At 43.8% G+C, this 66,132-nt stretch overlaps 1 long non-coding RNA gene across 1 annotated transcript; it reads right to left on the reverse strand.

Moving 5' to 3' along the window:
- Positions 1-36,781: 36,781 nt before the first annotated feature.
- On the reverse strand, positions 36,782-43,420 carry LOC109262529 (uncharacterized). The gene is made up of 3 exons (XR_002077811.2): positions 42,912-43,420; positions 41,392-41,530; positions 36,782-37,040 (listed from the first exon to the last, which is right to left on the reverse strand). It is a non-coding gene; the product is annotated as an uncharacterized LOC109262529 (long non-coding RNA).
- Between the last annotated feature and the right edge of the window lie 22,712 nt (positions 43,421-66,132).

The raw sequence follows: 66,132 nt of genomic DNA on the forward strand, positions 1-66,132 counted from the left end.
CTTGATTTCAGCTCAAGTTATGATCTCAAAGTTCGTGGGATTGAGCCCCAAGTCGGGCTCTGCACTGACAGAACAGAGCCTGCTTGAGATTCTCTCTCTCTGTCTCTCTCTGCCCCTCCCCGTCTCGGTTTCTCCGAGAGGAGAAAAAAGAAAAGAAAAGAAAACAGAGACCCATGATGAAAAGTGACCAGAACGTAGGCCAATAGCAGTGTATACAATTCAGATGAAGTGAGTACAAAAGGCTTCTGGAAGGAGATAACATTTGAGCTAAGACTTAAATAATGAGAAGCAGGCAGACCTGGGGAGATTTGCCTTTAGAGCTTTCTAGACAGTAGAAACAACCAGGCGCAAATTCCTCTGGGCAAGAACATGCTTGTTACATTCCAGGAGCATAAAGAAGAAATGTCCTGGTACAGCCAAGTGAACAAGGGGCAGAGTGACAGGAGGGGTAGAGAGGTGCCGGATTGCCTCTGGCCATGGTAAAAGATTTGGATTTCATTCAAGTACAGGCAGCAATTACAGGTACAGAAGAGACTACTGGTGGGGCGCCTGCGTGGCTCAGTTGGTTAAGTGTCTGCCTTTTGATTTTGGCTCAGGTCATGATCTCCTGGTTTGTGAAATCAGCCCTGTATCAAGCTCTATGCTCATAGTACAGAGCCTGCCTAGGATTCTCTCTCTCCCTCTCTCTGGCCCTCCCGCCCCCCCGTCAAAATAAATAAATAAGTAAACACTTAAAGTTATTTTTAAAAAGAAGAGACTACTGGTTGTCCTTCATATCCATTCACCCCTTCCTTTTAGTCCTAAAAACCTTGAGTTTTTATCAGCAAATGCCCACCCAGTTGGAAGGACATCTTCCAGCTGTCTTTGCATAAATAAGTCACCGTGTAATTAAGTTCTTGTCAATGAGATGTGAGCAAAAGTGGTATGTGCAACTTTCTGGCCTTGCTCTTAAAAGGATTGGGCATGTATTCTCCCCTTTCCCCCCAACTCAGTGACTAGAACACAGATGTGGCTGGTCAGCCGGCTTTGACTTTGGAGCATGAGAGTAACACCCAACACTATGGCGAACAACAAGAGAGAAGGACTCTGGGTCCCTACGAGACTATATGCAGCCAGGCCACTCACCTGCCGTGAACCAGCTTCTTTCCTTTGTTTGAGCTATTGTATTTTGAGTTTCTATTACATCAGCTTAGCTTGCATCCTAATACAGAATGTTTTAGAGAGAAAGAACATGATCTGATTTATATTTCAAAGAGATCAATCTAACTGCTATGTGGACAAAGAATTGGAAGGGGGGAAGAAGGGTGGATTCAGTGAGACTAAAGGCCAGCCAAGAGGCCATCACAGCAATCCAAACAAAAGATACAGAAAGTACAGATTATGGTAGCCACTCCACACACTGACAGAAGTGAATACATTTGGGATCAATTTTCAAAGTGGAACCAAAAAGATTTGGGATGGATTGGATGGTTGGGAGAAAGGTTAAGAAAAGAACGATCAAGGTAACTCCTGGTTTAGAGTCCTTTAGCCACTTTCCCATCTAGATGAGATAGACATACACAATAGAAGGTGGAAGGACTTGGAGCATCTCTGCCATAGGAGCTACCCCTGAGATCGCCAACTTAGAAATGATCCATACTACAATTGTCAGCCTAATAAACTTCTGTGTAGACACGGGCATCATGCCCCACATGTCAGTTAAAAATACTTAAGATTGGGGCAGCTGGCTGGCTCAGGCAGTAAAGCATGTGACCCTTGATCTCAGGTCACATTTTGGTATAGGAATTACTTAAAAATAAAATCTCTAAAACGAAATTTTTTTAAATTCTTAAGATTAGGGCGACTGGGTGGCTCAGTCAGTTGAGCATCTGACTTCTGATTTCAGCTCAGGTCATGATCTCACAGTTTGTAGGACTGAGCCTCCCATCAGGCTCTGAGCTGGGCATAGAACCCTGCTTGAGATTCTCTCTCTTGCTCTGCCCCTCTCCCCCACTCATGTGCTATAAGCAAACAAACAAACAAACAAAATAGTTAAGATTATTTTGATTGCCTGCAACAGAAGCCAACTCTGACTAGTTTAAGACATCAAAATAACTTTTGGAAAGATTATGATGTGGCTCACAGACACCAAGTGTAGTCCTTTTAAACAAACTAGAGCTACACTTGTGAGCATAGACAGCATAATGTTTAATCTTGGTGGATCACTATGTCGTACACCTGAAACTAATATAACATTGTGTGTCAACTACACTCAAAAACAAAACAAAACAAATGAACGAACAAACAAACAAACACCCCTGAGGACCCAACAGGAGCCAGAAAATGCTCTTAGCTCTATCCCCAAATAGACCACTTTTTCTGATTCCCTATATATGTGATGGAGGATGGTGTCTCCATGGCTTCTGAGTTTATGTTACTTCTAGCAAATAGACTAAACCAATCTAGACACTCTAAGTCTCAATTCTAACCCCCTGGGAGTGAGAATTTAACTATTGCTGCTTGGGTCTAGGAGTCTGTCCAATCAACTCCAGTCAGGAGGACAGAACCAAATCATTTAAATATTGCTGCCTCCCCTCTTCCCTGGGGAAAGGGCAGGTGACAGAGAAAGGGGTCTACGAGAGCTGGGCAGACAGCCCCCCAAAGTGCCTTTCTAACACGGTCTGTATTGAACACAAATTATCAATTTCCTGAAGACACAGCACTGTAGGGCCCAAAAGCTCCTTCAGAAGTATCTACCTGTAATATAGAACCAAATTGAAGTCATCCTGAGCTTGGAAATATTTTTCTTATTATTAAAGACATTTTGTACAGAACACTCCATGGTTTTCCTTGAGGACCATTGGTGGGGCTCACGATCCTCACGACACTTCTTATTACTTATTACTTATTACTTATTACTTATTATTCCTCACCTTTGTGCTGACCATAGCGTATGTAAAACTTTTCTTGGTTTCTTCCTTGAGAAGGGGGTGGGCAGTTAGTTATGGATTCCACCTCTCAGAATAAGCCTCCGGGATGGCACAGCTTGTGTCCAGCTAGACTGGCGTGGATGTTTAATGCTGCAGATGACCGGCCTGAGTGTGACCTACAACCCTAATCCAGCCCTGGGCAAATCAGAGGGCTGTGGATCTTAACATTTCTTTTCCTGGAAGCATCTGCCCTTCATGCCATTGACCCCATCTTCCTCTTCCCCCTGACAGTCTGAAACACTCATTCTTTATTCCTGTCCAGGGATCCCTCTCCCCACTTCTCTGAATAAAGTTGAAAATTGAGCTATAAGAGCGGCTCTTTATCTGTCAGAGAAAGATTAGCTAAGGATAGTTATGGGCCCCAGGCAAAGATAGGGATGCAATCTGCCTCTTAAAGGCTTGATTGGGAGGATTTGATTGTTATTATAAAGATGCACTTTCTTTTAAAAGTTTAGACCTAAACTTCTTTTAGTCACAAGAGGTGATGTGCTTTTTTTTTTTTTTTTCTTTTGTAACTTGAGAGGTTTTTTAGTTTTAAGGCTGAAGCTTAACAGTGCAATAAGGGCTATGGGATGCGAGTGGGACCCTGGAGGAGAGCTTTATCTCTGTCCATACAGGACACTCAAAGCTGGGAGCTTTGTGCCGCTTGATCATACACACAGTTCACAACCCTTCTACCACAGACAAGCCCACGGCAGGGGTCCAGGCATACTTTTTCCAAAGGGCATGACAATGAAAAAATGACCTTTAGATATTCTTGCTCTCTTGGATTCCTTTGACGTGTTTATTATGCAACTAATGAGTATGATCAAATAGACATTATGTATAAAAAGTGCTCGAAAAGTGTAATCTCATTATTTTTATGGGTTTTACATTTTCATACCAGAGTTTCTGCTTATGATGGTCATAACCAGTTATCATCATCCCTCTGTCTTTTAACAACCATCACAGGCTTCTTTTTTTTCCCCCTCCACATTTTTTAATTGTGGTAAAATACACATAACATAAAATTTACCAGTCTAGCCATTTTAAAGTGCACAATTCAGTGGCATTAAAGACATTCACAGTGTTCCATAAACATCACCCACCATTTCCAGAACTTTTCATCATCTCAAACAGAAACTCTGTACCTATTAAACAATGACTCCCTATTTCCGCCTCCCTGCTCCTAATAACCTCTGTTGGTTTTCTGTCTGTATGAATTTGCCTGGGCTAAGTACCTCATATGCATAGAGCCACTATTTTTTTTTTAATGTTTATGTATTTATTTTGAGAGAGATAGAGAGAGAGGGAGGGCATGCACACAAGCAGTGGAGGGACAGGAGAAAGAGAGAGAAAGAGAGAGAGAGAATCCTAAGCAGGCTCTGCGATGTCAGCATAGAGCTCTATGAGGGGCTCAATCTCAGGAACTGTGAGATCAGGACCTGAGCTGAAACCAAGAGTCAGACACTTAACCAACTGAGCCACCCAGGTGCCCTGAACCACTATTTTCAGTCTACTCTCCAGGCACCATGCCTCCCATTAGATCACAAAGCCAGTAAACTGCAAAGCCAGGATTCAACTCAGGTTATCTGAATACCAGTTCCTGCTCTTAACCATTATGTTGTCCTCCCTGGACCACCAACTATCAAAGTCATATATCTGCCCACCACCTAGCAACACAGAATAGCTGTCTTCCAGATACTTGCCAAGGATTAATATCAATGCCTCTGTGTTGTCCAGTCTTTACACAACCCCCAAGTTGGGAGAAATGTTTATGTCGGAGGTCCATGCACTTTACTGGGACGCAGTATAGTACAGCGAGTATGCGTCCAGGCCCTGGAACCAGGCTGCTTGAGTTCAGCGGCTGAGTGACCTTAGCCGAGTTACTTAGCTCTCATGACTAAGTTTCTATTTCTGTAAAATGGGCATGATGATAGCGATGATGCCAATCTCCCTAAGTAAAGACAAAATAAACGAAAGCATGCAGAATGCTAAGAAGAATACTTAGTGCCTAGAAAATGTTGTATATGTGATAGCTCTTAGGATTATCACTCACTTCAATAGCTCAATGATTTTTACACCTTTTTGGTAATAGATTCCTTGATGACAGAGAGGTATCTCTGTATCAGTTAGGATGCTTGTCAAGCTGCCTTAAACTAGAAGAAAACATCTAACAAAATAGCTGAAATCTAGAGGTGAGCAGATTCCCGGCGTGATGTGATCATCAATGAATGGTGTCATCAACAATCCACTTCTCTCTGTTGTCCTTCTGTCATCTTAGCATTGGGCTCATCCTGTGGCTGGCTCCGGGGGGTGGTTAGCTTCCGGTGATAACCAGAGCTTTGTGCTTCCTGTCCAAATGTAGAAAGAGAGCAATAAATAAACTCATCCTTGTTATATTTAGGCCACTCGGCTCACACCCCCACACGTGGGTCACTTGCAGTTGCCAGAGGAGTGCCATGAAGAGCCCCTCTTGGGGCTGGCTGCCCATACAAAACCAATGTTCTCCAAAAGACAAAACTAATGGCAACAGCTTCAAATCTCCTTTTGCCAAAATCCAACACATAAACCTGGCAGACAAGGTCAGAAGTTTCATAGTCCCCAGATTTGGTTTGCGATGGAAGATATTCTGAACGTTATCCATGGATGAAGCCAGACTTCCAAGAAGTTGTATAAACGAAACACATTGTTTTGACCCCTCTTAGAAACACTATTACCAAATTGCGCAGCAACATTATGCTATGGATCTCCTCATTGTTCATAATAATGTTAGGGGAATATGTGCTTCTCTGGAGCATCTCATTTGATTTTGGCTTATAGACAATGTGAAACACATATTTAACCATTTTTCCCTCTCCTCTTAGGCCGCCAGTCATCTTAGGTTTGTGGTTTAATTAAAGGAAAAGATAATATTAGTTTTTCCTATACCTTGTTTTATTGCTTTTCCATCAATAGTTTTCCTTCCTCCTAACTCAATTTTTTGTATTATATCTAAATTTTTATCCACCTAATTTCTTCATAAAAGAAACAGGGCAATAAATAAATACATTAAAATAGCCCAAAATATGGAAAAAAATTTATACTTCATGTCAACCCCAACATTATTAATAGTTCATTTCAAAATGTGAGAAATACAGCTGTTAAGGGAATAATTTAATAAGTTATGGTATATTCATAAAATTAGATATACTGCAATTACAATTATGTTTATAAATAGTTTGTGAGGGGCACCTGGGTGGCTCAGTTGATTGAGCGTCTGACTCTTTGTTCCTGCTCAGGTCATGATCCCAGGGTTGTGGGATCAAGCCCCGCATTGGGCTCCATGCTGAGCATGGAGAACTGCTTAAGATTGTCTCTCTCTTTCTCTCTCCTGCTCCCCAACATTCATGCACTCTCTCTCTCTCAATAAATCAATAAATCAATAAATAATAGTTTGTGATAAAATTATACAGTTATTTGCTTTTAATATTAGCTTTAAAAAACAGCAAGCAAAATTGAGTATGGGTATTCAGTTTCTGACGAAACAGTAAACTAGACGAATATAGCCTCTTTCTACCACAAAAAATAGAAATGTAAGATTAAGTTTTTTAATTACTTTAAATATATAACTGAGATATTAAAATGAAAGGAAGAGAGGAAAGGAGGAAAGGACAAAGGGAAATCACAGGTGACATAAATAAAACAGGGATTGAAAGCCAGAGGTATGAGTTCTTGAAATAGTACCATGGAAGTTCAGGAGAACATCAGATCCAGATACTTCCTCCAACAGCTAAGAGCTGGGGCTTCTACATCCATGTTGGGACAGAAGATAGAGCTCTGAGATTAGACAAGGTGGGAGTAGAACTGAAATCTCTGCATAAAACCAGAATTCGTCTTCCATTAATGGTAAGAATAGAATCCATTGGCCCAGGAAAACAGTAAATGAAACTTGTCTCTTCCCAATCATGGGAAGCGAGGAGTCTCCAAAAGCTTCTCAAGCCTCTTACACACAGAGAAGCAATGTCGAAATGTATATTATGTATATGGTGGTAATCCTGGGCTGAAAAATTAATGAAAAATTAGTCTTAGAAAAACCACATGTAAAATCCAGCCTGTAAAGACAGTATCACAGATTGCCACACAAAACAAAAACCAGTGAAGGTGTGTATACAGTCTAAGCAATCAAAACATATTCAAGAAGTAGAAGAATTTACATCCCAACCAGAAAAAAATTAGCACAGTCGTGGAGAAATTATAAGATCGATATGTTTTAAATTATCAGATAAAGAATACAGACTAAAAGAATTAAATACTCTAATATTAAAAATCTGGCCAGTAAAAGTGAGAACCCAATAAAACTTGAGATTAGAATCAGCTAAGAAGAGAATTAGTAAGCTGAAAAACAAATATAAGGAAGTTATTTTGAATGCAGCATGAAAAAATATATGAAAACTAATACAGAAATTTTAAGAATTTAAAAAATAGAAAAGACATATTTAAAAGGAACAACAAATAGACTGATGTCTCATTAGCAAAAATAGATACCAAATGACATCCTCAAAGTATTCAGGAAATATACTTGTCAACAAAGAATTACATACCTAGAGAAACTATTGCTTAGAAGGAGGACAAAACAAAGCAAACAGAGACAAAGAGAGTTTATCACTCACATGCTCTTGTTGAAAGAACTACTGAAGAAAGTTATTTAGTTAGAAATAAAGTGAACTTAGAAAATAGAAGCAGAGGGGCACCTAGATGGTTCAGTCAGTTAAGCATCTGACTTTGGCTCAGGTCATGATCTCAGAGTTCGTGGGTTTGAGCCCCTTGTCAGGCTCTGTGCTGACAGCTCAGAGCCTGGAGCCTGCTTCGGATTCCCTGTCTCCTTCTCTTTCTGTCTCTCTCTGTCTCTCTCTGTCTTTGTCTCTGTCTCTCTCTCTCTCTCTCTTTCTCAGAAATAAACATTAAAAAATTTAAAAAAAAAGAAAATGGGAGAACACATAAAACATTGTTGAGCTAATGATAATCTAAAGATAAATCTAAATAAGTATCATCTGTAGAAACTATAGAAAACAAAACAAAAAAATTATGCATAATGAAAATGACTAATTTTAAGGAGCTTAAAAACAAAACAAACCAAATGTTAGGTAATGACATGGATGATAGGTGATAGTCACCAGAATTAAAGCCCTCTAAATCCTTGTATTGTCCCAAGGAGAGTAGACATGTTGATTTAATGTTTCCTCTCTTAAATCAAGCACACAATCTACAAGTTCAAGTGTGACAACTAAAAGAATAGAAATAGACAATGTACTTCCAAATACATAAATATTCAAAACAAACATGAACGTTAAATTCACTCATTAAAACACAGAGATGATCAGATTGTTTTTAAATATGCTTTATCTTCCTAGTGACTTTTTTTCCCCGTAATTATATAACCTTTATCTTTTCTTCAACAAAATGTTTTGCCTTTGTTCAGTACCTTAAGTCAACCATTCTTGATATTTTACAATGTTCCTTAACAGCCGTTAGAAATTTTATAAATATATGTTAGTTTCTTCCAGAAAGGCCTTGATTTAGAAAAAAATGCCCATTTTAATATCTGAATAATATTAATATGCATTACCCTTTGATTTCTAGGCCTCTTCCAACAACATGACAGGCATTAATCCTCATGGACATGGGCACTATGTTTCAAAAGGAGGATATCTTTAATAGGTTTTTGGTAGATGCTCTTCATCAACTTAAGGAAACATAACTTGTACATTTGTAGTTGGTGAACAGTTTTTATTATAAATGATAGTAATTTTATACCTTGGAAACTTTAGAAGGTTTATAAGACACTTTGTCCTTCATCCCAAGGTGTCTTCAGCATTGTTCTACAAGAAGTCTTATCTAAGAGTGAGATTTTTAAAAAAAGGAAATCAGAGATAAATGGATTAAAAAGGAGAAAATATTGTCATTATTCACAAACAATACGGTCTTTCTGAAAAAAATAAAAAATAAAACATGTGTTATGGTTTCTAAAAGCCATTAGGGAACATTCTAAAAAGTCAGGATTGGCTTACTCCAGGGAGTAAAGTTTTTTTGGATGGCTTTAATTTTCATCTCTTTATCTGTTTTACAAATTTCCTACAATAAGCAGTAGTATTTTATAATCTGGGAGAAACATACTTTTTTTTTTTTGTAATAAAAGAAAGGCATTGGATCCACGCCCAAATAGCAACTACATGTTACCCCACCACATCCTTAAGGAGGAATTCTAACTAGCCAGGGAGTTCTTGCCAGTCCAAACTGCTTTCTGCCTCATTCATTCCATCTTACTTTAATCTTCATCTGAAAATGATTTTTTTCCCCATTCCTTAGTGGTATGTGCTTTAATCTTTCCTACTGTGCTTCCTATAAACTACATCCCTAAATTATGTGACGTACTTTGGTCCAAAAGAGCCAATAGTATAGTAATACCTCTCCCTAAAAATGCAGTACCTCACACTTGCACAGCCCTTGATAGATGGTGTGGCAGAGAAATAGTGAGTAGAGCCTGCTTTGAATACACAGTGCAGGCAATTGCTGGCATAGGAAGAGATCCCCATATCTGAAATTCCACCATTAAAATCTTTAAGTTATGCATTTCCCTCCTTTGTTTGCTTTTAAAGATTTAATTCTGCTGGAGGGGACTAAGACATTAAGTGGTTCTCCTGTTTAGAATCTCCCTCGTAAATGAAAGGGACTAGAGGAGGTAGACAAAAGGAAAAATACAATTTCTCAAAATCTGGACTAGGGCCACCTGATACTGAGTTCCCATCTCTTGTTGTGGCAAGGACGGCTCTCAGGAAGATCCAAGAGAAGATTGGCTCCCCAAAGCTGACTTGTCGCATGATAAGCTGATGTTACTTTCTCCTAAGAAAGGCTTTCTCAGATTATTCTGCCAGAGTCTATTCTGTAGAAGCTATTATGTTCCAATTTTTCAGAATTTGGACAAATCCTCCCAGTCTTACATTTATGTGCTTGGCTCATAAACGTGAGTGGGAAAACTCATCAGGAAGCCTCTTTTGCTGGATAGAAATTGCTAGGGTAGGGAAGTTTTCCTCATACCCTTCACCCTAGAGCAAGGGGACCACACAAAGTGCCGCCACAGGACCAGCCCAGTATTCTCTGCTCAACGGACACTGCTGAAAGAGTCTGGGCTGTGCACAACATGGCCCATTGATATGTTTCCAGCTCCAGCCTCTCCCTCAACCCCCTGCTGCTTGGTCCAACATGGTTACCTCCTGGACCTATTCCGGTTGTTAATTAGATTAATTAGATGAGGGAGTCACATCGATAGTCATAGAGAAGACTAGGAAACCCAGAAACTGAATAAAACCCGGGCACCTTAAGTGATCTAAATTTTGTTCAGGGTCCACTAGAAATTTAAAATAACTGGGGATGTCACACAGCCATTTGATCAACAATCAAGCATCTCTCCATGTGTAAGGCCCCTCCTGGGCCTTGGGAATTGAGAGTGGATACAGCGTAACTTCTGCTCCAAGACCTTAGGTGTCTAGAAGGTAGAGATACGACAAATAAGGCAAATAAGCATGAAACAAAGGAGCAAATGAAAAGTATCATAGGACAGTTCCAAACCAACTTTGTGGCTGAGCTCCAGGGATAGGTAGATGGGTTGGAATCCTGGATCCAATACCTCTAAGCTGTGTGACTGGGCAATAATGTAACAGCCACATGCTATTGAGCATGTTCTATATGCCAGGCATTGTACAAAGCACTCAAATACAAAACATATATTATCTTATGGAATCTTTATAATAACCATAATAACCAATAAAAGGTGCTGTTGCCCAATTTTTAGAATAGGAAGCTGAAGTTTAGGAGCAAGGCTGAGGTAGAATTTGGGGTACAAGGTGTTAATGAAGAATCAGCACCTAAGAAGGGAAAGGGAAGGAAGCAGAATTGGCAGAGGGAAAAGTTAAACTTTGATGAAGGCTGAACAAATCCTCAACCAGGAGATCTGGAGCCTGACTACTGTCTGACAGAATGCCCCACATTGGGCTGAAATGGCCGGGTATTATACACGCATCTCAGTCACTAGATGCAGACTGCCCCAGGAAAGACATAACCTCCAGTAAGGCAGCTCTCTACAGCTGAGGGAGATTCTGAGGGAACCAACAGGTAGAAGCTATTTCTTGACTGCACTCCCACAGCTGTGCAATGAGACCTGAGTGGCATCTCGCTCTGTCTGCCCCAAGTTCCTACCCCACCAAGCTGTTATAAGGATTAGAAATAACATATGTAAAGTGCTTGACAGAGAGAAGTTGCTCAATACATCTTGGCTTTTGTTATTCAACACAGAACCTGGGCAGGAGAAATGTTGTGGTAACTCCTAGAGGATATGATGAAAGGAAAATGTCATCCACACTGACCGGGCTTTAACCCTGCTTGTCTACTTGCCTGTCCTTGGCCAGTTGATGCTGAGACTTGCCCCAGCTCCGAAGTGCAGCACAGTGATCAAGAGATATGCCACTCACGGGGGCAGGGGGCCGGGTGAGAGAAGGAAGGCCTGGTTTGGGATGTAATCTCAGATGGGGTTAGTTTTGTAAGCATTTAGTAGAAGTACTTTGTAGGGAGGGGGTTGGCGAAAAAGTGTCTTGGGTGGGTGGCAGGTCACTTCTTAGTCACCAGTAGGATGGTACACAGCGAGGAGGTGGATGCAGCAATTTTGGGATCTTCATGGAAACTGAGCTCTGTAGGAGCCAAGGCGGAGTCTGTGGGGACATCATGGTCAGGTCAAGAGGAACACTGCTGGAAATGGAATTGCCAAGCAAGCCCACGCTTTGCAATTACTCACAGTGAGATCTGTTCTTAAAATACAGAAGTGGCCATTGAGACAATGAGGAACGAGCCTTTGAAACACATGTCCCACATCAGTAGAGGGAAGCCTGGCCGATTAATGTCATTGAACCTAATTACCTGATGTGTTTGACATTTGGAGACCATTGTTAATCTGGCCATTATTTTTAAGGAGGAAAAGGTGAAAGTCAGATATTTTCCTATTTTTGTCTTCCTTTGTTCACATTTCTAACGTTATAGTTTTGTAGGTGTTCCTCTCAGTTATTGGACCTTGCTCCCATCAGAAAACTTCTGACAAACTCTCAGAACAGGTGACCTACACACTCTGCTTCTACTTCTCCTTCCCTCACCTTTTTAACTCCTTATGATGCGGAGTCCCTTCCACCATCGCAATAGACATCATTCTCATTACAAGAACTAACAGGGGCCTTCAGAACAAACTGTGTCTTCCAGATAGGCCCTCTGAAGCACCTGGTCTTTTGTGGCCATTCCCCGTGTGGAACATTCATCTGATTTTCTTACATCAAGGAAGAATAACAAATAAATTTTAAATTGAGTGCCCACTTCTACCAGCTGGTCATGGCTGCCTAAAGTGTTGTGCTGAGAAGACCATTCAAGTTATGTCTAGAACGCGGTGATTGATTAACAGGCCGGTTACAGGCACGAAAAGGGGAGTAGCGGGGTGTATTGAATGCATTCACCTTCCTCTTCCACATGTCTTGTGATCCCACATTTCTTTTTGGTTTCTCTTTTTTCTGACTTTCAGGTACTTACTGACTTCTTCTTGACCCTTAATGTAGTCTATCTCCACTGCAGTTTTAGAGAGAGTCACTGAGAGGATTAAATGAAGTGATATACAAAAAGCCCTTAAATATATCAGATTCAAAATCAATAGTTAGGAGTATTATCATCTTGGGGCGCCTGGGTGGCTCAGTTGGTTAAGCATCCAGCTTCGGCTCAGGTCATGATCTCGTGGTTTGTGGTTTCAAGCCCTGCATTGGGCTCTATGCTGACAGCTTGGAGCCTGGAGCCTGCTTTGGATTCTGTGTCTCCCTCTCTCTCTGCCCCTCCCCCACTTGTGCTCTGTCTCTCTCTCTCTCTCAAAAATAAACAATAAAAATTTTGTTTTAAAAAAGTATTATCATCTGAAGTCATTTATTTATTTTTATTTATTTATTTATTTGTTTTTATTTTTATTTTTGAGAGAGAGAGTGGGAGTGGAGCAGAGAGAGAGAGAGAGAGAGAGAGAGAATCTTAAGCAGGCTCCATGCTCAGTTCTGAGCCCAATGCACGGCTTGATCCCAAAACCCTGGGACCATGACCTGAGCTGAAATCAAGAGTCAGACGCTTATCTTGACTGAGCCACCCAGGCATCCCCCTTCCAAAGTTATTTTTTTAATTCCCTTTATATATTTGCTTCATCAGATATTTCATGCTCTTTCTTTATGGTACTTAAAAACTACCTTGTCTCTCAAGCCTACTTTTCTAGCCCTGACCTACACTCCAAGAAAGAAGACAAGGTAGAGAATGAAAGCAGAAATCCACGCAAAGGGTAAGCAACAACAACAACAAAAACCTGTGGAAGGTGAAATTATTTTCTTCTCTAGGAATTGTTCATTTGTTTGTTTTCAACCAAATAAAAAAAAATTGTTGCAACCACCGCCTCAATGTGTACTGTAGAGGAAAAAAGATTTCAAAAGTTACCCTATGTGTTTATACCTCTAACGGAGATATGATCCCTCATACCAGAGACCCTGACCTCCAAGTGCTCTGACCTCTGGCTCCACAACAGGACTGTCTGATTCCCTGCTGCCTCACTTTCTTTCTTATCTCCTGCCTCCTTCTCACCTGCTGGGAGCCTCCTTTGACTGCATCTACAAGGATAGAAAAGCCAGTTAAAGGAGAAACACAGAAGTAGTAGTAGATCAAAACAGAGAGAGGAAGGAAAAATAAGAGGAAGGGAAGTGACAGCCAACAGTGGAGCCCTTCTCCCCCAGAAAGCCTCTATCAGCCTCCACAACCCTGACCTGTCCCTAACCATGAAGACATTCAAGTGCCTCTCTACAAGAGGTCGGTACTCTTGTAGAGAAGGACATTCTGTCCTTATATCTATTTTTCTAAACTAAGGATGAATTTGGCTTTCTTATGGGGTATCTGCAATCCCACATTTTCTCTGCCCTCTAAGCCAGGGGACATCAGGAAACTTCTGGTCGGTCACAGACGGGGCCGTTGCTCTGACTGTCCTTCTCCCTGGTCAGCCAGGATTCTCAGGGAGAAGTGCCTCAGCTACACTGTCTCCTTACTCCTCCCTCCCTCCCCACCCACAGAAGAGGGGATCTGCCCTTCCACCATCACCTTAGGATTCTCAGATTCTAGAAATGAAGAGGAAGAGCTCATCACAGAAAGTTAGCCCTCCCTGCTTTGGCTGGCCTCCCAACTGCTAGTGTTAGGGCTCCTTCTCGCTCAAAGGATGCACGATTTTTACAGAGGACAATTCAGCTCTTGTTTGGTGGCCTATAGAGGCTCCCTCCTGGGCCTGAGAGGTGAAACTGGAGAGTTGGCCCACATCCCACCACTGCTGGTCTCTTGGGGATCGTCACCCAGCCTCACAGCCAAAGGCCCTCAGCCTCTGTGAGCCCAGGGCCTGCTTGTGAATTCTGAAGTACCCAACATCTAAAGCTCTCAGATCACCATCCTCCATCAAAGGAAAAACTCCACTGACCCTAAGTACTTAAGTTGCCTTGCTGCATTAAGCCACATTGTAAAGAAATCCATCAGCCATCCCGAGCATGGCCATCTTCTGGGGTCTCCCTTGCACGAGGATATCTTATCTTTTTTCATGAATAAAAATATGCCAATTGCCTAAAATGAAAAAGCGCTGTGGTGATGAATAATTCCTAGAAAGGATGCTGAAGCCAGTGCTTTGTGGGGTGGAGGCCTGAAAAGCCTCGCCATGGGGATTTCCATCTCTGCACCCTGGCGATGTTCCTTCCTCACAGGTTCCTTTGCCTCCTCCTTCATGTCCACTGCGCTTCCCCACCTGCCTTCCAGGTGACCCTCAAGGAAGAGGCCACACCCTACATAGCAGGTCCTTCTGAAGTGTCTGAAACACAATGGACTGTGTCCCTACGTTCCCCTGGATTCCTCTTGCCCCTTACCTGTCCTTCTCCCCCAGAAGCCCCAGCTCAGTGGAAAATGAGTAGCTGTGGAGATAGGGCCGCCCTAAAAGCTGAGACCCAGACTCTCAATTCCTAAGTTCAGAGGACACCGCTCCTGGCTAGAGGCCACAGCACTTTTCCCAGGAGAGCAGAGATGCTTAAACTGGCCCCTCTCATCTGGCCCTTGGAGGAGCTGGAAACAAGGGATGGGAAAACTTGAGTTTAAGGGAAAAGATTTGAGTTTTAGGGGGGAAGAAACATAAAGTACACAAAGCAGTGTGACACTTTTGCCCCACCCACCCCTTCACACTTTGTCCAGGGGTAAGAAAAGTCGGGAAGGAATTCTGAGAATCCTCCATCTACAAGTTTGAAGTATCAGCAAAGCCTGCTACATAATTTTCAGGGCCTAGTGCAAAGTGAAAATGTCAGCCCCTTGTTCACACAGCAGGAAAATAAAGTGCTTAAATATAAAGTGTTTGCCTTTCTTCTGCTACCTCTCCCTCAGCTGGTCATGGAGTTTTTAATTTGCTATCTAATGTGATTCTAAGTAAAGAAAAATTACAATTTTAAATTATTAGCTAGAGTTTTACCAGTCTGCTTCATATTGTGCAATGCCAGTTTCAAATGCAAATTTGAGAGCATCTGACCCATAAGCAGAATCACCGAAATTACACAACGTGTATTTCATAGCTTGTACATGCATATGCATTCCGTTCTTTCCAGGACAGTGAAAGCACGGCACAAAACTAACTCAGTGTGTTTTCTTTTTATTTTTTAATGTTTATTTATTTATTTTTGAGAGAGAGAGAAAGTGTGTGTGCTCACACATGCACAAGCAAGGGAGGGGCAGAGAGAGAGGGAGAGAGAATCCCAAGCAAGCTCCAAGCGTCAGCACAGAGCCCCACGTGGGGCTCGACATGGGGCTGGAATTCAAGAACCATGAGATCATGACCTGAGCCGAAGTCTGGACGCTTAAACGATTGAGCCACCCAGGCGACCCTATTTCTCTTCTTAATACATGCACGTTTTACCAATACTCTCTACCTTTGGTTTCCGATGGGTAAGGAAGGTCTGAAGGGAAGAGAAACCATGGGCTGCTCTCTCTCTTTTCTTCTCTATCATCAGTTTCAACTGAGTGGTGGTCAATGGAGGAAAAGAACATAAGAAAGAATATAATAGGTTTCCTGGGTTGTCTCTGTTAGAACACCATTGCCTTCCTACTTTCTCTATGCAAGGCAAGTTCTGGTTCAAACGGAAACTGTGACCTCCCAGGGCTGTCAGTGCTCCACTTACTCACAGAGGCATCACACTTACCTGTGCTTATTGTGTTATCTCCCTCATCACCCACTTACACATCGGGGTCCACATGAACGTTGTGTCATCAGACGTCATGAGCTATATATGAGAATAGGGCAGGAAGAAATAGTGGACACACAAATTGACCATCTCTCCTCTGCTCATGTGCATGCATTACTTCACTTACAAAACACAAGTTAAAGATAAAATGATTAAGAATTTCTAGGCAGTGACAGCAAAGCATTAAATCAAGCACAGCCAGTCCTGAGCAGGGAGCCCTTGCATCTACTCAGGTCACATGCCCATGTAGCTGACCCTGAGCACCCCGAGAGAAGACCCTCTGATGTACCATGTCCTGGTTGCAGCGTGGGAGGGGAGGCACTGCCAGCCCATCCCGCATGATTGGTGTGGGACAAGTCAGGACAGCAGCCAGCTACACTGGGACATCACAAGTCCAGACTTAAAAGCAGCATGGAAGGGATAAATAAACTTTTCAGGCTCCAGCAAGAGGCCCACATAGTAGCAGAAAGAATGCATCGACCTCCCAGTTTCAATAGGTTGCCTGGAGGGGCAAGGGGGGAGGCCTCAAAGGGTTTCCTGTAATTCATCCGAAAAGAACCAAGGCAGGCAACTGTGCCTCCATAGACTTACCAGCTAGGAAGGGGTTGAGACTGAATTTGAATGAAAGTCACAAGACAAGGCTGATTTACCCTCATGTGTCTGTTTGGCATTGCCTGCCAGATGGGCAAGCTGGGTCTCAGAGTGATATTAAAATCAGTTCTATGAAGAAAGCTCTGCTACCTAATGCCCTCTCTCCACCTTGTAGTTAGTTGTCGCTTGTGAAATCCCCAACCCATTAGACATCGGTTACACACTTACCTATTTTAAGCACTGGATACATGTTCATCATCTCATTTAAGAAGCTCCCTAGCACCCTGGAATTTGGCTTCAAGGCACTTATCCATTTTGTCATCTTACAGGTATTTATATGATTATTTTGATTAACATCTGTGTTCCCAGCTAGACAGAGCTGCCTGATGGCAGAGACAATATCAGCTTTTGCTCATCAATGTGTCTATAGCTGCTGGCACAGTGCTTGGCACGTTATAAGCCATAGAATAGGCGAGGGGATAGGAGAGGTGTTCATGCCAAGAGTCAGTGGCTTTGGCTTAGTTTCCTTCTACTATAGTTTCTTGTCTCTTTTGGGTCATGGATCTCTTGGAGCACCAGGTGCAAAACATGAACACTTCCCCAGAAAAAATATATATGCACCCAAAGGGTCAGATGCTTCGAAGCCCAGCCACCAACCCTAACTTTGGGAATCTCCAAAATATGCAGTTGTATAAACTATTTTTTGAATTGGCATTTCTTGGGGCATTTCCTCAAGACATAAATTTTTCCCTAAGTATCACTCCTAAGGGTTACAAAGTACATAATCATATGAATGTATCATAATAACCTTCCTCTTACTTTAGCATTTCCATATTTCTGGTGATCTCCTGTGGATGGAGTTGTAGTGATGGCATTGTTGATTCAAAGGTTCTTAGAACATGATGCCATATTGCCATACAGGAGGTTTGTACACATTTATATGCCAAGAACACACCTGTGCTAACATTGAATTGATTAGTTTTTAAATTTTTCTAATTTTAAAGATGCTCAACATCACTCATCATCAGGGAAATACAAATAAAAACTATGACTAGGTACCACCTCACACCTGTCAGAATAGCTGTAATTAACAACACAAGAAACAACAGGTGTTGGTGAGGATTTGGAGAAAGAGGAACCCTCTTGCGCCATTGGTGGGAATACAAACTGTGCAGCCACTCTGGAAAAACAGTATGGAGGTTCCTCAAGAAACTAAAAATAGATCTATGACCCATCAATTGCACTACCAGGTATTTACCCAAAGGGTACAAAAATACATTTTCAAAGACATACAGGCACCCCAATGTGTTTAGCAGCATTATCAACAATAGCCAAGCTATGGAGAGAGCCCAAATGTCTATCGGCTGATGAATGGATAAAGAAGGTGTGGGGTGTGTGTGTGTGTGTGTGTGTGTGTGTGTATACAATGTGTGATACACACACACACACACACACACACACATACACAATGGACTATTACTCAGCCATCAAAAAGAATGAAATCTTGCCATTTACAACGATGTAGATGTAGCTAGAATGTATTATGCTAAGTGAAATAAGTCATAAAAAGAAATACGCCACATGATTTCACTCATATGTGGAATTTAAGAAACAAAACAGATGAACGTATGGGAAGGTGGGGGGAGAGAAAAGAGAAAGAAACCACAAGAGACTCTTAATGCTGGAGTACAAACTGTGGGTTGATGGAGGGAAGGGGGTGGGAGATGGGCTAGATGGGTGACGGATACTAAGGAGGGCACTTGCTGTGATGAGTACTGGGTGTTATATGTAAGTGATGAATCACTAAATTCTACTCCTGAAGCCAATATTACACTGTATGTTAACTAAAATTTAAATTAAAAACAGGAAAAAATAAGTTTTCTAATTTTATAAATGAAAGAGATTTTTTAATGGGTGTTTTCATTTTTACTTCATTGATCTCTAATAAAGCTAAAGATTGTATTAGTTATTTTATTGCATTTTCTGTAATTCACAAAATTCTTTCTATTATTTGATGACTTGTTTTTTTTTTTCCTAATCAATGCATACCAGCTTATTAGGATCATTAATTCTTTGTTTTATTTGTGGAAGGTATTTTTCTCAGTTGTCTGTTTTAAATTTGATTTATAGTGATTTGACTTACATACTTACTGAAGTTTTAAACTCTTTTATAAGTCATACCTGTTTACTTTACTTAGTAATTTTAAAAATTATTTTTATACTTAGGGCACCTGGGTGGCTCAATGGGTTAAGCATCTGATTCTTGATCTAAGCTCAGGTCGTGATCTCACCATTCTTGAGTTCAAGACAGTGTGGGGCCTGCTTAGGATTCTCTGTCTCACTCTCTCTCTGCCCCTTTCCTCCTCATGCTCACGTGCACACGTGTGTGTGCGCTCTTTCTCTCTTCTTAATAATATATTAATAAAATATTTTTATGCTGGGGCACCTGGATGGGTCAGTCGGTTGAGTGTCCGATTTCAGCTCAGGTCATGATCTCATGGTTCATGGGTTCGAGCCCCGTGTCCGGCTCTGTGCTGACAGCCTGCTTCAGATTCTGTCTCTGGCTCTCTCTGCCCCTCCCCCACCTGTGCTCTGTCCGTCTCTAAAATAAACATTTAAAAAAAATTTTATGCTTAAAAAATCCCTTTCTATGCAAATATTTAATAAAATTTGTATTGCTACTTTTAAAATTCAGCTATTTAAACCACTTGGAAATTATTCTAGTGTATGCCATAAGTTAGCTCTGTATGAGCATTTATTCACCTAGCTAGCCAGTTTTCCCCAGTAATTTGCTAAATGTAACATAAATGGGGTGCCAACAGGTACAATTGTTTAGGTCATGTAATAGATAACAGCAACCCATCTAAGCAGGTGGCCTTCACTTCGAAGACATTGTAGATCTGCATTCTTATTATGACCCTTTTCTGGCAGGTGGCAGTAAAGTGCCCGATTCTAACAGAGTCAGTGTACTATGACAGTTTCCAGCAGATGGAAGTAAGATGTCTTGAGCGAGGGGTGCCTGATTTAGAAATTTTTTTAATCTTTATTTATTTTTTGAGAGAGAGAGACAGAGTGTGAGCAGGGGAGGGGCAGAGAGAGAGAGGGAGACACAGAATCGGAAGCAGCTCCAGGCTCCGAGCTGTCAGCACAGAGCCCAATGCGACGCTGCAACTCACAAGCTGTGAGATCGTGACCTGAGCAGAAGTCAGACGCTTAACTGACTGAGCCAACCAGGCGCCCCAAGGGGTGCCTGATTTTAATTCTCACAAGACACCATAGGGACTACTGCAGCACTGCCCTACCAGCCAAATGAATCAATGCTTCCCAACATCTCACTTCACACTCAAGAGAGTACCTTCAGGAAGCTACTACCAAATTAGATTTTGCCACAAAACACACACACACACACACACACACACACACACACACACACACAATGTCTTTCCTTCCCGAAGATGAAAGTAAAAGACCCTCCTGCATCAGCCATTTGGCCTCTTTCAAACAGGAATGCCTAGAGGAGTATTTGATTTGCTTCAACCTGAAATATAACCACAAGGGCTCTCTCCACTTTCTCTCTCTCTCTTCTAATAAATAAAGAAAGAAGGAAGTCTTTTCTCACCAATTCTAACAACTGGCCTTACAGATGGGATTCCATGCCCCCATATGAATAAATGTCCGGGTGGCAACATGCAGATTAATTACTCAGGAAATAATCTCCTGCAGCAGCTTGCTCTGTATTCTCTAACAAGGCTAAAAATGATTTGTGCCACCTGTTTATGGTTCCAAGTGCTTGCCTCGGGTCCTTCAAGTATTCTATTAAAAACTTTTTGATTAACTTGGTCTCAGGGCTAACTTTTTGTTTGTTTGTTTCTTCGGAGTGAATAAATAGAGGTTCCACACCCTTGTGCCTGGAGAGCCGCCTGGGTAAATCACCAGGAAGCAGGGCGAAAATATGGGGAGTGTACGCATTGCTCTCAGGTCTGACGTTACCTGACAGACTCAAGATTTGTCTGATTCATAAAAACTCCACTGCGCAGGTGTGTAAAGTGAAACTTTCCCATTTTTTCCGAGGACGTTTTAGCTGTCATGAGTTGGGAAGAAGGTGGCTTTGTTTTTTATGAGGCTGCAATATTTTTCACTGTTGGATGCCGAGAGGCGATTGCATGTGGGTATATATAGACACATCCCTAGTTTGGACCTAAGTCATAATAAATTTATGTGCTATTTACACATGGCTTTAAATCATTTCAATAAGAGAAGCATGCAGGCTAGAAATTTAACTGTTCTTTCTGGTTCATAAATGGCCACATCTTTGAAAAAAAGAATGGAAGTTAGGGGAGGAAAGAAGCAGTTTCCACCATAACCAACAAACTAATGATGATCGCTTGTTCTTGTCTAATGCCTAAAATGTGCTCTCCCATACATGATCTCCTTTGGTCCTCATAAAATCTCTGTGAAGTAGGAAGAACAGAGATTATTAGGTTGTTTTATATATAAAATTATAACTATAGATGTGTGTGTATAAATATATATAGAAGAAATATATATATATATATATATATATATATATATATACTGAGGCTTAAATATATATATATATATATATATATATATATATATATATATACTGAGGCTTAGCAAAAGAAGCTGACCTTCTCAAGTTCACACAGTTTGTTAATGTTCCAAAAAACCTAGACTGTAAGGATTATGCCATTAGAAGTTCACTGGTCTTTTGAATATTCCATGCTGTCTCCATAAACCCCTAAGGCTTTATCATGTACTACAGGGTCATACTATATTTCAGACATTTTTGAATAATACCTAACTTCCTAAGCCCTGTGCAATGACCAGAATTTCCTGTCTCTCTGTGCATTGGGGCCTGGATAGGACAGCACCATCATGGATAGAACTAGAGTGGGCAGCTGAACCACCATAGTTACTCTGGGCTCATGGCAGACATCACCAATCAATCACTGCACCCTTTCTCATTGGCTTATGTCTTGGATCAGATAGAAAAAGGCTGGGCTAAGTCCTTGTGTCCTCGTAAACCACAAGCATGAATTGACCTAAAAACCTACTACCCTTGGATTCCAAGGGTATCAAAACAATAATCACCCCTTATGCTTCATCTTACTTCTACTTCTTTCTGAAATTGGAATTCTTCATTCAAGAATTCTTCTCAAGACTATGGCACCTGAGTGGCTCAGTCAGTTAAGCTTCCAACTTCGGCTCAGGTCATGATCTCACGATTTGTGGTTTGAGCCCCACATCAGGCTCTGTGCTGACAGCTCAGAGCCTGGAGCCTGCTTTGGATTCTGTGTCTCCCTCTCCGTCTGCCCACCCTACTCATGCTTTGTGTCTCAAAAAAATGAATAAGCATTAAAAAAAATTTTAGTAAAAAATGTAAAAAAGAATTCTTCTCAAGACTGTTCTAAACAGACCCTGTCAATTGACCAGAAGCAGCATGGGAAGAGAACCTATTTGCCATCACAACTAGGTGTCCTTAAGCACATTGTTCTTGATGTTATTGATTACTCATATATTGACTATAATGCTTCATTCCTAACCAAGTCATGCCAGGTACTGGCCACTACCCCACATAACTAGGACTGGAGCACTAACACATGAAGCCTCTTTCTTTTTTAATGTTTTTATTTATTTTTGAAGGAGAGAGAGAGAGACAAAGCATAAGTGGACGAGGAGCAGAGAGAGAGGGAGACACAGAATTCGAAGCAGGCTCCAGGCTCTAAGCTGTCAGCACAGAGCCCGACGTGGGGCTCAAACTCACGGACTGTGAGATCATGACCTGAGCCAAAGTCGGACACTTAACCAACTGAGCCACCCAGTCACGCCCATATGAAGCCTCTTAAGGCATAAAACCTATGGCTCTATCCAAACCCATCACATCCACTGTAGGGCCTGAGTGGAAGCTATGGGGTAATTCCTGGCCCATCAGTTTGCAAATGTATTTCCGACAGACAACTACCTTCCCTCACTTAGACTCTACTGCTGTAGCTGGAGCTATGACATGACAAAAGAAGTGCCCTCACCAGCCTGGTCACTGTGGAGCAGGCTATACTCTTTTAATTCTCTCATAGTACTACTGATGTGTTTGAATATTTATCGTAGGTCTTCAAAAAATAAAACATAAGCTCCTTGAAGGAAGGGAGGACTTTGTCTTATTTCTTTTTCAGTAAAAACACCAGGAATGTGGTAGGTCTCCAATAAATATTTGGACACAGACTGACAAGAGCACAGAAAAGAGGCAAGGATGCCTATTGCTTCCATGCATGTTGGGAAGCAGATCCGTTGGGATTTTATAGAGAGTCCTTAAATCATGTGACATTTGAGATATTATTCCTGTCTGGGATTTTAGGAATATTCTATCCATCTACTTTTTTTTTTTCATTAGTATTCAGGCAGCAGGTATCAGTGGAACACCTATAATGTGCCCAGACCCCAGCCTGGACTTCTCAGGAAGACCTCAGTCCATCCAGCACCAGTGGAAATTCCCAAAGCAGAATGCATCCAGCCTCCCCAGGCTCAGGTCTGGGTAAGTCCTGTGTCCTCATAAACAGCAAACACAGACTACCTTTTGGAGTGGATTGTTAGGCTATCCGAAAAATTCTCACTTTCCTCTGTTTTGCATCTACTTCCTTCCAAAATACCTCTGCTCTCACAACTATCATTCAAACTCAGAAATAAATGCTAAGCAACTTTCTTAAATTCCTCTCTTCTTTCCCACCTTGACTTCCCACCTAACTGGTAATTTCCATAAGGCCTTCCTCATTTTTGCACATCAGGAACCATTGCTCTGGGAAGGACCTAGCACTGCCCTGGCTCAATCTCTTTTCATCCATATCCTAATTTATTTTTTCATGCCAATGAGACAACCAGCAATGGGACAAGACTTTATCTGAGAATGTCCAGTGTAGCATTCATTTAAAATAGCAAAGCCCAGAAACAAACATAAAGACTATGTAATAGCAGCATGGTTAATTAATTATGGTTCTCCCATAACATGGAACACTAAGTGGGCCTTAAATAAGCATATTTAATGGCACACAGAAATGTTCCTCAGATAATGGTGTATGAAAAAAAAAGCAGACACAAAACAAACCAGTTATATAACTTCACACATAAATGTGCATACATAGAGAGATGACTAGAAGAAAATAAACCAAGATGTTAATAATAGTTAACTCTCAAGAGTGGAACTTCCTGGTTTTTTTTTTTCTTGTTCACATTTTTGTACCTCTCCAAATTTCCTTTCTTCCCCTCAAATTTTCTAAAATAAACCCAGTCTTTTATAATTATGGGAAAGCTACACACATTGAGAAGGTGTAGGTCTGTCAGTCATGGTTTGTGATAGGAAAATAAACATCCCAATAGGCCAGTGGCCCTCCAACTGGGTGAGCATCAGAATCACTTGGAGGGCTTGTCATAACATGGAGCGCTTGGTACCACCTCCAGAGTTTTTGATTCAGTGGGTCTGGGTCCGGGCCCAGGAATTTGCATTTCTAATAGGTTCTTGGGTCATAGTGGTGCTTGCTGGTGAAGGACTACTCTTTGAGAATCACTGCTGTAGGTATTTCAAGCAGACAGAGGTCTTTCAAGCAGGAAGAGAATTGAGTGAGCAAAATTGTTGACTGGGCAAAAGGAAGGTTATTTAGGGACACTGCCACTAGCTTTCGGGTTACACTACTATAGCTGTACTCCAGAGATCAAGTTGCTACTTATACCCCAGGGTCGGGAGACTTCAGGAAACTTCTAGAAACTGCCACGGATTTCATAGCTTCCCTGGACCCTGAAGCTGTGAGTGACAGGAGCACATGGGGAGTTTCCATGCAGAAACTCCTATGTGCTAGAGTCCACATATCTGCCATACTTCTGCCAGAGAAGAAAGAGTCTCTTCTGCCTTCCAAATCTCCCTGAGTGCCTCTTACCTGGAAGCCAGGGAGTCTGAAATATATAGTCTCCAGGTGTCCAGCCCCTGAGATAACAAGGGAGATCATAGACCTCATCGGGAATGCTGATGGACAGCAAATACCATCCAGCATGGGGTCAAGGGAGGGAAGAGAAGGAAAGAGAAAGAAGGAAAAGAAGTAAGAGGGGAGAAGCAGGAAGAAAGAGGGAATAATGAGAGTGTGCATCACATTTGGGTACAATTCAGTGAAATCAATAGTTGTGTAATGGGAATTGGTCTTAGCATAACGGGAAAGACGGAGGTGGGGAGCCAGTGGATGGGCGCCCCAGGCTAACAGCGCAGAGAGAATTTACCTGTATGGACAGGGGGTTCCACTGGAGTCATATCCAAACTATGTTAGCAGAGAGATCAGCAGTAGGTTGGATCAGAACAAAACAATTTCTGGCTTGAAGTTCCAACTGAAATAGAAGTAACGTTTCATGATTACTCCTGCCTCATTTTCACCCCGTGTCTTAAGTGTGTGTGCTCAGTTTTGGTGAGCAGATAAAAATGCTCTGAAAACTGTGAAATACTGCATGGATGTAAGTAACCGTCATATTAAATTTTATCCCCAGGTGGTCATCTGGGACTTACCACTGAATTATCAGAAAAGCAGGGATAGGGCTTCCTCCCGAAAGCACCGAGCAGCCGAGGGAAGTAAAGAGGCAGAGGAAGGAAGGTGCTCCTAGTGTCCCTCTCTCTGTGGGTTGCTCTTGCTTTGCCACACAACCAGCCTTGAGAATGGCTGTGCTGCACTACAGGCCAGCTGGGATTGTTTGCAACTGCACAATTAGGGCACTGCTTTCTCTGCTGTTTTGCAGGTAGACCCTTGAAATGCTGAGTCTCCAAATGGATGAACAGGAAGCTTGGGGACAAGATTCCCAGGGAAGCTTGGGGCCCAGGGAACTGTGTTCTGAGAAGCATGGAGGTACCGCCTGGGAAATGAAGGGAGATCCAGGCAGACAGTAGCAGGAGGAAGCCCAGACTGTTCCCAGAGAAAGCAGGGCGAGAAGCTCTCAAAGTCAAATGATGGAACCTTTCCTAACATTATTGATCAAGGAGACATAAGCTTAGAGAGGATGGCAGTGGGGTCCTCAGACAAGTTCCCCTAGCTGTTTCTCCATGGTGCCCAGCATCAGTGATCCAGATCCAGACCCCCTGATCCAGGGAGTGATCCAGACCGACCCCCTCTTTTGAAGCCAGAGCTGCTGCTGAAGCTAAGGATGCACGAGTAATGACTGGAAAGAAACATTCTGAGCAGGGCCAATGGCCTAGGACTTGCCTGGGGCTCGCAGCATCCATCAGGTTTCGCTGCAGCCGTCCAGCCCCATCCTATATGACTGAAGCACCATGCCTCACCTTCCAGGCTTTCTCTGGGCAGGGCAGTACCTCAGCCTGCCAGAGATGCCTCAGAAGCACTCCACTCCACACTCAGCTTGGCCAATGCTGCTGTTACAGTCACTGTTTACTTTCTTCATTTTGTTTACTGAATGATCCTCACTGGCCTCCAACAGTAGAGCAAGGCACATCTCCACCCCGCCCCCGCCAGTCTTTTCCCCCAAAGGCAAACAAGGACCATGACTGGCTTCTACTCTCTGCCCAAGGTCAAGGGAGCTGGTGAGGCCTTAGGGGGCTGCCCTGCTCTGCTGTCCCGCTGTCCCCAGCCGGTACGGTGAGGAAGCCTAGAGCTGCTGGGGAGGTACAGGTGTCTGTCTGCTTGAGGCTGCCCTAGAGACCATCGTTACTCGTTATTGGAGCAGATTCTCTTTTCTCTCTGACTCTTGTCATTGGCTTGTGGGTTCTGACTTGGCCTTTCTCACAAGGGGCTGGTAATAAATATGACTCACGCACAAACTTTGGGAAGGAATAGCAAAAGGAAACTTTTCAGACTACTTTTGGTCCAGGGACCATGTGCCTCAAGATCATTCTTCCCTGGGGAGAATTAGCTCCAGCTAATACCAGATTGATCCCTTGCTTTGCTTGGTCCCTGGGATGTGCAGGTGCGTGTGACGGTTGAGGAAACACCTAGGCACTATCTTCGGGCTCTCTGGTTCTCTATGAAAGTACCTATTTCCCCTGAACTTACAATCCCGACACCCATTCGAGGCAGTGAGTGACTTTCTGTTGTTCCGAACAAACCTGCGTCATGCCCCTCTGTGCCTGCCCTTGAAGCAGTAAATGTTCCACCTTGCATATTGTTTTAGTGGCCATACCGCGTTTGCCTATCACACATGACTGATCAGATGAAAATTATGAGCAAAACATTCTGCTTGCTCGACTTGTCCCGTGACTCTTGCAGAAAAGAGATATTTCCTGGAGCAAGTGGGGACATTTCCCTCCCCAAGGTTTTTGGGTTGCTGCCTTTCACACCCGGGCATGTCTGAGGGCTTTCCAGGGCTGGCTTTTTTAGGCAACAGCATTCATGGCGTGTCTCACAGATTTTGAAAAGGCTACAGGGTAATATACCGTCTATCTAGACATTTAAAAGGCATTTTTTTAAATGCCAAATGTCTGTTCTCTGTCTGATCGGATGAGCTTCTGCGCTTCATTTCCACTTTAACTCCATGGGGGAGGGCTTCTGTGGAAGCCACCAGCACATCCAGAGAATAGAAACTCGGTTATTATGCACCCGTTTTACTGCAAGATCTGGGCTGCTGTGGCTGATCAGTTTACAACCTGTCTCTAATTTATCTGCATTTAAAAAACTGATCGTGGACAGCAAGGCAGAATGTGATTGCAGCGTGACTGGCTCAGACAAGTGAGGAGGAGGAGGAGGAGGAGGAGGAGGAGGAGGAGAGCCCAAGCAGGCACACAGCTCTAGGGGAGACACGCGAGTGGGAAAGAAAATGTCTGCTGAATGAGGTCCCCGCTTCTCATTTGCAGCGGGCTAAACTATTTCCAGGATCCCATTCTCCATTTCTGACATTGTGTGTGCTTTGTTCTATTATCCCAACATTTGGCAAATGGTTTCCAAGTCCAAACATTTGGTATTATTTTACGCTAGGTGAACGTGGGGCTCTAAGCAGGCTCAGGCTGGATTCGAAAGCTGGCTGTGACTGCTGTAATTTGGTCATGGACCTTTTTGTTCAGCAGTCAGGCTGTCCTTGGAATGCTTAATTCATACACAGGAAGAGCTGCTGTTGGTTTTAGCAGCCCGCAGTCCAAGGCAACGGTGGGTCCGGAAAAGGGCACTTATCATTCTCACTGAAGACCTGGGGATCTCAAAGCTTGGCTTCTTTCAAGGAGTCCCCAGTTGTGGCCTCATCACCTCATGCATATAAAATCTGTTAGTTATTCACTGATATCCAGAGATACGAACTACCTATTGACACATAACTAAGAGAAATGACTATACATAACGGAAAAGCACGGGAACTGATATATGAAAATACGGACCATGGAGGTATAAGACAAGATATTTTAATCAGCTACATAATCAATCAACAACCATTGATTGATCAACCTTTTATTCCAAAATATTAATTGAGAATTCCACAAGCCGGGTACTATGCCAGATACTAAAAATATATCAATGAATAAGACACCGGCCATATCCTCAAGGAGCTCACAGCACAGTTGGATAATCCGAGAAGCAAAGCAACAGTTACAATACACAAGGGTAAGCGTCAGGATAGGAAAGTTCAGGGAGCTTGGGGAACACAAAGAAAGGGAGAGGAAGGGAGTCCAAGAAAACTTCCCTGGGCCAGGGAACATCTGCTGAGTTCCGACACAGAGAAGATAGCCAGGCAGAAGTGAGGGATGGGCATCAGTCAGGTTTGTGACCCTCTGTGATGCGAGGAAACCACAGAAGTAGAAGATTAAATGTCAAATAAGTGGGTTAGTGCTACTGGAATTCAGAATACAGCAGAAGTCATCAGTCACCACATTCCCAGAGGATTTGATGTGAGTTCTAGAGTATTGGAAAGTTTTATTCAGGAAGGCAAACCAGGGTAAGACCCTTTATTACAGGGGGAAAAGATTATAGGATCAAGAAAGGACAGAGATATTTAGGGCCCAGTATGTGGAACATTCATTCAATAAATGCATATTGAAATTGTGTAGGACAAAATAGTCTAAGGACTGCTTCTATCCTAGAGACCAGAGGACAGTAAACTCTGTTTTGTTTCAGGGTTTGTTGGCAACATGGCAATGGTCAGTGGACCATGGTCTGCCAACCTTTGCTCTAGAGACAGGCACCCTTATTAGGAACAAGATAGGTATACAAATAATTACAATGCAAACGAATTTTCCTGGAGTGGTGGAGGGTAAGTCTAGGGATGGGAACTGGGGTAAAGTTGTAGAAGGCTTTGAGTGCCAGGCTCAGCATTTAGATGTCATCTTGTAAGTAGCAAGGCCCTGTTGATGATTTGGGGCAAGGGGTTGTCTTTTGGAAGATTAATTTTGGACCACTGTGCAGAGCCTGGAGGTGGGGAAACTTCTAGACAGTATTCAAAGCATCAAGAGAAGAAGTCAGCTTCTGCCATTTGTAGAGGAAATGGAAGGGGAGGACAAGAGTGAGAGGCATTGCATGTTGTCTAATAACTGGGTAAGAGGCCAAAAAGAAATAAAGGAATCAAAGATAAGCCTCGCAGTGACAAATCCAGGTGGCTACATGGTAGTTCTGAAAGAAGAGATACAAAAGGTTGGGAAAGGAGACTGGCTTCGGGACAGATCTGTGTACCTTTGGTATGCATGTTGAGTTGGCGTTGACATTGGGACATCCACAGGACACTGCTGGTCTAAACTACCAGGAGGAGCTCACACATACAGGGGGGCAGGACTGCAAAAGAAGAACCACAGAAAAACTGTGAAGAATCCATAGCCACAAAGGTTAGAAGGATAATAGCAGTGACACTAATGGAGGGCTATTATTATGCTAGTGTCGCCTTAGACGGCTTAACGTGTGTTCTCTGCCTTAATGGCTCCTATAGCCCTCTGAGGTATATAATGTTATCCTTATTTTACAGATGAGGAAACTGAGCCTTAAAGAAGTTAGGTAATTTTCCCCAAGGCACCCGGTTAGGAAGGTGTTAAACCACAATTAGTTAGCTCTGTCTGCCCCATAAGACTGTGCTCATAGCATCAAACTGCACTGCCTCTTGCTTAGTAGGTTTCTTGCCTGGGTGCAGAAGCTTCTACTCCAATAGATTACCAAACTCAGGGCCTGTATTCACTCTTGGGTTCCCAATGTATGTGGAAAAATACCCTCTTTCTTTTCTTTTTTAAATTAACCCAAAACCCAGATGGGCACTGCTCACACATTTACCCATCCCCTGCTGCTCTGACCTTCCCCTTGGACGTTCTCTCACCTTCTTCCACCAGAAAGAAGTCCCAGGGACAACCAGAGTGGCATAATCCCAGTCCCTCACTTAAAGGTGTAGTGTCCAAAGTTCAAGGTAATGGCCTCGTCCCCCCTCACCTGCTCTGGGCTACCGGACACCTTACGCGTGTTCCTTAATGTCTTAGCTCCCAGCGGTAGATTGCAAAAACTGGCCACAACATTTCCCCTTCCTGCATCCATGCCACTGTGATGTGACTTTGAAGTTCCTTCCATACACCTGGGATCTGGGCTGCCTTGTCACTTGCCTTGTGACTTGCTTTGGCCACTAGAATGTGTTGAAAGCAGTATTTTGCCAGTTCCAAGCCAAGGCTTCAAGCGGCCTTACATGCATCCACTATCCCTTTAAAGACCCCTGCCCCCCCCACCCCGATGTGAACACCCCAAGCTGGACTGCTGGTGAATAAGAAGCTTCATGGACCAGAGATGAGTAGTTCTGTTATCCCAGCCAAGTCCTAAGACATGTGAGAGAGCCCAGCCAAGATAAGCAACACTGCCTGCCCAACATACCAACAAACACACAACTCACTGTGGGTGCCTAAAGAACCCCCACTGAACCCAGACTAAATTGGTGACTCACAGAATCTTGAGCTAAGGACACGGTTGCTTTTCTTTTTTAAACTACTAAGTTTTGGGGTCTGTGAGCAGTATAGCTGGTACACTACTTTTCACACTAAAACTTTAATGATGTCTGCATTTAAACAGTCATCAACTAACCACGTTCTATACCAGAACTTCCTGGATTTCACATGTTTGAGGTTTCAGAGGACCCACTGGCTTGCTTATGGTTACTATGAATTAGCCCCAGAACTGAGAACAGAAGGCAGAACCAGGCTAGCTGTACCTCTAAGCAGAAAGATACTCCCTCTTAGATGAAAGGGCTCTAATTAAAAGGCAGGAAAGATCAGATACCTGTAGAGTTCACTGCTAAAGGTATCTAAAAACCTGGCTCTCAAAGTCGCTTTGCTTCTGACTATTCATACGTCAGAAGACTAATTAACTCTGACAAGTTGACCACTGGAAACCATTTCCATAAGGGTGACATGATGATGGATGGGTCCATGCTGTTACAATGTCATTGCTAAAAAAGATGTGATGAGTCCAAGTTCCAGTTACTTAGATGCACATACAATACAGAGGTCTCTTTAAAGCCGCAGAACCACATTGCAACGGGCTGACATGTGTCACCTTTTCTGTACTTAAGAGCCACATTCATGGGCCAGTGACATACAGAGCTATGCATGGTAGGCCCTCTGTGTCTGGCAGCCGGAATGAGGCCCAACTATATCTTGTTGCTTCAGGGCTTTGACTATCAAAAGGGAAGTTTATGGAATAGAAAAATCCAACCAAGATCAATATTTTCCCACTTCCAATATAGAAAGTGTGTGTGTGTGTGTGTGTGTGTGTGTGTGTGTGTGAGTGTGTGTGTGTGTGTGTGTGTGTGTGTGTGTGTGTGAGTGTGTGTGTGTGAGTGTGTGTGTGTGTGTGCTATGCCTAATGCTGCCCCACCAAGTGAAAACTACAGGTCATGATGACTACCCTCGCCTCATCACTAAATGGCCTTTATGGTTTTCAGCAGGGTGAGAGAAGTATTTGTCCAGAGGTTGGTCCCAGCTGGGGCTACATATTTTAGAGCAGAACTTGGAAAGTGAGTCTCAAAAACTCTTAAATCTGGAGTCGACAAAGGTTTTCTTAAAGAGCTAGGTAGTAAATAATTTAGTCTTTGCAGGCCAAGAGGCAAAAACAAGTGTATTATGTAGGCATTTCTATAACCATGTAAGCTTAACCATTCAAAAATGTAAAAACCATTCTTATCTCACGAGCCTTAAAAAATTAGGCAGCTGTCCAGGTTGGCCCACAGGCCATAGTCTGCCAACCCTTGCCTTAAACAGACAAAATGGTTAGAGTTCTCACTATTGTGACACTTCTCATAGTTGCAGAAAATTTCTCTAAGATATAGGAATCTGATCACAAGAAATTTGAAAAAATAAGTTAATAAAAATTATATGCAATAATATAATATGTATAACATATAATATGTAAATATACTATATTACACATTGAGTTAATATATAATGGACTACTAATGTAACGTATTTTATTAACTAGTGTAATTAATAGAATAAAACATGATAATAAATTATATACACTAATACATTAGTCATTCCTTCTCTTTAAAATCACAAACCAGGTTTTTTCCTCCCAAACAAAAGCTAAAATTCCTTTATTTGTTTCCTGATTTGTTTTCCTTATTTGTTCCTTATTAGTTGCCACTAACCCACAGTTCACCTAAACCATCCAGTCTCATAAAACAAGGGTTTTGGGTGGGAGTGAAGAGAGCTACTCGTGTGAAAATGCGGCAACACTTTGATTTTGTTGTTTGAAGAGTATGGAGCAGAGTGTTAGATTGTCCGATTTCAGTCCCCTGCTAACCTTCTAAATGTCTTTTCTATGAGCAAATGGAATACTCTCTGGCACTATCATTTTTAATTTAAAATTTTCAATAGGTAAGACATTCACATAATTCAAGAGTCAAACTTACGTAAGGCTCTATGTCCAGAGAAATCTTGCTCCCCAGTCTCCTCTCACCCCGCCCTGTAGATGGCCCTGCTTGTGCTTCCAGGTTTTTTATGGGAGTGCAAGTATAAATCCTTGCCTGCCTCTTTTTATGATCCGAAAGGTTGCTCATTATATACACCATTTTGTGCCTTTTGCCCACCCCACCAGCCGGCTCTCCTTATATATAAACGCAATATATATACATGTATTTATAGTTTTCAATCTATCTTGGAAATTTTCCCATATTAGTACATAAAAATGTGGCATGGATTTAAGGCAACCAAAATTAAGCAGATTTATTTTGGAGTTTATTGAGATGTTTTAGTTCTATGGGGGTACAGAAATGCAATCATCTTAATTTTTCCAAATTGGCTTCAACTTTTTTTCACACTGGCCATTAAGTAGACAAACAACAGTCTCTGTCACATGATTCCTTAATGACATTTCAACCCGATTCCAAGACGTGACAATTACTTCTGGTTATTAAAAGTCACTTTCAATTTTTAAGCATGGTTAAAAATCTCACTCCACACACTGTCACACGGACTGGACTCGTGTCTCTAGAGGCTTAGTGATGGGCAGTCGTCTGGTGGCAGGGAACACGTATCTGTACTCACACTCTCCCCCTTTCCCTTTGGTGTTGGGGCAAGAACAAGGAGCAGAGTGGGCAGTAATTTCTCCTTATGCTGTTGCCATGGAGAAGCTGTAGCCCTGGCTCAGGTCATGATCTCAGGGTTCATGGGACTGAACGCCACATCGGACTCTGTGCTGACAGTGTGGAGCCTGCATGGGATTCTCCCTTTCTTCCTGCCCCTCCCCCACTTGAACATGTTCTCCCAAAATAAATAAATGAACATTTAAAAAGAGAATAAAATGCTGTTACAGATAGCAGAAAACATAAATAATAGTGGCCTAACAAAGAAAATGGTAATAAGAAGTCTAAAAGCAGATAGTCTGAGGCTAGTGCAAAGGCCCCACAATGTAGCCAGTGACTTAAATCAGTTGCCCTTGCAGTATGACACTCATGCCCATTCTCACAAAATGACTGCTGGAGCTCCAGGCATCACATCCAAGTTCCAAAAATGAGAAAGAGGAAAATAATAAAAAGAAGAAAGGATACTGTCTATAACAGAAAAGCAGAACCTTCCTGGAAATCCCCAGCAGGCTTCCACTCATTGGCCAGACATGTTTTGCTTGAACACCCTGAGCTGCTAGAGAAACTAGGCAATATAGTTTTTAGCCAGGCATATTGCTTCCTCTTAAAGCAATGGGGTTCTTTTCTTAGGAAGGAAAAATACGAGTGTGGCTGTTAAGTAGACAAACAAGTCTCCGTCACACAACTCCTTATAAAATTCAGTAGATTTTCCAGCGAACCACCAGCTTGTGACCTTCCAGCATTCTTCTGCCATCCGTGCGTTCTTTGCAAATTTATCACTCTCAAGCCCATCTGCCTTCTAACGTCCTCACCTCCGGAGTCTACCGGTGTGTGTAGGACTTACCTTCAGTCCTCCTCAGAGACCAGAAACCACAGAGAATACCCTTGCTCCCCTCTCTGCCTGGCCACCCTGCCAGCCCAGTCACCTCCCTCCTGCCTCTTCCCCCGTGCCCCAGCCGTGTCACTTGCTCTGCACTTCTGGAAGCCCCACATTTGCAAACAACTCAACAAAGGTGGGGCATTTGGCTAGCCCAAGCCTTAGGAGGGCACATTTAGGGAGTCACCGCCCCCCCCCCCCCAAACACTGCACTTCCCCATCCTGCCTAAACGCCCCTCCTCTATTACCTGACAGGCAATCCTAGTGGCGTGGTTGTGACTAGTCACGATCAATGGTGCTTTCCTGAACTTAGACGGTCATCAGTGTAGAGCCTTTTATTCCCAGCTTTCAGTGACATTCCGGTGTGACCAGAAAATCCCTCTTGGCTGCCAACATACCCTGCTATCCTTTGTGTGGATTTTTCACTATCCCGGCCCTCCCCTCTGCTCCCCACAGCAGATGTGCCCTCACTTGCCCTGCCAGTGCAGTTCCAGGTTAACGTACTAGTCCAACCTTCAAGCCTGTTATTTTTGCTCACAAATGTTCCCAACCACAGAGGCATTGGACACAAATGCACACACACCCTCAATCAGAAGGAAGCTGCGTGGCTAAAATCAAGTCGGCCTAATGGGTTTGAAATCAGTGCTGGGCTTTGAGTCACTGTTTCTATCCCTCTAAAAGATTTGGGGTAAGAAGTCATTATCCTGGGAGTTGAAATACTCCATGCCGCAGATAAATGCCCAGTTTATGTTCTCTTGCATTCTGCACTCTGTTTTACTGCATACAGGATACAGAACTCTGAGAGGGCCCAGGGGTGTGTGTCTAAGTGCTGGGTGCAGCTCTGGGAAGCAAAACATCAAATTCTCAAGGAGTCTTTTTATCATCTCAGAGCCTACATCTCCAGGCTCCCTCTTTCATCCTCTCCTGCTTCTGACCTCCCCAGGGACAAATCATCCTTCTCCCTCGGATTTTTATTCTTCAGCCATCATAGCAATTTAAGCTGCTTTTATCCTGAATTCCACAAGTGAACAATATTTTCAGCTATGCCTAACTATAACTAGGAGGGACTGGTTCTAAAAAGCATTCCTGGCCAGAGGATTTCATAGAGGCAAATCCATCTGGAGACTATGGTAAGGAGCTGTGGCTCAGGCGGGGTCTGGCTGACCCATCGTGGTTCCTGGGTCCTGGAGCCTAGCCCAGTGCAGCTCAGTACTCAGGAGACGGGTCTCGTAGTGGTCCTACACCCCTCTCCGGTCCACAACCACCCTGGAACTCCGGGCCGAGATCAACACTTGTGTGGTGTCTATCACCCCTACTAGAATGCAAACTCCATGCATGCAGGGACTTTGTTTGTCCTATTCTTTACTGCAGCCCCAGTACCTAGAACAGTGCTGTCACATAAATGCACAATTTGCGTTGAATAAATGAACGTCAGCCGCAGGCGAGAGAACCTTGGGCCCAGGGCAGCGCAGTAGCTGACTCGGCCCTGGCTCCTGGTCGCACCAGAGATACTCCTGGAGCCAGCGCAGGTCCACACATGGGTGTGCCACACACATGGGTGTGCACACCACGGACTAGGCCAGAATCCTACGGGAATCTTGGGGCTGGGACCACAGGACTGTGTTCAGTGCTATTCAATCTGCGCATGTCCGGCCCTGGGACCGAGCACCAGGTCCCCCTCCGCTCAGTCCGGCATCCACCTCCCTGTCGTGGCTGGATTGCGGTGTTACTATTGCCTCTGGGGGCAATAGTATAATTACTGAGGCATCACGGTGTGCAGTTTTTTGTTCTGAACAAATAGTTCGCCTTGCTTTTTAAGAAGCGAAGATAATTCAGCTCGGTGATCAGGCTTCCAGATGAATCCGTTGGTCATAGAAGATGGTTTCATTATTGTACCCCCCCCCCAAAAAAAAATAGGAAAAAAAAAAGACAAGACTGAAAAGAAAGGCTTATGTGGTTTACAGTTTGGAACGTTTCTTTTCTGAACCTTTAGAAATTTTTCCTGTGAGGCTTAATACAGCAAAAGCTTGAGTGGAAAATGTGCTTATCTGTGATCTCAGATGCCAGGCAGCCTAATAAATCCAGCCTAGGTTAAGATTAACATTGTCTGAAGCCAGAGCTTCTTGGTCTAATCTGTAGTCAAAGGGGTAACCAAACATCCTTTCATGTGGACCACTGCTGACTTTTTTTTTATATCCACAGAAGTAGGACCAAAGAAAAACTTTAAAGCTGACATCGTTGAACTTTATAAGCTGAAAAGCATTATCTCTGCTGAATGGAGAAAACAAAGATTTTCATAAAAGTGCCAAAGCAGTACCCAGAGAAGCCCCAAATTTTCTTACGCAACACTCATTCCCATTACCTGAGGAGCTTCTGTGGAAAGTTTCAGGATGGAATTTGGGAAAAATGGAGACAGGTAGCTGTTGATATAATGAAGGGTAAAATACTTCAGAATTAATCTTCTTACCGGTTAAAGCCCTGCAGTAGCTCCCTGTTACAGGATGGAATTGGGACCCCACTCTCCAAATTCATATGTTGATGATGCGATTGTAGTAGAAGGTGGGCCTTTGGGAGGTAATTTGCAGATAAGATCCTGAGGGTGGAGGCCCCATGATGGGATTAGTGCCCTCACAGGAAGAAGACACTTCAAAGCTTCCTCCCTCTGCCCTGCGTGGACTCAGCAAGAAGGTGGCCATCTACAAGACAAGGAGAGGCTGTCAGCAAAACTTGACAGACGCTGGCACTCCGACTTTGGACTTCCAGCTGCAGAAATATAAGAAATTAATGTTTTGGTTTTTTTTAAAGCCAGCCACCTACGGTATTTGGTTACATCAGCCCAAACTGACTAACACATTCATTTCACAGGCCAACATCCTAGGCCTACAGGCTCTGAGTGATGTCCCGACTTAATCTCCCCCTCATTTTCTCTGTTTCAGTCCATTGGCCTCCTAGATACACTAGGCGTACTCCTACCTCAGGGCCGTGGCGTTGGCTGTTCTTTTGCCTGGAATGCTCTCTTCCAGGCTCCTACATGGCCTGGCTCACTTGTGAACATCCCTTAGGTCTTTCCTTGATGTCAGCCTCTCAATGAGGCCTTCTCTGACTCTATCTAAAGTCACAACAGTTATCCCATATGGCCTGTCCTCTTTCTTGCTTGATTTCTCTTTATAGCATTAATATACTTTTTTCCCACTTCACCTGTTTATTGTCCACTTTCCCTTAGTAGGGAAGATCATCACTTTCCTAAGGACAAGTAGTTTTGTGTTTACTACTCTATCTTGAGCACCTAGAACGAGGCTTGATACATAATAAGCTCTCAACAGATTTTTTTAGTGAATGAATGAATCAGTGAATAAATTTAATCCCAAATTTACCTATATCTGAGGTCTAGGCTTATCTGTATACATTGTATAGTCTCTATTGTGTCTGCAGTGTATCCGTTGTCTTTGATGCAGATCTTCCACAGGGTTCCATGGCTTGCTCCAGATTGCTGGTTGAGTGGGCCAGATGGGAGGCATGCTACAACACCTGGAGTGAGAAGGCCTGGGAGAAAGCCAGGCCTGGACAAGCAAGAATGTGGAAAAGTGGACAGAGCAAGCATCCAAGATGCCACAGCACTCTGGGCTCTCCTGGGCATCTGAACAGGAAGTGGGCATAGCAGCAGGGAATTCAGATGTCAATCAAATGTTCAGTCAGGCTATGGCTCTGCTTCCACAAAATCTGCCCATTTTTGACAGGACTCTAGCCTGGGGGCTAAGGGCAGAATTCGGTTCTTAGGGGAGGAAATTGGCCAGAAGGATGGAATACATCAAGGCCTCAGATATGCAGGCCCAGAAGAGTGAGGATAGATAAGAAATCAAGAACCTCCCAAGCAGTCCATCCCAGTATGCGGGGGACATGTCACCCTGGGGGGTTCAGGGGGACACAGGCCTGAACTAGGGGAGTTTGGTTTAGGCTCTGGAACTGCAGTGAAGAGACCCAGGAGGACAGCAGCAGCTGTCCTGGCCGGTCCCTGGCCCCACTGGTTGGACAGCCTCCTTTTGTCATGCTCACTCACGGTGTAGACACTCCATGGATTCAGTGGGGAGGATGTGAGAAAAGCAGAAGAAGGAGGCTAAACCACGGTCACTGATACCACTATGGTTATTCTGATATCATTACCATCTTACCCCTGAGGGAAGTTTAAGGAACTGGAATTCTTCTCTCAAGAACTGCTTCTTAACAGCACTCTTGTCAGATTGCTTTCTTCTCTACTTCTGCTGCCCTATTCTGTCTAGCAGATGAATTTAAATTCACTATTTTAAACACTGTTGCTCTAATGGAAGCTTATCCAGGGTCCGGAGGACTTCCCCACCCCCCAGAGTTAGAGCTAACATTCCATTCAGAGCACAAGCTGGTGATGGTGGATTAATTAATTCTGCCTTTAAAAAAGAGAAAGAAAAACCCTCCTCTTTCCTTTAGAACCACGATAAACTACTTCTTTATTTTTTGTCAGTTTTATCAACCTTTTTTTTAAGAGCTGGGCTCAGCTTTTATTGGTTTTTTTTTTCCCTGTGCCCTTTCAAGTAAAAAGGACTTTTATTAACACTGTTCCTTGCCTGTTAAGAGCCTGGCTTTTGAATAGGATCTTCCTGGAAAGCCCTGAGTGATAGATCACAGTCCCAGTGCTGTCTTGGGTTTGCAATTGACTATCTTGGTCAGGAGGCCTGTTCTCCCAGATGTGACAGGCCCTCAGAGACTTCTGTATGGATAAAAGTACAGATGTTTGAAAAGTGAGTGGCAAAGGACAGAAAAGAACCTTTCCCAGAGTCTGCTTCTTTCATACAACTTTGTGCTGTTCAGTTTTATATCTGTTTCTTAATCTGGGGCCAAAGAACTGACTGCTTATTCACTTTCCAGCTTCCGGGTGTTCTAGTCCAATGGCTGCATCCAGGGCACTTCCAGTCCTACTCCACATTCTCTCCCTGTCCTCCCATCTCCTTCCTCAAGGAGCGCTCTATTGTTGACTCTGTTTTACAGAGAAGAAGATCAAACCCTGAACTGATCATTATTTTTCTTGAGTCACCAAAGTTAAGTGGGCCAGGACTTAAGCTTATGCTCAACCCAAGTCCCAGCTCCAACAGCTGCCCCTGCCTCTCGCAGCTCCTTTCACAGCAGCCAGAACCAAACTTCCCTAGCACAGGCATGACTATGTCCCTCTGAGTCCCCCAGAGTGGCATGTTACCTAGGTCCTGGGATGGACCACTTGGAGGCTCTTGACTTCATATCTATCCCTACTCTTCTAGGACTATATATCCAAGGTCTTTACACCTTCCATTGTTCTGGTCCGTTTTCTCCCCCAAGGGACAGAATTCTGCCTTTGACCTCCCAGATACCATGCTTCTGGTGTCCTTGAAGCAATCAAGTTCGTCATAGCCCTTGGCTTTGGCCATTCTGGAGCAGCCAGACTTGGGACACGTTCCCCAACTGCATTTTTGCATCAGACCCTTACCTTTTCCCCTAGCCCTAGCAGGAAGAAGCATTGAACAGAACAACCTGGCACACGTTCTTCTTCTACCCGCCTGGCTACTGCATCACCTGGAGCAGGACCTGTTGGGACTGGTTCTTGCCTTCCTGAAGAGATGTTTCTGCCACTCAGCCTCTTAGAATGGAATCCCCTTCTCTGGGTTTTTTGTTGTTTTGTTTTGTTTTGTTTTGTTTTGTTTTGTTTCCCTGAGCAAGCCAAAGCCAGTTCCCAGCCACCTTATCTCTGTTACAACTTTTCAGTTTTCAAAGTGGATTTTACGGTTGTTCACAGCAAACAATGCCCCCAGCTCTGTTTTTCCTCCCATCCCCCACCTAGCCAGGCTTTACAAAGTAATTCCGAACAACTCCAGCACAGACTCCTACCAGCAGGAGGAACATCAGCAGTTCATATATAATATAATAAAAACCACCAGCTTGTTTTCTCACTGGTAGCCTTGTAGCCAAGTGCTAATGATGTCTTCTGCTGAATTGATTAGGTCTATTGGCTGAGTTTCTAATACCCAGGCTGTTCTGCAATTAGAGAATACCTGCTGCTTCTCTGTCTTTCTACCTAATCATTACATAGCTCCTTAAGTCAAGGTAAAACATTTCCACCCACTCCCTCTCTTTGTTGATAAAGAAACTAAGGCATTTCACATGAAAAGCCCATGGCAGAAATGAGCCAATGACCTTCTGAGGTCCAGTACGGTGCTCTACCCACAGTCCTCTGCCACCAGCTTACTTTGGTCAATTACACCAGACAACCCAGTCTTCCTGCTCCCTGCAGAAACTTCTCAGAGCACTGTGTGATCCCACCATAATGCAGCTGCATAGGACAGGTCCCTGTCCTCAAGGCTGGTCAGTACCTATGATATGACCTGGTGTGAAAAATTTGCCAACTAGGGCTGAACCTGTCACATCTTCTTTCAAGTTTGAGCTCAGAATATACAGAGGGAGCTTCTGTTTTCTGTAGTAGCTGCTGAAATTCAAAAGCAGAGGCAGAGTAACTGAGTACCTTATAGGTGGAGCTCCAGAGCACAAAATCCACCTGCTGCTGCAGTTATGGGATAAGGCCAGCTGCCATGGGGCACAGTTCCTGAATGTGCTTACAGTTAGGCTGTAGGATCTTCCTAAGCATCCTTGGGGCCATTTGGAGATTCTGTCTTCCTAGTTTCCTCATGAACTCTTATATCCAGCCCTTATTACTAAAGCTAAACCACCCACTACAATCCAAATGAACCCAGCAAACTCATCAACCATGCTGACAATAAAAAATTTCAATGTTGGTGTTTCGTTTCCTGATATATATTTCATTAGAACCATAGAAGATGTTTTAGAATTATATCCTGGCTTACCCTTTAAAATTTTCAGGTCCAAATCCAATCACCCCTCTTAAATTAAATCATCATTGAATTGGTTACAATGGTTAATATATGTGGAAGCAGCTGGTACAATGTCTGGAAGCTAGTAGGAGTCCAATGTATGTAAAATTTTAATTTAGATTTTGAACCTTATGACTGACACAAGAGAGGCTTCTGGAGGAAAAATAGTAGAAAGTTTCCCCAAGGAAGGCCTGGCTCAAGTGCCTCAGATCTACAGGAGTGCGTACCATTTCCAAGATGGTTTTAGGCACAGGACAGTGGACACTACGCCATGGCATTTAGAAGGGCTGAGTAGCCAGGTACCAGGTCTTCAGACATCTTTAGTTTCTCTGATCCATTTTTCTCTAGGGCATTGAATCTATTTTTCTAGGATTGAAACACAAGCAGGAAAGGGATGATGGAGACAGAAACAGGAAACATTCAAGAAGCTTGGACCCCAGTCCAGACCATGGCAAAACAAACAAACAAACAAAAATCCCAGAAGCTAGAGGGAATGTTATGGCTGGATTTTGTCCCCCTAAATTCATATGTTAAAGCCCCAGCTCCAGGGCTTCAGAATGTACCCCTATTTGGAGATAAGCTCTTTAAAGATGTGATTAAGTTACAATGAGGCCATTAGGATAGGACCTAATCCAACATGACCGGTGCTCTCATGCTCAGAAGAGGAAGAGACAGTAGGGGTGCACGTGCACAGATGGATGACCATGGGAAGGGGCAATAAGAGGACGAGAGATACAAGTCAAGGAGCCAGACCTCAGAAGAAACCAAACCTGCCAACACCTTGACCTTGGATTTCCAGCCTCCAGAATGGTGAGAAATAAATGTCTGTTGTTTGAGCCTTCCAGTCTATGGTGTCCTGTTATGGCAGCCTGAGCAGACTACGACAAGAGGGCAAAAAGAAAGTGAGGGGAGTGGAATGAGCTAGGCCAGATCTGAAGACTGATGGAAATGATGGCTCAGACTGGAGCTTTGCAAGCTGCTTTCACTTCTGTTAGATCCAAATCAGCAATCAAGGAGTGCAGAGGCTCCCCCACATAAATACACGTGATGGGGTGGGACGGTGGCCCTTTCCTGATTCCTGGGAGTCCACTGGTCTTACCAGGCTGAAGAGCTCAGCGCACAGGCTCCCTGCCTTTTAAACCATTCTACCAGCAGCGGGGTCACATCCGCCCCTAAGTGTTCCTGCTCCCACGGAAACAAGGTCCTGCTCTGCCATGGTTACATACCTCCACGCTGCATTTTTTTAAATCACTCATTAGGCCTATCTGGCTGCAGTCCACCGACAGAAGGTCACAGCTGCCAGACAGAAACTTGGCCTCCGGCCAGAATCCTCAGACCCCCCACACCCTGTCCCATTGTCTCAGAGAGAGATGGTAAACGTCCCCCAGAGGTGACAGTCTCTATAACTGACGCTGCACCCGAAACAGCTTCTCTGCCCTCTCCTCATTCCCACCACCAGCTCTGGGTCGGGATGATTTATCCAGCCTCTCAGGGGAAGGAGAGGGAATGGCTGACATTTCCAGAGCTGGCTACCCAGAATTTCACATGCATTATCTCATTTAATCTTTAGAAACCCTACAGGAGGAGTATTATTATATGATCACCCCATATCACAGGTCAGAGAAACGGAGGTTCTGGGGGTCAAACCACTTCCTCAAAATCACAGAGAAAGCAAATGCATTTAGAACCCAAGACCATCTGATACAAAAACCCAGTCTCTTCCCACGGCTCCCTGATGCCTCCTTACCCGGAGCTGCGTCGGTACACCGTCCCATCCCTGCGGCATCCTCCCGTGTGACCCAGTGTTAGATTGCGAGTGCACTTGGTTTATTTTAGATTCTCTTTTCCATCGTTGCCATTTCCCAGCTCCGTTTTTTCTTCCTTTCATACCCTGCATGTGGTCCACCAGCAAAGCCTGAGGAAGCCACTCTCAACAACTCACATGGAAGCTTACTCTCTCCACGGCCACCACCTGGTCTGAGCCGCCAACCTCCCTGCCCTTCTGCACTTACTGGATTCCCGCCATAGGACTCCATGCCCTGCCACAGCCCCAGGTTAATCTGAAACCTAGGTTAGACATGCCATTGTGTGCTGCAGACACTGCCATAGCTCCCCAGTTCAGTTCACTCAGGGTAAGAGCAAAGCCTCCCAACAGTCCACCAGGTCTGAGGTGGTCTGCCTTGTCTCTCGCTAACGTTATCTCTCACTCTTTCCCTCCTTCTCTTGGCTCTGGCCACACAGGTCTCTTTGCTGCATCTTTAGCACACTCCTTGCTTCTCACCCGTGTCCTTCCTGCTCCTCACCAGAAGTCCACTGGGTTCCAGTCACCCCCCTGAGGCCTCCCCTCCCTACCTTTGTGAATTCCACAGCACACCCGCACCCTACACTTCCACTCCCACCCACCCTACTCCTGCTTTTCTTTTTCACTATAATCTCCTAATGCATCTTATAGTTTATCCATGCATTGCGGCTTATTGTCTGACTCTTTCCTCTAGAATGAAATCTTCTTTTATCTGTTTTTGTCATTGCTGTGTCCCAAAGGCCCAGAACAGCGCCTGGTGCATAGTAGGTGTTCACTACACATTGGCTGAAGGAATGGAATGAATGAACAGATAAAGAGCTGGATCCTATCGTAGCACGGCTACAATCCACTATCCCCAATGTTTACTTCTAATTTTTTTTTTAATTTTTGAATGTTTTTATTTATTTTTTTTTTTATTTATTTTTTTTTTTTGAAGGAGAGAGAGAGAGATAGAGCATGAGCAGGGGAGGAGCAGAGAGAGAGGGAGACACAGAATTTGAAGCAGGCTCCAGGCTCTGAGCTGTCAGCACAGAGCCCCACAGGGGGCTCGAACCCAGGAGCTGTGAGATCATGATCTGAGCCACAGCCGGACGCTCAACTGACTGAGCCACCCAGGCGCCCCCCAATGCCTACTTCTAAAGCAGGATGCTATCCGACTTCAGCTCCTCTGTTTCTCTCCTTCAGTTCCTCTGAGAGGAAAGCTCTGTCTTCTGTATGTGCTTCAGTGAGCTAGCCCAGCCCTCCAGTTCCATTATAAATGCAAAACATTTCACCCTCTCGTAAGGGCAGCTCTTGCTTCTCTCCCTTCTATACAGAGCAAACTTGAGGCATCTGAAACTCCAGTCAAGTGGTGACAAAACAGTGCCAGTCCCAATGTGTTAATGAGCCGACCCCCCTTGCCATTCTTTTATTTGGTCAGAAGTGGCTAATGGTATAAACATCATTAGAATAACACAGACTTAAAACTGAATGTGAGTTAATGTTCATAACAAGAGGAATAATTAGTTTCTCCATAGACATTTACAATTTAATTTCTAAATCTTATTATTTACTATATTTTGTCTTGTTTAGGGCCCTTGGTAAATTGTTTGCATTTAACAAGATGTTGACTCTCACAAGTCTTGTATTTCATACTCGAGAAGTCAAAGCAACACCTTTGATCAAAGTGGAATGTTTTAATTAAATAACCATAAAACTCCCCTCATGGAAGCAAGTGCACCCAAAAGCACAGTTAGCAGATTTTCTGTTGTTCTTTTCAATTCTTGACATTGGCCCAGTTTGGTCTCTACCCTGCTGTAAAGTGGATATCCTAAGCCCAAAGTTACCCTCTTCACTGTAGGAACTGGGGCAGTGATTGCCAAATCTAGACCCTCATCAAATCACCTTGGGAGCATCCCATGAATGAGGACACCGTGGAAGCTGTAATCCAGTGTACATGTGAAAAGGCCTGGAGCCTGCCCCCTGGAAAGGCCCCCTGGATGCTCTGATGGAAACCTGATGTGGGAGATAGCACGCTGGTGACTTACTCTGAGGAGACTGAGCAAGGCGCTTTGCACATGGTGGTATTCACTCCAAAATATGCATTGACTTGGAGAGAGATAAGAAAACTGAGCCTTACTGACAGTGACTGAGCATTTGATATGGAAGCTCCAGAAGGCTAAGGACCTTGTCTGTCATGCTTTAATTGGTTCTCCAGATCTTTGCACAGTATTAGGGACACAGAGTATAAAAAATCAGTTGAATAAATGAAACTACTCCAGCTGATCACTTTATATACAGCATTCATTTAACTACTCCTTACAAAAACCAGGTGAGGTGGGTACTATCAGCTCTCTTTTACAGATAGGCATACTGGCATTCTGAGAAGTTAAGGAAGTGGCTAAATTTTCTAGCAAGTGCCTGAGAGAAGACTGGAACTCCGGTTTGCTTAGCTCCAAAGACCTGGGCTATTGCACACCCCTGCAGGGTGACTAGGTGGGTAGGTCACAGTGGGTTCCAATTGTGCTGGTACCTGCTTTCTCCATCCCTAGCCTGCATCAATGACTAAAGACCTCCACCCTGTGGGCCTTCTTCTACTCACCTCCTCCAAAGCCCATCATGACCCCATCCCCATCAGAAGGTAGGTTTGGGATATGTCACACTGCCCTGAGTCAGGATTCTGTTATACCCGGAGTATTCCCCAACCATCCACATGTTTACAGAGCTGGATTCTCCCTGCCTGTCTGCTTTCTTCCCCATCCCTGCCAAGAGGAACCTGTCAATAAGACCCAACATCTCCCTGGCCTGTTCTTGGAATTCTTGTCTCCTTCAGATGGGGTCCTGACAAACTTCCCAGCCCTTGCTAAACCCCTTTTCCCAATTTTCCCAGCTCACATCCTTACACTTTTCTCCCCACTTTCTCCCAATTAGATTCCACACATGGTCAAGACCTCCTTATGTTTCCCTTAGCTTATTGTCCCAGATGCCTAGCTGCTCTCCTGGCTTCAAGAATTGTTCCATTTTCAGGGCACCTGGGTGGCTCAGTTAGTTGAGCATCCAATTCTTGATTGTGGCTCAGGTCATGACCTCATGGTTCATGAGTTTGAGCCCCACATCAGGTTCTGCACTGACAGTGTGGAGCCTACTTCGGATTCTCTCTCTCCCTCTCTTTCTCTGCCCCTCCCCTTCTCCTGCTCTTTTTCTCTCTCTCTCAAAATTAATTAATTAATTAATTAATAAGTAATTTAAAAAAAGGAATCGTTCCATTTTCCAGACACCCCCAGCATGATCTATGAAAGTGCATGTTAAGCCATGTCACTGCTTTGTTTAAACCTTTGAAAAGATCCCCTTACTTACTAATTATAGTCCCAGCTCCTTGCAAGGGCATAGTCACCTTTCCATGGCCTGGCTCCTACCTTCTTCTCTGATCTTATTTCTTGCAACTCTAGTCACGTGGGCCAAGCCATGCTGTATCCACATGTCTTTCAGGTTCTCACTCTTCCCTCTGCCTAAACTGTCCTCCCCACTATTTAAAAAATATAAACCTGTTTGATTCATCCTGCAAAGTTCAGCTCACCTTCTGCAGAAAGTCTTCCCTCCATTCCCATCCAGGGTGGAATATCTTTTCTCATTGCAACCTCAGCAGATGGTGTTGAAGTCATCTTGTAAGTTCCTCAAGATGGGGAGATTGAGAGTTTTATTTATTGTTGAGCCTACCACCAACCCTGGCACATAACTGATATTTAAAAAATGTGTATGGACCTAATTGCTCCAAAGCCTCATGGGAACCATACCAATACTAGGAAACCCCACCTTTCCTGCTACCTGCCTAACCATCAGGATTTGAGCTTTCTGGAGACTTCTGGTCACCCACTCACCGGATTAGTATATCAGGGTGTCAGTGCAAATCTGGAGCTGACACACCTCCTTGCACATAAACACATAGACCATAAGCTTTTTCTCTGTGGAAGTTTCATGGGACAGGGTCCCATCCACTCCAGCCTTTCCTCCCTATCAACTCCTGTGCACAAAACAAGCCCATGACTCTGAGCCATGTCATTCACACAGGCCAGGCAAATGGTAGCCCTAGCCTGGGTCATATCTATAGCAAATGAACATCACTGCTCACAAAGGACCAGGGAGACAGTGCTAGTGGATCAGCTTACTTTCTACATGAATATGTTGAAAATAGCTTCTTTCCTAAAAGATGGTCAGGAGTTTCATTTCCATATATGTGTAACAGCACATTAATATGACCCTTTGCTGGAAAGGTATAGCCCAGTTTCCTTGCATCACAGGATTGAAACCTGAAAAGGTAACTCTAAAACCGTAAGCCCTTCACAATCCTGTCACTCCTATGCCATGATCCTGAACAGGAAGCATGATAGTGATGGGGAGGGTTTGTTCTCCCACACCAACATCTTAGAACCATAAAGGGACATTGTATTTTCAAGCTTTGTCTGATCCTATTTCTTTGTAAATTGGATTAAGCTCTTTACTGTGTATTACTGATATTAAAAAAGAGTGAATTCACATCTTGCAAACACAGCAAAAAGGAACTGCTCTCATGGCAGAGAAGTCATTGGCCAGCATCCACAAGAACCCAATTTTAACTTTTGAGCCCAGTCAGCAGGGAAACATGCTGGCTTATGGCAGGGTCAACCCCAGGCAACGTTGGAGCTGGATAATGTGAGCTGTCAGAGGCCCAGGTCTCCCTCCTTCCGTCGCTTTTCTCCCCATCCCCTCTCCATACCTCTTCAACCCACACGCTCTATCCTCTTCATCCTTCCAGGTCTTTTCTGGCTCCTGGAGAAAAGAGGCTGTGTGTGTGTCCCCATGGAGGTTAGGTACAGAGATGGCACAACCCATGGGAAATTATGTATGTGGTGTTATCCAAGAATAACAGCAATACTTTGTGTGTGAATTGTCTCTACGCTTTGCAAAGCCCTCTTGTCTTCATGACATAGGAATTCTTATAAGGTTTTAGCACCATGCCTCTCTGCCCCCAGTTTCTCCGGGGAAGAGGAAGAGGTTCCTGGTGGGAAAGAATGAAAACACAAAGGATGAAGACATAAAGGTTAAAATGTCCAGACTTCAGGGGGACAGTGATTTGGGAGTGGGTCCTAGAGAAGTGTCAGGAGTAGTTTTCTGCATTCTTCAAATCGCCAGAGGGCATCGGCCCCAAATCTGGCCCTTCTGAGCATTTTAAATGATTGGGATCGATAAAAGGGTAAAAGGAACATGGGCTTCTTTGGTATGGCATTCCCATAATTTAACTGTCCATATTAGGAAAATGATTAAATAGTATTCATTGATTACGAGAATAAGGTAGATACATATGTACAGATAGAAAATCCTACACTGGAAGCAAGTCACTGAATAATTTATATGGTATGGTATAGTAAGATCCCACTAATACACACTCACATGTAAATGCCAATTTTAGAGTGCACATGTCTATTTCTTTCATGTAGAAAATTCCAGCTAAGCACAAAGAACTCGCTTGTGTATTTCACATTTCATGTGATGATGCATGAAAAAGTTCAGGGTTGATTTATCCCAAAACTATCAACAGTGGTCATGAGTGGAGAAGGGAGTAAGATTATGGGTATTGGGGTTTAAGGGGAATTCTCATTGTTTATTCTACTTACCTTTATATTGTTTGATTTGGGGTTTATAAGGGACATGCACTGATTTTGTCATTTAAAAAAAAAGATATTCCTAGATCAAGAGAAATTAAACTAGTCCTCTAGTAGTCAGGGGTTCAAGGAGGGCACTTTTTATTGTGGCAGATAGTTAATGTCCTAGACTAGTGTCCCCAGGAGAATGGCTGTAAAGAAGACTCAGGTAAGCTGAGCATTAGTCTGTAACCTATACACCTCCATTGTGTGCAGAAGACCTTCTAGCTCTGAATCTGGATAGAAAATTCCAGCTAAGCACAAAGAACTCGCTTGTACTACATCTGACAGGACGACCAGACTCCAACTGTTCCTCCTAATAGAATTCACCTTGAGAGTCAAAGAATGAAAATATTTTGCACATCTTGCTGTGGCACCTGGATAAACACACACACATATGCATAGTTACCTGACTAATGATCTTGCTTTAAGATTGTCTTTTCAAGGAGCATGGGAGGAAGGTTATCACAAAAATTGTAACTTCACTTAGGAAAATGCTGTCGGTTTTTAATCAAACATGCAGAAAATGCCAATTTTAGAGTGCACATGTCTATTTCTTCTCTGTATCAAGTGCAGGTGAAAATTCTGGTTGATGGCCCTCAAGTGTGTGCCTGTCAATCTTGCCACCTACATTACATCTCCATCTCTGCTCTTCCTGCCATGCTGTCTCCAGGAGGAGTCTGAAGCTTTGCTTCTCTGTGAAGGGTTTTTGGCCTGAGCTATGGCAGGTCCAGAATCTCTTCACCATTGGCCCAGGTTCCCTTCCTAGAGGAGGTAACACATGGCTCTCGAGTACTCAGTAAGATCAGGATCCCCACCCCTCCACCCACCACGTGAAATAATTTCTGAGAAGGTCATACTTCCCTCCCGAAACTCAGTGCAGGCTATTTATTGTTTCTCCTCATGGCTCTGGGTAAACACTGGCTGGAAACACGTTGCTAAGCCCTATTATTAAAGCCTTGCCCTCGAGAGCCTCAAGCCCAACAAAGAAAGGGTCATTGTAATGGGATCCCCAAGGAAGGTGGAGGGAGAGGTTTACCCTGGCTGCAGGCAATTAAGGGGGTGAACTTCCTGTAGGGACTTTACAAAGAATGATAGAACCAACTAAAAGTGGGTCTTCTTTGTTTCACCATCATGCAACTGGCAATTCCAAACTACGTCAGGGCCAAGTACTCATCCTTGCCAGGGTGGACCACTCTCATGTCCCATGGCACAAAAATGCCAGGAACCTCATAGTGTTCTGTGGTCAAGAATTTGAGGTTCGAAGTTAGAAAACCTGGTTAGAATCCCAAGCCCGCAGCTATTGCCTCTATGAACTTGGCATGGCACATGAACTTGGCATGGCACATGGAACTTGAGGCACTCTGAACCTCAGTTTCCCCTATTGTAAAATGTTAACATGAAATGAAATCATATGAAAGGTTAATATTTCGTAGAATTTTTGTGAAGATATAATGAGAGGAACTATGTGAAAACTTGATGAATTGTAAAGTGATATAGAAGTACTAAAGTATGCACTGGCCGAATGGGTCCCTCCACGGGAACATGGCTAATACTAACGTAACAACATGGATAGAGATGGAGATGAAGCCCCAAACTGGAGGGGAAACCGTACAGAAAAGTAGTAAGCACTCATTATAAGAACTGACTTCAGGTTTTCTTTGGAGGCTGAGTCAGAACCCACGAAAAAGTATGGGCGGTCTTATTGTTTGTAGTTCAAATTAGGTTTGGGCTAGAGGCTCCTCAGATACGGCCAGTATATTCACTTTTCCCTGTTTTACGCGTGCTGGGCTCTCTTTATGCCTTCCCCCTTCTGTCCCGGTCCCTGTCAAACTCTCATTCCTCTTTATGTCTGCAATCTGTATCTTTCACACCACCCCAGCTGCCACTTCACAATAAAGCCACACTTCCTTTTTAATTCCAAATTAAGTTGGCCAAAGTCCCTACCTAATGAGGTAGGGTATGAGATCTGTCTTTTCCTGGATTTTCCCTCTCAAGGATCCCGAGGGATCACTACACGCCCTCACGAATCAGTTCCCCTTGCCACTTACCTGCTGTCATGCACCAGTCACTCAGACGCCCTGTCAAGGCTGGACTCTGCCACCATTGGCCAGGGGCAGTCCTTGGGTCTTATGGTTGGGTGAAGCCGTGGTGTTGTTGAGAGCCTCGCTGGAGCACTGGTAATCCCACATGGATGCAACCCCACACAGAGGCCTTCTCTGTGTCCCACCAGTGGAGGCTGATGGGGAGGAGTCAGTGCCCACAGCTAAGCTGCCTGCCCTGGAGGGCACAGCTCTGAGAATTCCTCCTTTTGGGTGATAGTCACTATCACATTCTAAGGCCGGCCCGTGGTGCCAGGTTCCTGAGTCGAAGGATTTCTGGCATCATTACCTTCTCGTGACCTAGGCCTGGGGGCTGAATCCAGGTTATTCCTAATGTTGAGGGAGTTATCCAGATCAATCAGTGGCTCTGTATAAATTTTAAAATGCTCTTATCTCCTTGACCAGTGACCTAATGCAGGGTCCCCTGTTACTTAACCTGAATGAAAACCTAATCTACTTCCACATGACTTGGGTACACAATCTAGGCCAGGTTTGACCAGGTTGGCACCAGGAACCAGAACATCAAGCCCATATGCTAGGAATTGCTACCACACCCTCAGATATCCCTGGTGGTTTGGTCAGAAATCTGGTAAGCCTTAGGGCATTAGCCAGTCTCTGCCTCTCTTTATACTCGCTGAAGAAAATGAAATCTGACTCTGGCTCAACCCATGTCTATTAGAGGACAAGGAGCCAGAACTCGTCCTTTAGAACTATCTTAAGCTGTCAGATTTGCTTCTCCAAATGGGTGTTCCTCATAACTAGATTTAGGTAAGAAAATCTTTTTGGTTTTCTCAAAAATTCATATGTACCTCAGAATATAACTGTATTTGGAGATAGAGTCTTTTTTTTTAATGTGCATTTATTTATTTATTTCTGAGAAAGAGAGAGAGACAGCATGAGTGGAATAAGGGCAGAGAGAGAGGGAGAGAGAGAATCCCAAGCAGGCTTCATGCTGTCAGCACAGAGCCTGACATGAGGTTTGAACTCACAAATGGTTAAGACCATGACCTGAGCTGAAATCAAGAGCTTGCTGCTTAACCGACTGAGCCACCCAGGTGCCCCAGAGATAGTCTTTAAAAAGGCAATCAGGGTTCAATGAGGTCATTAGGGTAGGCCCAATCCAATATCACTGGGGTCCTTATAGGAAGAGGAAATTTGGACACAGACATGTATGGAGGGATGATGCTGTGAGGACACAAGGAGAAGAGGGCCACCAATAAGTCAAAGAGAGAGGTCTGGAACATATCTCCCCTCATAACCCTCAGAAGGGACCAACTCTGCCAACACCTCGATCTTGAACTTCTAGCCTCTAGAACTTTGATAAAATAAATTCCTATTGTTTAAGCTACCCAGTCTGTGATACTTTCTTATGGCAGCCTTAGCAAACTGATATAACCACTCGGCATAGAAAGAAGGAAAGAAAGAAAGAAAGAAAAGAAAGAAAGAAAGAAAGAAAGAGGAAAAGGAAGGGAGGAAAAAAGGAGTGAGGGAGGGAGGAGAGGGGAGGGAGGAAGGAGTGGAGGGGAGGGGAGGGAGGAAAGGAAGAAAGAAAGAAAGAAAGAAAGAAAGAAAGAAAGAAAAGAAAGAAAAGAAAGAAAGGAAGGGAGAGGAACCCATAACTCATGAAGCAAGTGGGACTTTTAGCCTGAGACTCTTTTCTGGACCTACTTCCTCATCTGGCTGTGGGAGCCAGGGTGAGCCCAAGCCATAGCTCTGCATTTGACACCCCCAAGCACTGGGAGTCTTTGTTTCTCATTCTTAACTGTAGGTCCTCCTCATAGCCACAGGAATATGAAGCGAGACCCGGGTGTGGCTGATGGGAGGCCAGGTAGTGGTTGATTCTTGTGGCAGTGGAAGCATCATGATCACTTTCTTTTGTTGTTACCTAATCCCATCAAGGTCCAGTTCTATACTGGGGCTGCTCAAGGCAGATGCAGTTGAAGGACCCAGCTTGCAAACAAACCACCAACAAGGAGGAAAGAGCACTCTGGAGACAAGGGGTTATGTGTTGCTGGCCTGTTTTTAAAGATAGAACAGAAAAATGCCAAGTATCCTTGGGTCAGAAAGAGCAGAAGGTTCTTCCCAGGAAGTGGCTGCAAGGGAAGAGGCACGTTTCAACTTGTCTTTTCCAACCTAACCAGCCTTGTGGTTTTGCAGTCGGCCCAATACCGATTCAAGTAATGGGCCCAAAGGAAAAAGGGTCTTTGGGAGTTGGTGCTTTTTCGGTGTTTTTTCTGAAAAGAAACATTATGAAGCTGAACTTTCTGAGATGATTTTGGGTTCACACCCACTGTCTGTGGAACAGCTTGAAGCTGACTAGATTAGCTCATTGAAACTCTCTGGGATCCGCTCAGACACTGCCCACACAGAAGAACCCAGCACCTGCCAAGCTCAGAGATCTGGTTTTTGCAAACAGCTCCTGGTTTCTCTGCCTGGGTGGGTTTGGGCTGCTCATCCTGGGTCTTGAGGGTCCTGCCTCCATCCTTGCCCAACCTCACTCCCAGCCTTGAAGTTCAGCCAAGTTGACCACTTGGCCTCTTTGGATAAGTCCTTGGAGCCTCGCTCCTAATTCTCCCTCCTCCCCTCAATTAAACGATTAAACACGTTACTGGTATTTTTACATATCTGAGCAGGCTGCTGCTCCTCGCTGGCTCACTTCCTGCCAGCTCTTCTTCTGCTCCCTCTTCTCTCCCTGAAAACCATCTCACTCAGACAGAAGGCCCTTATATAACACACTCCCCCCACGCTCCCAGCAAGGGGGGCCTCCACGTCCCCCACTGAAGCACAGACATCTCCATATTCCACTCACGGAAGCAAACACCATCACAGGCTCCCTGGCACCTCTCCGGGCCGGGGAGGTCAGGAGAGGCACCAGCTGATATGAGTGCTCTCCCGCCTTGCACCCTGGCAGTCCCTGCTGCCGCTACCTGGTCAGAGATTACATGAGCAATTGTCATATAATTGTCGCTTAATCTCTTCCCAGAGATTTCAACTGGCTCTAAATTGTTTTGGCTAATAAAAACTAAGGAGATTTGCAAGAAACTCCGGATGCATTTGAACACTTTGGGGGATTGCGCAACCTGAAGGCATATGAAATTTAACTCAAATAAGCATAAGGTTATGTGCGTTGGCAAAAGTAATTTAAGATGTGAGGGTACATCTGTGTGCTCCAAATTTGTAGCCTCCTCTGAGGAAGGAGACCTGGGAGTAGCTCAAAATGGATGAAGGGGCAGAGCAGCAGAAAAATGTCCCAGGGTGACTACCCCTTGACAGGGAACCTTAGATCCCATTTTGCAGGGACTTCATCAGTGACCCAAATTGGAACTCGTGCTTAGGTCTGCTACAAACTCCAGAACACCACCCGTTTGGGGGGAGAGGAACACAGCAAGGGATGGTTTCCACATGCAAGTGAATCCCTCCAAGCTGATGCCGGGAGCACATGGCAGCATTCTTGCTGAGGCATACAGAAGTATGCATCTGTGTTTGTGTTTACCATTGACTGCTAAGGCCCGGAAGATGCTAGGTTATCTGCATCCTCTGTTTAACCCCCAGGCCGTGTTTAGATGGAGGAACCCTTTCCAAATTACACCTGGTCCCAAACTCAATGACTTCCCTACTTTCTGATACAAAAATTATTGAAAAGCTGCATTTTCATGTGTTATATACACATACATGAGCTATATAAAACAGAATTTAGTTCCCAGGGTGAGGGAGAATATTGATATAGATATAGATACAGATATAGATATATAGATGTAGATAAACATATACACATAAATACATACACATATGTGTATACACACACACACTTACTAATTATGATTCCTACAGGTATGTCTTCATCTGGCCCAAGAAACCCAGTGGACAGGTAAGCAACTTTACTTATACTTTAGAGACACCAGCCTTTACAGGACAGGAGAAGGCTGGCACGGGTCTGCAAATCACACCTTTGTCCTAGCCACCTGACCTTCCTCCAGATCTCTGAAGGAATGGGGCAGAAGGTCACAAGCCCCAAATCTCTGTGCCTTTTCAGAGAGATGCTAATATCTGGAAACAGGGGAGGGAGCAATGACCTATTACTGCCCTCTTGCCTCACGGAAACCAGACCTATGCAGGGACCCACCAGCTCAGCTACCTTTCCTCTCCCACCCCAACCCAGAAGAGTAAAAAAGTGATGATTCCAAGAGAGGCTATGGTTTGGGAAAGGAAGTTGCACCTGGAACATTCTCCCTCCTGGAAAATTGTGAGAGAAATTCCAGTGCCCAGCAATCCAAGAGCCCCTTGTGCCATGAAGGGAGAAGGGGTACATAGCCAGAGCCCTACTTGAGGGTGGGGCAAGTCCATTTGGCCTACCCCTCACGCCGTGGCTGGAGATCATCATTATCCAGAGGACAAACTGGGCACGTGAGTGGGAGTCGACAGGAACCGATGTACAATGGGCAGAGCTTCCAGTTGTGCAAAAGGCAACCACGGGAGAGTGTGGGCTTCTTCCTAGCCATCAAAAATGGTAGTCATCTCTCCTCTTTCATGGTCAGCACCTGCTCTGCTGGAGGGCCCATGTTCCCAAAAGCCTCTGCCCAATTTCTTTGCTACCCTGATGTCACCGAAGCAAGCACACCAGTCTATCACAGGCCTTCCAAGGTCTCTTATTGCTAGTAATCCAGGGAATGGATTAATTCATTATTCCATTAATTCATTCGTGCATCAAATACTTCTCAACCCTGTACAAGTCACCAGAGGAGGCGGTGAGAAGATAAAGATTTAGCAGCCAGCTGGGAAACAGAAACTGTACACAGTTCACAATATTATCTGCAAGAGCAATAAAGCAAATAAAATGCTCCGAAGAACAATTTGTCTCGGGACTAACTAAGCAGGAATTTACCTGAACATTCCTAATAAAGAGGATGCCCAATGATGTCAGAAAGATGGAATTGATCAGTTCCTCTCAGACTTTGAACTGAACACAGATCATTGGAGGAACCGATTCAGACCGTCTGGGTGGAGCCTGAGATTCTCAATGTCTACACACTCCCCCAAGATGTCTATGCCGCAGTGCGTCTGGTCCTCAGATTACACTTTGAGGAGGAAGGCTCTAGACCACATCATATGTCACTGGGCTGTGTGCGATATGAACTTACAGCGCTGGCTGGCAGCATCGCAATAAAGCACAATTAATATCAAGCCCTGTGTCAGAAGGCTGATACGACGCCCACGTAACCAGCTCTCTAGCAACCTAGCTGGACCCAGAAGCAGTTTTCAAAAGAGGTGAATGGCAGATTGAAAACAGTGTTTTTGTTTGTATTTTCATATCGATGTAAAATCAACATAAAATATTATATTAGTTTCAGGTGCACAACATGGTGATATGGTATTTGGACAACGTAGACTGCGCCAACGATCATCATAGTAAGTCTGTTTACTATCCATCACCATATATAGTTAAGAACTTTGTCCTGGTAATGATACCTTTTAAGATTTACTCTTCTAGCAACTTTCAAATACACAGTATGGTATTGTTAACTATAGTCGCCATGTTGTATATTACATCCTCATGACTCTCTTATTTGTAACTGCAAGTTCAAACCTTTTGGCTCCCTTCACCCCCAACCCCCAACAACCACGCGTCTGTTCTCTGTATCTATGAGCTTCCTTTAGGGGGCTGATTTTTAGATTCCACGTAAAGTGAGATCATACAGTATTTGTCTCTCTCCATCTGACTTACTTCATTTGGCATAATGCCCTCAAGGTCCATCCATGTTGTTGTAAATGACAAGATTTCTTTTTTTTTTTTTTCATGGCTGGATAATATCATGTTGTATATGCATATATATTATATTTTCTTTAACCATTTGTCTGTTCATAGACACTTAGGTTGTTTGCTTATCTTGACTATTGTCAATAATGCTGCTATGAACATGGGGTGCAGATATCTTTTTAGGTTGGTGTTTTTGTTTTCTTCAGATAAATAAACGAGAAATTGCTAGATCATTTCGTATTTCTATTTTTTTTATTTTTTGAAGAACCTCCATACCGTTTTCCACAGTGGCTGCACCAGTTTGCATTCCCACCAACAGAGTGTGAGGGTTCCCTTTTCTCCACAGCCTTGCCAACACTTGTCTCTTGTCTTTTTGATATTAGTCATTCCAATAGGTGTTAGAAGATATCTCATTGTGGTTTTGATTTGCATCTCCCTGTTGCTCAGTGATAGTGAGCATCTTTTCAGTTACCTGTTGGCCATCTGTATGTCTACTTTGGAAAAATGTCTGTCAGAGCCTCTGCCTATACTTTAGTCAGATTGTTTTTTGCTATTGACATGTGAGTTCTTCATATATGACATTAACCCCTTATCAGATTATGATCTGCAAATATTTTCTTCCATTCAGTAGTTTGCCTTTTCACTTTGTTGATGGCTTTCCTTGCTGTGCAGAAGCTTTAGTATGGTATATTCCCACTTGGGTTTTTTTTTTTGTTTTTTTTTTTTTTGCTTTTGTTGCTGAATACATTTTTTTAAATGTTTATTTATTTTTGAGACAGAGAGAGAGACAGAGAGACAGAGTGCGAGCAGGGGAGGGGCAGAGAGAGAGGGAGGCACAGAATCCAAAGCAGGCTCCAGGCTCCGAGCTGTCGGCACATTGCCCGACACGGGGCTTGAACTCATGAACAGCAAGATCATGACCTGGGCCAAAGTCAAACGCTTAAATGACTGAGCCACCCAGATGTCTCGCTGAATACATTTTTTAAAATTCTTCCTAGCTATTGTTTTTTTCTCATAAGTGTTCTAATTTCTTATTACTGGGTGGCTATAAACTCAAGATGGCATTCCCCAAGAAACACCTGGAAGGCTGCTAGGTTGCAACAAGAACACAGGGCCATCTGCCATAGCAAACACCAACCACATCCTACAGAGCCTAGAACATATGTGGCCTCAAGTAAGAAGAACAAGGGTGTGGGTAGGATGATGAGGGAAGAAAGGACTTTACAGATGAAGAAAACAGTTGTATAAAGTCCCCGAGGGGCGCCTGAGTGGCTCTGTCGGTTAAGCGTCCGACCATGGCTCGGGTCATGATCTCACGGTCTGTGTGTTCAAGTTCCGCATTGGGCTCTGTGCTGACAGCTGAGAACCTGGAGCCTGCTTCAGGTTTTGTGTCTGCCTCTCTCTCTTCTCCTCCCCTGCTTGTGTTCTCTCTGTCTATCAAAAATAAATAAACGTTAACAAAATTTTTTTAAGTCCCCAAAGCAGAAGGAACTCAGAATGCATAGAAGACAGTTTGCCTGACAGATGTGTGTGCATGGCTCAATCCTGCACCGTCTTTGGTTCTCTGCTCAAATGTCCTCTCCTCAGGACATGCCCTCTAAAAGAGCCTCTTTCTGCCCCTGCCAGGACTCACTGCCCGCTTAGCCTGCTCTACCACACTTAATCACCACCAGAGAGCCAATCAAACGTTTGAAGAAAATACTTTACAAGCAGAGGACAGCAAAGCCTCAAAGTAGGAGAAGACTGCTGAAACATGGTGAATGAGAGCAGGCATGCCCAAAAACACCATTCAAGAGGATGCCGAGGACCACGAGGCAGGCCCTGGCAAGAATTTGGGATCCTGCATCCATCAGCAATTGCGGTACGGCAGCTGCTGAAGCTGAGCAACTCACAACAGCGAGCCTCTATTTCTCACTGTGCATCCGTGGGCTGGGCAGGGCAGCCCTCCTCCACTTGTGTCATTCTGGGGCTAGGCTACAGCAGCAGCAGCTCCTGGGGTATGTTCTTACCCTGGCTACGGCAGAGGTACAGGAGAGCAAACCCAAAGGCACAGGGTCAGGCCCACTACCATTCCCTGGCCAGAGCATGTCTTGTGACTAAGTCAAAGCCAAGGGACCAGGAGTACACCTTAGTCATGGGGAGGCTGTGGCCGGGTATGTGTATCATACTACACTATGGGGACATACAAATGGGGACAGCGATTCATTCTACCACATGTAATGATGGGGCCATCATTGGGTAGGGGAAGGAGGCCAACGGACAGAGGAATGGCAAGACCATTCCTCGGTACATCGGTTGATGTACATTTCTTGAAGTTCTCTGAGACTGCTGCATGAATAATAGACCAACGCTGGGGAGCCAAGGTGGAGGCAGGGAGAGCCTGCCAGAACACATCCAATGATGCGCACAGGCTCTCGGAGGGTCTGCTGTGTGCCCCGCAGCTACAAGAATACAAAAGAAGCAGAAAACTTAGACCCTGCCTCAGGTACCCCTGCATGAAGCTGTGGTCCACCCGATCCAACAGCCATGAGGAAAGGGAAAGCATGTTTGGTTTTTTTTTTCCAGTGGTGCTCTCACCACCAGCATAGACCGACCAGATGGGAGGCAGACAAAGGAGCCAGAGCCTCCAGATCCAGCAGAAGGGTGGCTAGTGAAGGCCTCTGCAAACGTCACATGAGTGGAAATGGCCACTTGGACCAGATGGGAACAGAAAACTCCCTGACGGTATGAAATGCGTGTGCGGTGTTCAGAATGAAGGCTGCAAGCAAGCACAATTTGTGCCTTGTTGTAGCTGTAAAAATAAGGCAGTAGGATGGTGAGTCAAAAGAAGCTGGCTGGTTTCACACCCTCCAGAAAGAAATGAAAGGGTTCCCATCTCATCCCATCCCACTTACACCCTGCGCATGTCATGTCTCAGATCTCCTGATAGAGATGGCAAAATGAGATGCTCTGAGAAAGCAGCCTTCGGGAAAGCAGGCCGTTTTATAAAAGGAACACACTGTAACAGGAATTTTTGTCTGTGGAGAAACGAACAAGCTGTTAGAGGGTGTCAGGCAGAAGCTGTAGGGAATGTCAGGCGAAGGGGTTCCTGAACCGGGCAGGGCTGGGCAGGTGGGGTTGCTCCCTTAAGATCCTGAAGGTCCATTGGAGGGTCTCTGGACCCCAAATGGCAGGTTATAAGACTAACCAGCTGGCAGTTGGGTATGCAACACCATTTATCAGATGCCTGTCATTGCAACACTGTGGAACTTTATGAAAAGATAGCATTTTAAGGCCAAAAGGGAGCCCTTATTATTCAAAATTTTACATTAACACAAATAGCAAAAACTAAGCATGCACAACCAACAGAAATATAAGCTAATAAATAAGTCAGATCAAGTCACATAATTTTGTTCAAATTTAGTTTTTATCTTTAGGCCAGGGCATTTGGACCAAATTACATTTTAACATTCCTTTTATTTCTGAAATTCTATGATCCATTAAGGAACACCTTGCAAGAAACCCCAAAGAATGTCAAAAACAAAACCAAGAAACTAAAGGCATCAATGGAATGTGCTAAGGGATGATAAAAAGAAAGAGAAGAGAGACTGTATTAACATCTTTCTTTGCTCTTTACCAAGGAAGATGTGTGCCCTTGACATGGCCCGATTGGAACATTCAATAAAACTGTAGTAAATACACAGAATGTTCTAGTTTTAACTGACAAAACAGATATCAATAAATCACCCAGACTGGATGTGATCCACCTAAGAATTTCGAATGAATTCATGGGCAGAATTCACAGGCTGTCGACTGTGATGTGAGACCAGTTGTTGCAACAGCTGCTGTGTTAGATAGAGAACAGTCAGGTGGCCAATGCTAGCCTTATTCTGAGTTTCCAGAGGCGACCCTGGGAAATACTCCACTAACCAGTGGGTTTCTCTCTTCCATACTAGCCAACCTGGTAGAATCATTACATAAAGTACAGAATTCTGGAAAACTTAAATCAGCACAAGCCATAGAGGCAAGGGCAGGATTGGTTCTATACAGAGGAACCAGGATCTGATTAACAGAAATCTTTGAGGGCACAAGGAAAAGGGGGGAGTCGTTATTCAGACTTTGGAATTGCCTTTGGCAAGAGCTCACACCAAAAACTTACTGTGGGCAAGTAAAGAATGATTGAGTCACCACAGGATTAAGGGACTATTTGAAATGAATGAAGAATTGAATTCCAACATAGGAAAACTGAGTGATAAAAAAAAAAAAAAAAAAGTCAATTCTTTGTAAAAAGTAAGAGTCCTCAGAGATCAAGAGGTGCTGATCTTGGTGAGTAATTTTGTAAAGAGATTTGAAGAGCTAGGTACGCAGTGATACTTCCATGGTTGTAGATGACCCCAGGACATTTGAGAAGTGAAATGGCAGGTCAACAAGACAGAAACTTGTTGAGGCTAAGTAGAAAAGGGTACAAGAATTTCAGTGCAGGCAATTCAAGTTAAAGCACCTGAAGAATAAAAAGTTGTAGAACTATAGCCTAAGAACCACCCATAAAGCCAAGACAAGACCTTGGGAGTTTCTTTCCTCAGAACATAAAGCCTAATATCATCAAAGACAACAAAATGCCAGACACTTTATAAATATTTGTTAAATGAATGAAAAAAAATGAATCATCAGAAAGACATAAAATAGAAAAAGGTCCAAACCTAAGGGTGCCTGGATGGCTCAGTCCGTTAAACATCCAACTTCAGCTCGGGTCATGATTTTGCACTTTGTGAGTTCGAGCCCTGTGTCCAGCTGTGTGCTGACAGCTTGGAGCCTGGAGCCTGCTTCGAGTTCTCTGTCATCCTCTCTCTCTGCCCCTCCCCAACTCATGCTCTGTCTCCCTCTCACTCTCTCAAAAATAAATAAACGTTAAAAAAAATTTTTTTTAATGTCCAAACCTAAACAAAAGTATTTGCAACAGGATTTTTAAATGGGGCTCTTCTTGTCTCCATGTTAGCTGAAAGCACAAAACCAGTACATATTACATTCCAAAGTAAGACCATTATTCTTTTAATGTTTATTTATTTTGAGAGAGATAAAGAGAGAGTGTGCATGCAAGTGAAGAAAGGCAGAGAGAGGGAGAGAGAATCCCAAGCAGGCTCCACACCATCAGCATGAAACCTGATGTGGGGCTCAATCTCATGAACCACGAGATCATGACCTGAGCCAAAATCAAAAGTCAGACACTTAACCGCCCTGAGCCACCCAGGTGCCCCAAGACCATTATTGTTTTTAAGAACTTGCAAAAAGGAGATGACTGAGAATCTCATAAAGATATGTACTGAATGATTCCATGGAATAACATAATGAGAGAGAACAGATTAGTGGTTTCCAGAGTAAGGATAAGAGAAGGGGGTGTGCTATAAAGGGGTAGCCTTGTGGTGACAGTACAGGTCTGTACTTGATTGTGGTGGTGGTTACATGGCAGTACACATGTGATAAAATTACATAAAGTTATACACACATACACACACACACAATTGAGTGCATACACAACACATGAAATCTGACTAAGTTCTGTAGATTGTACCAATGTCAATTCCCTGGCTTTGATATTGCTTTGCAGTTATGCAAGATGTTCATACTGAAGGTGAAGGTTACATGGGATCTTCCTACACATTTCTTTGCAACTTCCTGTGAACCTATAATTATTCCAAAATAAAAAGCTTTTTTAAAAAAAAAGGAAGTGGGGGACCAGAAGCCAATTTCAACCCTGAGCTGACCTCCCACCTCTAACATCTATAAGAGATTGGAGAGGTCAAGAAAGGAGAGAGTAGAGATTAAGAGAACATTTTCAGAGAATGCTCTATGTGTGTCATGATTTCAATCCCCTCCTTGGGAGGTAGGATTGGGATGCCAGCCCCTTGTGTTCAGATTAGCGAAAGCCTTCAATCTGAGCCTGAGAGCATGACGTGTGTGCCCTGCAGCTGTGGGACACATTAAACTGTGACTGTCTCCCACCTGAGAACTTTCAAGAGCAAACGTTGGCCAGCTACCAACACATAGTCCAAGAGAGGAGGCTGTGTTGGGTGGTCTGCTCTCACAGAATTCGTCAGTGCAAAAGATGCGGACTGCTTTCCAGGAGCCAGATACGGAGCAAGTGTAGTCTCATCCCAAAGAGTTGCCTGGAGAGACAAACAGATAGCAGCAGAGATAAGCCAGAGGTAATGCTGAATGACTGGAAGCAGAGGAGTATGCAGTGAGCTGGAGAAGAGTGTGTTGCCCGTGTTAGTGAACTACAGGGGAGAAAGAGGTCTCCAATGAGGGGAATGTGAAACAAAACAAAACAAAAGAAAAACATACGAGATACAGATGAGAAGAGGAGTCAGCTTTAAACACCACCCAGACCCAGAGAGGGCAACACTGAGCTCACAATCGTACCAGCTAAGGAAAAATTTTTCTGACCAGTGTTATTTCTTCTCCCTCCCCATGCTCTGCCCTGAAGGGGTCAGAAATCACAGTTAATGAGTTGGAGGAGGGAGATAGAAAAGCATAAGGTGAAGAAAGAACACATCCCCATTCCCTGCTGCCAGCCTCCACCTGCAACAGGTCACAATTGGGGAAAGAAGAGAAAACTTAATATTGAACCAAGTTCAAAGTATTGTCTGTTACATGGGACTAGAGTTTAAATTATTGATTGGAGGATCTTGTATTACCTAGGTGACCAAAAAGCCTGCCTTATTTTTCATCTAGATGCAAGAGCTTACACAGCAGATTTACAGGTACAGCAGGAGACAGAGCATTGGTTCATGATTATATCCCATGGCCTTCCCTGTTTAATGTAAAGGTTATGTAAAGTGAATACTGAGGGCTAGTTTTTCAAGCAAGATATCACAGAGCCGGAAAAGGGCAATGAAAAGACCAAGGGCGTAGTGTGGAGGGGAGGGAGGTCTGGCAAACAAGAAGAAGTTTTAAAAGATTATGATTTCAAGATGAAGGCAAGTGTTGAAATGTAAATTTTATTGAAATCAATAAAATCATGAATGATATGGGTAAGGACAATAAAAGTCTTTTCTGGACCCCAGGATGGCACTACTTGAAGTAAGAGATTGGAAAAGCAAGAACAAATACTCTTAGGGAAGACACTACCTCTCAAGAAATGGTATAGACTAAAATACCCATAAATGGCATTTTTAAACTTAAATCAACATGAATTTGAAAAATAAATATATCTCATATGGCACTTTTCTGGAGAGGGAAGAATCCAAAATTATATCAACAAGATGAAGAAGTCCTGAAATACAACTAGAAGTCTCCATACTATCCTGATATTTAGTATGCTTCAACAACTCATTTTAACTTTCTAAAATAGATCCCATGCAACATGTTTAAGGAGCAGGAGTTTTCTATTACTATAATTAAATCAATGAGATTAATTAATAACTTGCAGTGTCAATACCTACCATATTGATAAGAAAATGTACTTTATGGGGGCGCCTGGGTGGCTCAGTCGGTTGAGCATCCGACTTCAGCTCGGGTCATGATCTCACAGTCTGTGAGTTCGAGCCCCGCGTCGGGCTCTGTGCTGACAGCTCAGAGCCCGGAGCCTGTTTCAGATTGTGTCTCCCTCTCTCTCTGACTCTCCCCCGTTCATGCTCTGTCTCTCTCTGTCTCAAAAATAAATAAACGTTAAAAAAAATTTTTAAAAAAATGTACTTCATGAATAAATAAAATATTACCGATGGGATGTCACTAACATTGTTCCTCCAGTTAATGTAACCCAGATTATTTTTCAACTCCTCTGAACAGATTATATGAGACTTTTAAAGGTTTTGGATCAGTGATTCTCCACCAGAGTGCATATCCATCATCCTTTCTCAGGGTCTTCATGGGTACTGTTCCCTCTGCCCAGAACACTCTTCCGACCCCTGTCACATCACGGGGACTCTGTTCAGAGTCATCTGCTCAGAAATAACTTCACCTTTTGCCCTATTTAAAATTACCACCCTTACCCATCACTACTTGAAGTTATACTATTTATGTTTTGCTTACTTACTATAACAAATCGCCCTACTGGAATGTAAGCACCAGAAGAACAGCCAGCCACTGCTGTCTCCTCACAGCCTAAATTGGTGCCTGGCACATAATGAGTTGTGGTTAAAGCTGCCAGTTTCTCACCTAACATCCATGCTCCCCTTCTTCCTTAGTTACAGAGCCACAGTATAGTCTGGTCCAGCAGTTATGTCCAGCTATGTAACTACATCCACAGCCTCTCTTGTCAATAGAAGTGGTCAAAGAGGTCTAAGCAGAAGTCATGGGGTGGGGCTTCTTGGAAAACACACTGAAGGAGTCTCACTCTTTAAAGAAGTCATGCCCTTTCACTCTTGGCCTGTCCTCCTTCCTACTACTTAGAAAGTGATAGCTGGAGCTGCAACAGCCATGGTGTGTCCATGAGGTAAACTTACCTACAGGAACCTCTGATACCAGGTCTAGACTGCCTACCTCTGGACTTCTTTCGCCTGAGAGGAAAATAAACCTCCACCTTGTTTAAGCTGCATGATTGGTGTTATTTTGTAGCCAAACCTAATTCTGATATATGAGTACTTAGCAAACATTTGTTGGAGAAATATGCATGTGTTGTTCTTTTAAAGTTTTAGTTTTTATTTATTTTTTGATGTTCATTTATTTATTATTGAAAGTGAGAGAGAGCGTGAGCAGGGGAGGGGCAGAGAGACAGAGAGACAGAAAATCTGAAGCAGGTTCCCATCTGTCCATACAGAGCCCAATGTAGGGCTCAAACTCACGAATGGTGAGATCATGACCTGAGCCAAAGTCAGATACTTAACCGATTGAGCCACCCAAGCACCCCTAAACTTTTAAATTTTAAAAACTTTTTAAAATCATAACTTGCTACAGTCTCCACTCTGAATCTCTAACTAAACAGTTCTGGAGTGGGAACTGGGTCAATGGGGTCATCCTGCTGGTATGTAGAACCACTGAGAAGATGACCCTTCCATGAAGCTCGATTTACACAGAGCAGAGCAAGTAAGAGTTCTGGAATTCTGGCCGTCGCTTATATGCTAGCTGTCCTACCTAAAACAACTTGATTCACCTAGCTCAGCCTCCTTTTTGCCATCACTAAATCGAGTCAACTTGGAAGCATAGGTGTTTCATAAATATTGATTATTGTCGTTATGACATGAGTTGTAAGGTAAATGAGGATATTTTAGGAAAATGCGATGCCTTTGCCTACCCACGTGGCTAGCTCTGAGACAATCCTGAAATCCTGAATCCTGACAATCTTGAAAATTCATGTGGGCTGTTATGCCCAGAATTCGTGATCCCCAAAGACCACCAGGGAGCCGAGTCCAATGCAAAAGCAAAAGAGCCTTTATTCGAGCTAGCTCGAGCTCAATCCCCTACCTGCACCGACACAGCGGTGAGATGCCGGGGAGAGAGAGCAAGTTTCAAAAGGACAAAGGTTTTATTGGGGCCTAGGGGCAGTTGGTGAGGTAATGGCTGTGGCCTCAGACGATTGGCTGGGGAAGGGTCGGAGTCCTGTTAGGCAGGTGATCGGGAGGTTACTCAAGGGGAGGAGGCGTGGTCAAGGTGAAGGACACAGAACAAGATGGAGTCGGCCGGCATAGGCCCACCCTTTCATGGGCAATCTAATCTACCATGACAATTTTTGTGTA

Source organism: Panthera pardus, unplaced genomic scaffold, assembly GCF_024362965.1.
Source record: "Panthera pardus isolate Hobbes unplaced genomic scaffold, ASM2436296v1 HiC_scaffold_13, whole genome shotgun sequence".
Classification (NCBI taxonomy): Eukaryota; Metazoa; Chordata; class Mammalia; order Carnivora; family Felidae; genus Panthera; species Panthera pardus.